Source organism: Mustelus asterias, chromosome 22, assembly GCF_964213995.1.
Source record: "Mustelus asterias chromosome 22, sMusAst1.hap1.1, whole genome shotgun sequence".
Lineage (NCBI taxonomy): Eukaryota > Metazoa > Chordata > Chondrichthyes > Carcharhiniformes > Triakidae > Mustelus > Mustelus asterias.
Genome location: NC_135822.1, coordinates 3,210,704 through 3,261,521, shown reverse-complemented (window position 1 = coordinate 3,261,521; position 50,818 = coordinate 3,210,704). Strand labels below are relative to the sequence as shown.

The window sequence follows — 50,818 nt, the reverse complement described above, 5'->3', positions numbered from 1 at the left end:
TCCCTCACTTGTACGTGTTTCTCTCCCACTTTCCTGTAGAATCCTCCCATCACATCATGCACAGTGGGACAGATTTTGATTTCCACATTCAGAGCTGGTTCACCACCAAAAGCTTATTCCTCGTGCATCAGTCACTGAAAGTAAGCGCGCAGGTACAGCAGGCAGTAAAGAAGGCAAATGGTATGTTGGCCTTCACAGCGAGAGGATTGAAGTATAGGGATAGGGATGTTTTGTTGCAATTGTACAGGGCGTTGGTGAGGCCACACCTGGGGTATTGTGTGCAGTTTTGGTGTCCTTATCTGAGAAAGGATGCCCTTGCTATAGAGGGAGCGCAGCGAAGGTTTACCAGGCTGATCCCTGAGATGGCAGGTCTGTCATATGTGGACAGACTAAATCGATTAGGATTATATTCACTGGAGTTGAGAAGAGTGAGAGGGGAGCTCATAGAAACTTATAAAATTCTAACAGGGTTAGACAGGGTAGATTCAGAAAGAATGTTCCCAATGGTGGGGGTGTCCAGAACTAGGGGTCATAGTTTGAGGATAAGGGGATAAACCTTTTAGAACTGAGGTGAGGAGAAATGTCTTCACCCAGAGGGTGGTGAATGTGTGGAATTCACTCCCACAGAAAGTAGTTGAGGCCAAAACGTTGTCTGATTTCAAGAAGAAATTAGATATAGCTCTTGGGGCTAAAGGGATCCGGGGGTATGGGGAAGAGGAGGGAATCCGGATATTGAATTTGATGATCAGCCATGATCCAAATGACTGGCGGAGCAGGCTCGAAGGGCCGAATGGCCTCCTCGTGCTTCTAGTTTCTATACCACCTAGGTATCCATGGTAATAGGGGCTGGGAGGTTGCTGGGGATGGGGGTTTAATCCATGTGGAGTAAACTGGGCAGATTGCCAGTTACAATACCCCTGGATATATACCCACTGTGTTTAATAGATTCTCTCAATCTGAATCCAGTGGTGACTGAATTCACAGAATATTCGTGAGAATCCAATACAGTGTTGGGCTCCAAGAGTAATTTTCACAACTCTCCAAAAAAGCATTTTACCCAGACCCTATCCCATAACCCGGCACATTTACCCCACTAATCCCCCTAACCTACACATCTTTGGACACTAAAGGCCAATTTAGCACGACCAATGCACCTAACCAACACGTCTTTCAGACTGTGGGAGGAAACCGGAGCACCCGGAGGAAACCCCCGCAGACACGGGGAGAATATGCAAACTCCACACAGACAGTGACCCAAGGCCGGAATCGAACTCGGATCTCTGACGCTATGAGGCCGCAGTGCTAACCACTGTGCCACCGTGCGGCCCTATTTTAATTTCAGTCCAAGTAGGGAGGCATTTAATAACCTGCCAGCCTGCTGACAGTCAGCGTGGAGAGCATTGGAAAGCTGCCCGGGCATCATTTCATAAACATTGGCACACAAAATCCATTGGTACTGAGTCGAAACATAGACTGCAACATCCAGGGTGAATCCACACTCTCTGCTTCCCTCTGTTCCCTGTGCAAATATTAGCAGCAGATGCTGGATATCTGGGCCTCACACAGAGAACTGACTCCCTTGATGTGATACAGGAGAGCTGCCCGAATTTGTATTGCAGCGAAAATTGCAGACTTCACAAAGGAAGAGCGAAAGTTGGGAATAGAACATAGAACATAGAACATAGAACATTACAGCGCAGAACAGGCCCTTCGGCCCACGATGTTGCACCGACCAGTTAAAAAAAAACAAACTGTGACCCTCCAACCTAAACCAATTTCTTTTCGTCCATGAACCTATCTACGGATCTCTTAAACGCCCCCAAACTAGGCGCATTTACTACTGATGCTGGCAGGGCATTCCAATCCCTCACCACCCTCTGGGTAAAGAACCTACCCCTGACATCGGTTCTATAACTACCCCCCCTCAATTTAAAGCCATGCCCCCTCGTGCTGGATTTCTCCATCAGAGGAAAAAGGCTATCACTATCCACCCTATCTAAACCTCTAATCATCTTATATGTTTCAATAAGATCCCCTCTTAGCCGCCGCCTTTCCAGCGAAAACAATCCCAAATCCCTCAGCCTCTCCTCATAGGATCTCCCCTCCATACCAGGCAACATCCTGGTAAACCTCCTCTGCACCCTCTCCAAAGCCTCCACATCCTTCCTGTAATGTGGGGACCAGAACTGCACACAGTACTCCAAGTGCGGCCGCACCAGAGTTGTGTACAGTTGCAACATAACGCTACGACTCCTAAATTCAATCCCCCTACCAATAAACGCCAAGACACCATATGCCTTCTTAACAACCTTATCTACTTGATTCCCAACTTTCAGGGATCTATGCACACATACACCTAGATCCCTCTGCTCCTCCACACTATTCAAAGTCCTCCCGTTAGCCCTATACTCAACACATCTGTTATTCCTACCAAAGTGAATTACCTCACACTTCTCCGCATTAAACTCCATCCGCCACCTCTCGGCCCAACTTTGCAACCTGTCTAAGTCTTCCTGCAAACTACGACACCCTTCCTCACTGTCTACCACACCACCGACTTTGGTGTCATCAGCAAATTTGCTAATCCACCCAACTATACCCTCATCCAGATCATTAATAAATATTACAAACAGCAGTGGCCCCAAAACAGATCCCTGAGGTACACCACTTGTAACCGCACTCCATGATGAATATTTACTATCAACCACCACCCTCTGTTTCCTATCCGCTAGCCAATTCCTGATCCAATTTCCTAGATCACCCCCAATCCCATACATCTGCATTTTCTGCAGAAGCCTACCATGGTGAACCTTATCAAACGCCTTACTAAAATCCATATATACCACGTCCACTGCCTTGCCCCCATCCACCTCCTTGGTCACTTTCTCAAAAAACTCAATAAGGTTAGTAAGGCACGACCTACCTGCCACAAAACCATGCTGACTATCACCTATCAATTCATTACTCTCCAAATAACTATAAATCCTATCCCTTATAATTTTTTCCAACATCTTGCCGACAACAGAAGTGAGACTCACCGGTCTATAATTCCCGGGGAAGTCTCTGTTCCCCTTCTTAAACAATGGGACAACATTCGCTAACCTCCAATCTTCTGGTACTATACCAGAGGCCAACGACGACCTGAAGATCAGAGCCAGAGGCTCTGCAATCACTTCTCTTGCCTCCCAGAGAATCCTTGGATAAATCCCATCCGGACCAGGGGATTTATCTATTTTCAGACCCTCCAGAATATCCTGCACATCCTCCTTATCAACTGTAATACTGTCTATTCTACTCCCTTGCAACCCAGTGTCCTCCTCAGCTATATTCATGTCCCCTTGCGTGAACACCGAAGAGAAATATTGGTTCAATGCTTCACCAATCTCCTCCGGTTCCACACATAACTTCCCTCTGCCATCTATAACTGGCCCTAAACTTGCCCTAACCAACCTTCTGTTCTTGAATGGTAAGATTGACTCAGCAATGCAGCACAACCTTAGGTTTACAGTCGCCATCATGTGGCAGGGAAATATATTGCAGCAACAGGAACAGTAATCTGCCCAGCCAAAAGTGTTTGTTAAGAGAGCAGACATCTCACAGTGACAGGAGTGGAGGGATAGACAAGGCGCATCTGGATGGATTTGGCTCTGAGGATTCTTTTAAAGGCAGTAAGAGTGACAATGCTTAGGGAGGGTGAGCAGGGCTGATGTCTGTTAAGACTCCATCACAAGTAAAAGAGCGGAAGTAACCACATGTAAGATAGTTGGCAAGTAAGCTGGGTATTAAGCGAGGAAACATATTTGTGCAGCAAGTTATTATGATTTTTTAAAAATCAATTTATTCATAAGATGTGTGTGTTGCTATCAAGGCCAGGGGCGGCATGGCGGCACAGTGGTTCGCACTGCTGCCTCACAGCTCCAGGGACCCGGGTTCAATTCCCAGCTTGGGTCACTGTCAGTGCGGAGTTTGCACGTTCTCGCCGTGACTGCGTGGGTTTCCTCCGGGTGCTCTGGTTTCCTCCCACAGTCCGAAAGACGTGCTGGTTCGGTGCATTGACCGTGCTAAATTCTCCCTCAGTGTACCCGAACAGGTGCTGGAGTGTGGTGACTCGGGGATTTTTACAGTAACTTCATTGCAGTGTTAATGTAAACCTACTTGTGACTAATAAATAAATAAAGGATTTATTGGGCACCCCTAAATCAATGCAATTTGCCGAAGTACTCTGATAATTGGAATGTCTCACTTGACCATTTCAGAGCCAATCACATTGCTGTGGCTCTGGAGTCACATGTAGGCCAGACCGGGTAAGGACGGCAGATTTCCTTCCCTAAAGGACATTAGGGAACCAGGTGGGTTTTTTACAATAATCCACTATTTTCATGATCATCATTAATATTACTAGTTTAAAAAAAGCTTTATTTAGTTGAATTTAAACTCGCCAACTGTCCGGATTGGATTTGAACTCACAGTTCAGGATTATACATCCTGGCCTCTGGATTATCCGTCCAGTATATCACTCAGATATTATAGCTGCACCTGGAATGGTCAGAAATTGGGGCGGTGGGCAGTGGGGGAGGGGGGGGGCAGTGGGGGCAGTGGGGGGGCAGTGGGGGCAATGGGGAGAGTGGGGGCAGTGGGGGGACATTGGGGGCAGTGGGGAGAGTGGGCAGTGGGCAGTGGGGAGGGGTCAGTGGGGGGGCAGTGGGGACAGTGGGCAGTGGCGACAGGGCAGTGGGCTATGGGGGGGACAGTGGGAGCAGTGGGGAAAGTGGGCAGTGGGGAGATGTCAGTGGGGGGGGCAGTGGGGAGAGTGGACAGTGGGGAGGGGTCAGTGGGGGGGGGCAGTGGGGAGAGTGGGCAGTGGTGACAGGGCAGTGGGCAATACGGGGACAGTGGGGGAGCAGTGGGGGCAGTGGGGAGAGTGGGCAGTGGGCAGTGGCGACAGGCAGTGGGCAGTAGGGAGGGGTCAGTGTGGAGAGTGGGCAGTGAGGGGGGCAGTGGGGGGGGGCAGTGGAGAGAGTGGGCAGCGGGGGATCAGTGAGGGGGGCAGTGGGGGGGGCAGTAGAGAGAGTGGGCAGTGGGGGATCAGTGAGGGGGGCAGTGGGGGGGGGCAGTGGAGAGAGTGGGCAGTGGGCAGTGGGCAGTGGGGGAATCAGTGAGGGGGGCACTGGGCCAGTCGGGACTAGAACAAAAGCAAAAGTTGCAGAAGTTGGAAATCTGAAACAAAAGCAGAAAATACCATCCAAACCCAGTAGACCGGCGGCATCAGTGGAGAGAGGAACAGGGTGGGATGTTTGAGTTTGTATAATTCTTTTACAAAGAGGCACACGGCCAGAGCTGCTGCCAGAGCTGCTGTGTTTTTGCAGCATTTTCTGTTATGTGAGGGCAGTGGCACAAACTGAGAGCTTCCCTCAGAAAGCTGGACAAGATCTTGCCGTGTTGTCGGCTGATGCTGTTTAGCTCGAAGGGGTTAGAACGATACAAACAGTCTTTATGTGTTTTATCCTCACCCAGTGTGAACTTTCTCACTCTCAAACTGCTGGGGGAGGGGAGGTGGGGGCAGGGAGGGTGGGGGAAGAGGTGTGGGGAGGGGGACTGGGAGCTGGGGGAGGGGAGGTGGGGGCGGGGAGGGTGGGGGAAGAGGTGTAGGGGAGGGGGACTGGGAGCTGGGGGAGGGGTGTGGGGGAGGGGGAAGTGGAGGAGGGGAGGTGGGGGAGGGGGGGTGGGAACTGGGGGAGGGGAATGAGGGAGGGGGTGGTGGGGGAGGGGGGGTGGGGGCTGGGGGAGGAGTGTGGGGGAGGGGGGGTGGGGTGATGTGAGGAAGAACTATTTTTGCACAGCCAGAGGCAATGACCTGGAATCACTGACTGTACAGGAGGTGGAAGGAAAATCAATCGATGATTTTGAAAGGAAATTGGATGGGCACTTGAGGGAAATACACCTTCAGCGATAGGACTGACTGGATACAGAGAACTAGCATGGACTTGATGGGCTGAATAGTCTCCTTCTGAGAATAGCAACTCTATGGGTGGGGTTTTTGATGGGCTCAATGGCCTGCTTCTGCTCTGTAGGGATTCTATGGTACATTTATTTTCCACAGATATATCAGAAGGGCCCTCGATAACTGTTTCCTCTCAGAGTGGCTATTGTTGCCCTTATCACGGTTAGCAGGGTGGACAAGGTTGAAAATGAAACCTTGTCTATTGTCAGTAGGGGGAGGGACTACCGACCCACGCAGGGATTAGCCTGAAAATGCTCCCTCAGGTACACCCCAAAACCTGCGGGTGGGCTGTGGGGGGGCCGGGGGGGGGGGGGGGTGGGGGGGAGCTGGTGGGCAGGAGGAGTGTGTACGACCTGTCTGTGGTTTCCTGTCGAGTCTGAATGGACCAGGGAACTACTGACTACCGGGATTCATCTCAAATATCAAACTCTCCCCTCCCAGCATCTCTGCACCCAGGGGACAGAATATCTCGGCTATGGCTCTCGAAAAAATATTGTTCGTTAGCAAAGCCCTGAGAAATCAATTAGCTTTGCTGACACAGTTCCAGCTAACTTTAGATCAGCTCATATGATCAGACTCAGGGGGGTAGGAGCAGTCTCAGACAGCTGCCTGTTCACTTATTTGCTTGCTATCCAAGTGGATGAGATGTCAGAAAATGACAGCTGGTATTTTTACTCTGCTGTGGTTTGCGAGGGACAAATTAATATCCCTGATTCGAATCGCATGTCTCTCTTTAAAAATGCTTCTAAATCACTTTGTAACAAGAATGTGTCTCCCCCGCCTTCGTTTCTTCAAAACTGGTAAATCAGCCTCACCTCTGATTAATCCCGTGGTTCTGGATAAAAATTACTTTTCAAACTGGAAATTCCTCCTGGAAAAGTTACAGATACTTTAAAGGAACAAGATTAGGCTCTGTGGGGTCACTGGGGTTGGAGGTCGCAGGTTACGATGGGCTGGCACACAAATCCTCACCTGGTTAGGATTAGAGATCAGGGTTAGGGGTTAAGGTGAGGGTTAAGGGTTGGGGTCAGGGGTTAAAGGCTAGGATTAGGGTTAAGGGTCGTGGTTAGGGATTAATAGCTAGGGTTAGGATTAGGGTTAGGGTTTAATGGCTAAGATTACGGTTAAGGGTTAGTTTTTAATTTATTTATTAGTGTCACAAGTAGGTTTACATTAACACTGCAATGAAGTTACTGTGAAAACCCCCCAGTCGCCATACTCCGGTGCCTGCTCGGATATGCTGAGGGAGAATTTAGCATGACCGATGCACCTAACCAACATGTCTTTTAGACAGTGGAGGAAACCAGAGCACCCGGAGGAAACCCATGCAGACACGGGGAGAATGTGCAGACTCCCCATGGATGGTCAACTGAGGCCAGAATTGAACCCGGGCACTGTGAGGCAGCAGTGCTAACCACTGTGCCACCGTGCCACCCCAGTTAAGGGTTGGGGTTACGGTTAAGGTTAAGGGTTAAGGGTTAATGTTTGGCATCAAGGAAACACCAACTGGGCCAGGAAATTAAGGCAAAGGCTGATCTGAAATTGGATGGATTTAATGGCTAGGGAAGATTGAGCAATGCCTGGGAATATGCAATGAGGTGCAGAGCCCCCAATGCCCCAAGTAATGGGGGCAAAACCAGAAAATCAGGCCTTTGGGACCCAATAAAGAGGAAAAAATGACCCAAAACTGGGGAAAAAATGTAATGAAAGGCGCAGAGTGATTCCAGCCACTACACTACCCTGAGGCCAGGCTCGCAGGAGGCAATCGAGTTCTCATCATTAAATAGAGTCATAATCACTGATCTGAAGAATCTCATTAGGAATGTGTATCTAGGCAGCTCTGGTCTATAAACAAGCACCTCCTCAGAAGACAAACACGGGACATGGTGGACAGAGTACCCTTCGTTGTCCAGTACTTCCCCGGAGCGGAGAAGCTACGGCATCTCCTCCGCAGCCTTCAACATGTCATTGATGAAGACGAACATCTCGCCAAGGCCATCCCCACACCCCCACTTCTTGCCTTCAAACAACCGCACAACCTCAAACAGACCATTGTCCGCAGCAAACTACCCAGCCTTCAGGAGAACAGTGACCACGACACCACACAACCCTGCCACAGCAACCTCTGCAAGACGTGCCGGATCATCGACACAGATGCCACCATCTCACGTGAGAACAACATCCACCAGGTACACGGTACATACTCTTGCAACTCGGCCAACATTGTCTACCTGATACGCTGCAAGAAAGGATGTCCCGAGGCATGGTACATTGGGGAAACTATGCAGACGCTGCGACAACGGATGAATGAACACCGCTCGACAATCACCAGGCAAGACTGTTCTCTTCCTGTTGGGGAGCACTTCAGCGGTCACGGGCATTCGGCCTCTGATATTCAGGTAAGCGTTCTCCAAGGCGGCCTTCGCGACACACGACGGCGCAGAGTCGCTGAGCAGAAACTGATAGCCAAGTTCCGCACACACGAGGACGGCCTCAACCGGGATATTGGGTTCATGGCACACTATTTGTAACCCCCACAGAGTTTCACTGGCTGTCTTGTCTGGAGACAATACACATCTTTTTAGCCTGTCTTGATGCTCTCTCCACTCACATTGTTTTGTTTCTTAAAGACTTGATTAGTTGTAAGTATTCGCATTCCAACCATTATTCATGTAAATTGAGGTTGTGTCTTTATATGCTCTGTTTGTGAACATAATTCCCACTCACCTGAAGAAGGGGCTTGCAGCTCCGAAAGCATGTGTGGCTTTTGCTACCAAATAAACCTGTTGGACTTTAACCTGGTGTTGTTAAACTTCTTACTGTGTTTACCCCAGTCCAACGCCGGCATCTCCACACTATAAACAAGCAGCAGATTTCTACAACACTCAAATCTATTGTCGGGCAATACAGCAGGATATAAATAGGCTGGAAAATTGGGCGGAGAGGTGGCAGATGGAGTTTAATCCGGATAAATGCGAAGTGATGCATTTTGGAAGAAATAATGTAGGGAGGAGTTATACAATAAATGGCAGAGTCACCAGGAGTATAGAAACACAGAGGGACCTAGGTGTGCAAGTCCACAAATCCTTGAAGGTGGCAACACAGGTGGAGAAGGTGGTGAAGAAGGCTTATGGTATGCTTGCCTTTATAGGACGGGGTATAGAGTATAAAAGCTGGAGTCTGATGATGCAGCTGTATAGAACGCTGGTTAGGCCACATTTGGAGTACTGCGTCCAGTTCTGGTCGCCGCACTACCAGAAGGACGTGGAGGCGTTAGAGAGAGTGCAGAGAAGGTTTACCAGGATGTTGCCTGGTATGGAGGGTCTGAGCTATGAGGAGAGATTGGGTAGACTGGGGTTGTTCTCCTTGGAAAGACGGAGAATGAGGGGAGATCTAATAGAGGTGTACAAGATTATGAAGGGTATAGATAGGGTGAACGGTGGGAAGCTTTTTCCCAGGTCAGAGGTGACGATCACGAGGTGCCCCCTGGAGGCACCCACCCCCCTCGCCCCCTTCATCCCTGCCTCTGATAGCAGCCAATGGGGCAGAATGAAGGGCAGCTCCACACCTTGCTGGGATCTCCGTGTTCTGAGACCCATGGGTCAGGGATAAAGCTGCTGCTGTCTGAGCTTCACCATCGAGAGGAGAACACAACTCAGCACCTTTGACATCCAGTTGCCTCAGGATTATTGGGATCTCCCTTTAATCGGCCAATTGTGCTGACCGTGAGCCCCACCCACCGGGAAAAGACCCTCCTCCCATTTTGAGATCTCGCAGTTTTACACGGACAATAATGCATTGCTGAGAATCCCAAAATGAGACTCACTCCAGCACCTTCTACTGCCCCCCTGTTACCCACCAACATCCCCCCATCACTCTCCACCCACCCAATGATTGCTTCATGATGGGGAGGTTGAGGGGGAGGGAGCTTAATGGGAACAGACAAAACAGATGACTGGGATAATGGGAGGGGTCAGGGGTCAGGGTTGGGCATCAGGGTCGAGGCCAGGGTCATGGTCAGGATCGGGGTCAGGGTCGGGGTCAGGGTCAGGGCCAGGGTCAGGGTCAGGGTCAGGGTTGGGGACAGGGTCGGGTTCAGGGCCAGGGTCGGGGACAGGGTCAGGGTCAGGATCAGGGTCAGGGTCGGGATCGGGGTCAGGGTCGAGTCAGGGTCAGAGTTGGGGATCAGGGTCAGGGTCGGGGTCAGGGTCAGGGTCGGGGTCAGGGTCGGGGGATTGGGGGCAATAATGGGTGTCAGCTGAGAGAGGAGAGAGGGTGAGTGGACGGTAATGGTTAACGGCACTGGGGTAACGGGGGATGAAGGTGGTGATAATCTGCCTCCTTAAACCGCTGTAGTCCCTGTGGTGAATAATTTGATGTGGAGATGCCGGCGTTGGACTGGGGTAAACACCGTAAGGAGTCTAACAACACCAGGTTAAAGTCCAACAGGTTTATTTGGTAGCAAATTCTGTAAATTGAGTTTGTGTCTTTATATGCCCTGTTTGCTGTTTATGAGCAGATCTCCCACTCACCTGACGAAGGAGCAGCGCTCCGAAAGCTAGTGGCGTTTGCTACCAAATAAACCTGTTGGACTTTAACCTGGTGTTGTTAGACTCCTTACTGTGAATAATTTGGACCGTGAGTGGTTTCTAGACCATGCCGAGGGCAGCTCCAAGTTCATCGCCAGTACAGTTGTGCTCCATGCTAAAATTAATCTTTTAGTCAATAGTTTTGTTACTTCATGAAGTATTTAAATAAGCACGGAATCAGCATTAAAAGTAAACTATGCCGTGCAGGTTTATAAATATCCAGACTGCGGAATACCCTCTGGGTCTCTGCAGATGATTTAAATAAATCTTCCCTAATCATTTGCTTTATTTGGTGCGCTAACCCCTAACTGTGCACTTGGGACCAGCACACACCTGTTCAGAAGCTGGTTGATCGGATTAACTTGCTGAGGAATTCATTTTCATCCTGGTTTTTTTCAGCTCTGCTTGGGAAGCGGGAACGGGCAGGGTGCTGCCAGAAAGTAAATGGAACTATTTAAAAGACTGGTTTTTCTTTTGAGACCAGGGGGCAAAGCGGGTCATTGCAACATTGCCTTTGACCATATTGGTCCATGTTTGATCCCCCCCTCTCCCCGGACAGTGATTCTCTCTCTGTGATAGACACAGAAAACACTTTGTGTTTATATGAAGCACAACATTGTGCATCAGAGCAGGAATGGTATAGTCAACGTGGTTAATACCCCTGGCTCCATGTAGCCTCACTGAAGGAGTTATCCAGCCTAATCCCTATTTTATTCACTCATGATATGTAGGCATTGCTGGCGAGGCCAGTATTTATCGCCCATTCTTGAGGGCAGTAAATACTGTGATTGACTTTAATAGCTCTGGAGTCACATGTAGGCCAGACCAGGTAAGGACAGCAGATTTCCTCCCCGAAAGGACATTAGTGAACCAGATGGGTTTTTCCAATAATGGTTTCATGTTCATCATTCAACTTTTAATTCGAGATGTCTATTGAATTCAAATTTCACCATCTGCCGTGACAGGATTTGAACCCGGGTCCCCGGAGCATCACCCTAGGTCTCTGGATTACTAGTCCAGTGACAATACTGCCACCACCACCACCACCGCCACCACCACCGCCACCCCATCTCCTGGTCAAGCAGTTACAACACTTCAAGTGCATTTCCATGATGAGGGCTTGTCTCTACCACCATTTCAGAGAGTGAGTTCTAGTTTGCCACCACCCTCTGGGTGTAAAGATTTCCCTCAACTCCCAACTAATCCTTCTACCAATTCCTTTAAGTCTGTGTTGTTGACTCCTCTGCTAAGGGAATTAATTTCTTCCTGTGAACTCCTTTTTGATATCAAGTTCTAGTTACCTTTCAGGAGCTGGGCCATGTCACCGTCCTCTGCACGTGCTCCCTTGCGTCTCAGGGTGTAGGGAAATTGATACAATATCAACATGTGACTTGACCAGAGCAATGTCCAGATTGGCTATCATTTACTCTGATGATATTAAACTTACCATTGGTTTTATTGAATCTGCTCTCAAATATTAACACCAAACAAACAATAAAGTACAATTCAGGCAATGGCCAAACTCTTAACAGCCAATAAAATCCAAGTGTTCACATTTTAAGTGTCTCCAAACTGAAAACAGATGATGGCTGGCGAGAGATGAGAGCATTTTCGGCAGCGAGTGAGAATATCGCCAATGTAACAGTAACCAATAGTCTGAGAAATACCCACAGCACCAATCGACAAACATGGAAGCATTTTGTTTTGGTGCTAAGCCTGGGAGGTTTGGAATTCTGCCTGACATTGGCACGGTGAGTGTTTGCACCCGAGCTATTTCCTCTGTCAGGTATACTTGGATCTAATCGTTTAGTGATACACAGGAGCAAGAGGTGATAAATTGTGAATGTTTAGTTCCTCCTGTAGTTTTGTTGCTCAGTGTGACACCAGCCTGAGTGCCAGGCCACACACCCAGTACAAAGATCTGACCATCAGCAGTGTTTGCAGAGCTCGCTGGTCTACAGGACGATGTAAGGATGTGCCATATAGCCTCAGGACCCTGGGGTTGGGGAGCAACGTCAGCCTGGGTCTCCGCTTGCTATCACTGCCCCTTGCTGCACAGTAGACCCACATAGAAAGCAAGTGGGGATACCCGCTTTGTAAGGACAACACTTTGTTTGTGATGCCTCATGTGGTCAAACATCCTGATGATGCCCAGAGATCCGCACCCTCACCCTGCCAGCGGACTGTGAGCTGGTGACCTCCGCACCTAGATGTAACAGAGCAGGGTCACCTCAGTAACAGACAGTCTCACAGCACCTTCAGCGCTGTGGCTACTGCCTGGGTTTGGGGCAGTCGATGTACTCTAACCTCTGTCCCAGTCAGAGCTTCACTGCTGCTGTTTACTAGGCTCCTCCTTGACTGTCACTCAAGGCTGGAATCAAAGCCGGGACCCTGGCACTGTGACGCAGCATGGCTAATCACTGCGTTACCGTGCCGCCCACTCAGTTCAAGGGCAATTAGGGATGGACAATAAATGGCCACGTTTCCTGAACATGTAAAAAAAAACAAATGTACAGAAACTTCTTCTAAAGCCCCGTCATTCTGGTGGAATAAACAACATGTGGATATTGCAGAAACAGCTGGAAACTCCACTGACATCCACTGACTCAGAGAATTGATGGGTTAATATTTTAGTGTAGATTCTCCGTCAACACTGGATGGAGTGACAGGGGGAGGCGATGGCCTCGTGGTATTATCGCTGGACTATTAATCCAGAAACTCAGCTAATCTTCTGGGGACCTGGGTTTGAATCACATCACGGCAGATGGTGGAATTTGAATTCAATAAAAAATATCTGGAATTAAGAACCTACTGATGACCATGAAACCATTGTCGATTGTTATAAAATCTCATCTGGTTCACTAATGTCCTTTAGGGAAGGAAATCTGCCGTCCTTACCCGGTCTGGCTTACATGTGACTCCAGACCCACAGCAATGTGGTTGACTCTCAACTGCCCTCCAAGGGCAACTAGGGATGGGCAATAAATACTGGCCCAGCCAGTGAAACCCATATCTTACAAATGAATTTTAAAAAGATGCACATCATTTAAGTAGGAACCTTAAAAAGGAATTGGAAGGTGAAAAGCTTTTCTGGGTTGGGGAGGAAGAGGCCTAATGATCACAGATCATTTATAGAATGATTCAAGCCCTCGGTCCATTCTTCTTGTGTGTTTGCTGCCACAGTCTGGTATCTAATCGAGTCCCATTTACCTGCAAGTTTCTTCAATTGTTTTACATTCTTTGTTTTAAAATATAATTTAATTTAGGTTACAGTTGTTCTCACAATAGCCACTTGTAGCAAATTTTCCATATCCTCAAAACACTCCATGCGTGAAAAGACGTTTTTGAAATTATACCTTGTTGTTGGACTCTTTATAAACCTTTACAAATAACCTTTCACTATTTGCCCCAACAAAACCTTTCATATTTTCTACAGCATGGTGGCACAGTGGTTAGCATTGCTGCCTCACAGCGCCAGGGACCCGGGTTCAATTCCGGCCTCGGGTCACTGTCTGTGTGAAGTTTGCACGTTCTCCCCATGTCTACATGGGTTTCCTCCGGGTGGTCTGATTTCCTCCCACAGTCCAAAGATGTGTGAATTAGCCATGGTAAATGCATGGGGTAAAGGGGATAGGGGAGGGCCTGGGTGGGATGCTGTTTTGGAGAGTTGCTGCAGAGTCGATGGGCCAAATGGCCTCTTTTTGCACTGCAGGGATTCTATGATTCTAATGAACATTCACAGATACCGATGGTGGTGTAGGCGCGAAAGAATTATTTAGTCTTGAATAAACAATGTTGCTTCATCTCAAAGGAAGATAGTTTTAACACTGTTCAGACTTCAGAATAACTCTGTGCAATCCTTTATCACCAGGAAATCAGCGCAAGAAAACTCACATAAGAAAGTGAACATACACCCATCCAGAAATAGGATCCAATGAGGCTCTCAATTGAACCATAAAAGGCAACCTTAACTGTCAATTCCACTGGGCTTTCATGGACTTACTCTCTTCAATAAAGTAAAAGATGTAACGGTTTTCTGTGTGGGTTGGATCACTGGTAGAGCAAGGCTGATCTCGATCACTGTTCTGGCAGTTACAGCAACATGGTGAGTGAAACTGGGACAGACTGGCATTTCTGTGGACAATTAGAAATTGGTCCCTCACGTTAAAAACTGATAGAAACTGGGCATTTCTGAATGTAGGCTTCATGGCAGATCGGGTGTGTGGCATAATTAGATATCTAACTGTGAGATAGGGGCCCAGGTTTCTTTGGTGAGATTAATTGTTTTGAAATGAAGTTTTTGACTTAGCTCCCGAAGTAATTTTATCAGCTGTTGCATCGCATACGAATATCCAAGGTTTTAAAATGTGCCGTGAGAGGACATTGGGCAACTCTAAAAGTGGCTGAGAACCAGAAAAAGTTTTAATAAATTAGCATTTTCACAGAGTTGATGAATGCAATGTAGAAAGTTTTCTGTGTTTTGTAGAAACGCATCTAAACAATGAAGTTAAAAGGTAGAATTTGGCTCCTGACCAGTATAACTGATGAATCCATTGTCTCTGCTGTACTGGGCGACACGGCGGCACAGTGGTTAGCACTGCTGCTCACAGCGCCAGGGACCCGGGTTCGATTCCTGGCTTGGGTCACTGTCTGTGTGGAGTCTATACGTTCCCCCGTGTCTGCGTAGATTTCCTCCGGATGCTCCGGTTTCCTCCCACAGTCCAAAGATATGCAGGTTAGGTGCATTGGCCGTGCTAAATTCTCCCCCAGTGTACCCGAACAGGCACCGGAGTGTGGCGACTAGGGGATTTTCGCTGTAATTTCATTGCAGTGTTAACGTAAGCCTACTTGTGACTAATAAATAAACTTAGTTTAACTTTAACTTAACTCAAGAGTTATACAAAGTCTGGCTTTGTTGGACTGAGCACAGCCAGAGTGACAGTAAGTCTCTGCAAGTGGTTTCAGCAGAAGTGGACCAACATGAGGGGAATCAGAGTAGACATTGCGCACTCTGCCTCCCATTGCTAGTCCCTATCTTGTCACAATTCAATTCAATTCATGAGTTTTGCATGTTAATAACTGTTGCAAGTTATTAATTTTATGATCAAAATAGTATTTTGAATATAATAATTTAAATAAAAATGCAAATCCCTGCTCTGAAAGAGTTCAACGACTTTCTAGATTAAAATGATTTATTTGAAGTTTCTGGAACAATGTGGCTGAAAGCAGTTTGAATCAGTTTGGCAAGTTGACATTAATATGTGCAATAAACTAGTGAAAAGATGTTGTCATCAATGATTATCACGGAATGGTCACAGCACACAAGGAGGCCATTCAGCCCATTGTGTCTGTACTAGCTCTCTGAAAGAGCAATTTACCCAGAAATGTTCCCTTGCCTTCTACCCATAACCCTGCACATTCTTCCTTTTCAGATAAGAATCCAACTCCTTCTTAAATTCCTCAATTGACCTCCACCACACTCTCAGACAGTCCATTCCCGATCCTAACCACTCACTGTGTGAATCTGTCTCCACCACACTCTCAGACAGTGCATTCCCGATCCTAACCACTCGCTGTGTGAATCTGTCTCCACCACACTCTCAGGCAGTCCATTCCCAATCCTAACCACTCGCTGTGTGAATCTGCCTCCACCACAATCTCAGGCAGTCCATTCCCGATCCTAACCACTCGCTGTGTAAGAATGTGCCTTCTCAAGTTTCCATTGCTCCTTTTGTCAATTATCTCAAATACATGCCCTTTGCTTCTCGATCCTTCCGCCAATGGAAATAATTTCGCCCTATCTTGTCTGTTCCGATCTCTTGTGACTTGTAAACCTTGTTCAAATCTCCTCTTAACCTTCTCTTCTTCAAGGAAATCAGTCTCAGTTCTCCAATCCATCCCTGGAACTGAAGTGCTGCATGTGATCATCAATTGAAAAAATAATAATTGAATCAGATGGGGGAATGTAATGGAATGGCAGCTGAACCTCAAATTTGTTGGGAATATTCTCAAATGATCCTGGAATTTCTAAAAGCGAATCCTCTGTCCTGTACCATCTAAAAATTTCACTACAATTCATTTCCTCCCCTCATTATCCATTCTGTCCCCCTCTTGAGTCATCCATTTCCAACCTCCCCACCCCCAGCCCTCTATCCAATATCTCCACTCTCACACCTTCCATTCTAGCCCCCCTCCTTTCCCTTTCTTTCACCCCCTCCTCGCCTCTTCCTATCCTCCTCTGGCCTCCCATTCCTTCCTCTCCAGTCACCATCTTTTCCCCTTCCCTTCCATTTCCTTGTCTTGCTGCTTTGTCTTCTAAAGCCCTAAATAGATCCTTCTGCCATTCCGACAGGGACAGCTGACATAACCCAGCTCTGAGTGGAGACCTGCCTGGGTGCATCAGCCAATGGAACAAGGAGGAGCCAGTCTGGGGGAGGAGTGGGGGGGCGGGGCAGAGAGATGACGAGCACAGCTGGAGGATGGGACAGAGGTCATGTCAGCAAATAATGACATAATTGTTACGAAGCCCACCCCACCCCGAAGCACGGCTGGTCACCGTGCCTGGGTTGAATGGCAGTGCTGTGGTTTGGTGAATGAACACACAGCTTATAGAGAGCTAGGCCATTGGTTCATGACTGGATTTTCCAAATGGATAATTCCTGAGTGGAGCTACCTCCTTCTCCGTCGGGAATAAAGGAAATGTAGAGGGTTATTCAGGCCCTGCTGTTGATTAGCATCCAGGTCCCATTAACAGCTGCCAGAAAATGGCTCTGTTTCTCTCCCTTACAACCAGAGAATTGTGCGGGGGGGTGGGGGGGTGGGGGGGGGGGGGGACCTGTGTGTGAAAAAGGAGAAAGAATGTCTAAATTAAGGGCAGCATGGTGGCACTGTGGTTAGCACTGCTGTCTCAGAGTGCCAGGGACCCAGGTTCCATTCTGGCCTTGGGTCACTGTCTGTGTGTAATTTGCACGTTCTCCCCGTGTCTGCGTGGGTTTCCTCCGGGTGCTCCGGTTTCCGCCCACACTCCAAAGATGTGCAGGTTAGGTGGATTGGCCATGCTAAATTGCCCCCAAGGGTCCAAAGATGTATAAGTTAGGGGAATTAGTGGGGTAAATATGTGGAGTTATGGAGGTAGGGCCTGGGTAAGATGCTTTTGGTCAGTGAACATAAGAACATAAGAAATAGGAGCAGGAGTAGGCCATCTGGCCCTTTGAGCCTGCCCCGCCATTCAACAAGATCATGGCTGATCTGAAGCGAATCAGTTCCACTTACCCGCCTGCTCCCCATATCCCCTAATTCCCTTATCGATCAGAAAACTATCTACCCGTGAGTTAAACATATTCAACGAGGAAGCCTCCACCACTTCAATGGGCAGAGAATTCCAGAGATTCACTACCCTCTGAGAGAAGAAGTTCCCCCTCAACTCTGTTCTGAACCGGCCCCCCCTTATTTTGAGGCTGTGCCCTCTAGTTCTGGTTTCCCTTCTAAGTGGAAAGAATCTCTCCACCTCTACCCTATCCAGCCCCTTCATTATCTTATATGTCTCTATAAGATCACCCCTCATCCTTCTAAACTCCAACGAGTACAGACCCAATCTGTTTAATCTCTCCTCATAAGCTACACCCCTCATCTCCGGTATCAACCTGGTGAACCTTCTCTGCACTCCCTCCAAGGCCAATATATCCTTTCGCAAATAAGGGGACCAAAACTGCACACAGTACTCCAGTTGCGGCCTCACCAGTGCCTTGTACAGTTGCAGCAAGACCTCCCTGCTTTTATATTCTATCCCCCTCGTGATAAAGGCCAACATTCCATTCGCCTTCTTGATCACCTGCTGCACCTGCAGACTGAGCTTTTGCGATTCGTGCACAAGGACCCCCAGGTCCCTCTGCACAGTCGCACGATGTAATTTTTCTCCATTTAAATAATATTCCAATTTACTATTATTTCTTCCAAAGTGGATAACCTCACATTTGCTAACGTTATATTCCATCTGCCAGATCCTCGCCCACTCGCCCAGCCTATCCAAATCTCTCTGCAGACTTTCCGCGTCCTCCACGCAATTCGCTTTCCCACTCACCTTCGTGTCATCAGCAAACTTGAATACCCTAGATTCAGTCCCCTCCTCCAGATCATCTATGTAAATGGTAAACAATTGAGGCCCCAGCACCGATCCCTGCGGCACGCCACTGCTCACCAACTGCCAACCAGAAAAGCACCCATTTATCCCAACTCTCTGCTTCCTGTTAGATAGCCAATCCCCAATCCACGCCAACACCTTACCCCTAACTCCGTGTACCCCAATCTTCTGCAGCAACCTTTTGTGAGGCACCTTATCGAACGCCTTCTGGAAATCTAAAAACACCACATCCACCGGTTCCCCTCTGTCAACCGCACTAGTGACATCTTCATAAAAGTCCAGTAGATTCGTCAAACACGACTTTCAGCACTGAGTCAATGAGTCGAATTACCTCCTTCTGTAATGTAGGAATTCTATGATAAACATCTGGGCTTAGAGCAATTGCTGACTGTTTTGCTCAGTAATGCCGTTTAGGGAAAGAAATCTGCCGTCCTTACCCGGCCTGGCCGACATGTGACTCCAGACTCACGGCAATGTGGCTGAGTTTTACCAACCTCTGAAATGGCCCAGCAAGCCACTCAGTTCATGGGCAATTAGGGATGGGCAGCAAGTGATGGCCTTGCCAGCGACGCCCACAGCCCACAAAAGAATTTTAAAAACCCACTGTTCTTTGTTTTAATTGTTTGTCATTCATTTATGACATTTACAGTCATTGACGGCTGAGCTACTTGCCGAGTACAAAGGAGTGTTTGAGATGTTCGATGAAGAAGGAAACGGTTTAGTGAAAACAGCTGATTTGGCCAAACTCATGAGTCTGTTGGGCATCAACCTGACCAAACGGGACTTGGCACAAATGGCGAAAGATGTGGATAAAGACGGTGAGGAAACCTTTTTGGCTCTTCCGCTGTGATGTCAGTACTAACGGACAAATATGATGCTTCACAAGTGAAGTAACATTAATATCAGAAATTCTACTGGCCAGTAAAATAAAAGCAATATTAATAATCTGTGGAGAACAGGGGATATAATGGGGATAGGTGGAGAACTCTTTCCAGAGAGCTGACACAGAGGGTGATGGGCTGAATTACCTACTTGTTCGGTTTGATTTGATTTATTATTGTCACATGCATTCGTATACAGTGAAACAGTAAGAAGTCTCATAACACCAGGTTAAAGTCCAACAGGTTTATTTGGTGGCATGAGCTTTCAGAGCACTGCCCCTTCATCCTTCATCACTCATCTGATGAAGGAGCAGCGCTCCGAAAGCTCATGCTACCAAATAAACCTGTTGGACTTTAACCTGGTGTTATGAATCTTCTTACTGTGCCCACCCCAGTCCAACTCCACATCATATACAGTGAAAAATATTGTTTTTCTGCGCGCTATTCAGACAAAGCATACCATTCATAGAGAAGGAAAGGACAGGGTTCAGAATGCAGTGTTACAATCATAGCGAGGGTATAGAGAAAGATCAGCTCGATATGTGATAGGTCCATTCAAAAGTCTGATGGCAGCAGGGAAGAAGCTGTTATTGAGTTGTTAGTTTATCTGGGAGGTTAGCATCTTTCTAAAGACTCAGTAGATAAATGAGCCACCTGATGTGGTGGCAAGTGATTATTACCAGGAGGCGGCTATCGTTAAACTGAGCTGGTTCAGTGACATTAGAAAGGTTACAATTGGCGCCATCATCCCAAGTTATGGATGGAACAGAACCAGTTTGTGCCTCTCAGCACTGTCCACATTCCCTGGAAAGTGTGTTTGGATCTTGAGTGAGAAATGAATCCTCTGTCTCAGGTGGTTACATTGCTGCAGAGTTATTCATATGAAAAGCAGCCCCTGGTCAAGCTTAGGTTCACCAGGTTGATTCCGGAGACGAGGGGGTTAGCTTATGAGGAGAGATTGAGTAGACTGGGCCTGTACTCATTGGAGTTTAGAAAGTTGAGGGGAGATCTTATAGAGACATATAAGATAACGAAGGGGCTAGACAGGGTAGAAGCAGCGAGGTTATTTCCACTTACAATGGAAACAAGAACTAGGGGGCATAGCCTCAAAATACAGGGGAGTCAATTTAGAACAGAGTTGAGGAGGAACTTCTTCTCCCAGAGGGTAGTGAATCTTTGGAATTCTCTGCCCAATGAAGCAGTGGAGGCTACCTCGTTAAATGTGTTTAAGTCACAGATCGATAGATTGTTAACCATTAAGGGAATTAAGGGTTATAGGGAGCGGGCGGGTAAGTGGAACTGAACCCACTATCAGATCAGCCATGATCTTATTGAATGGTGGAGCAGGCTTAAGGGGCTAGATGGCCTACTCCTGCTCCTATTTCTTATGTCCTTATGTTCTTATAGCAGAGGGCTGCAGATGCAAATGGGTATGTACCCTGTGTGAGCATCTCAGGAGAGAAGGTGCAGTAGAAATTGCTTACACTAAAGCTACAAAGAGTGGGACTAAGATAACTCTACAAGCTACAACTTCCACCCAGATAGATAAACTTTCCAACTCACCTACAGGACAGGGTCCTTCCAGACCTGCTCCCTCAGGTCTCAATAATGGACTTGGGAACTCCATGTCCTTCAGTTTAATCTAGCAGATGTTGCCAAAACAATAAGATAGAAGCAAATTACTGCAGATGTTGGAATCTGAAAAACCCCCCAGAAAATACTGGAAAATCTCAGCAGGTCTGACAGCATCTGTGGAGAGCGAATAGAGCCAACATTTCGAGTCTGGGTGACCCTTCGTCAGAGCTGAGAAAGGTCATCCAGACTTAGAAACATAGAAGATAGGAGCAGGAGGAGGCCATTCAGCCCTTCGAGCCTGCTCCGCCATTCATTACAGTCATGGCTGATCGTCCAACTCAATAGTCTAACCCTGCTTTCTCCCCATAATCTTTGATCCCATTCACCCCAAGTGCTATATCCAGCCGCTTCTTGAATACATTCAATGTTTTGGCATCAATTACTTCCTGCGGTGATGAATTCCACAGGCTCACCACTCTTTGGGTGAAGAAATGTCTCCTCATCTCTGTCCTAAATGGTCTACCCCGAATCCTCAGACTGTGACCCCTGCTTCTGGACTCCCCCACCATCGGGAACATCCTTCCTGCATCTACCCTGTCTAGTCCTGTTAGAATTTTATAAGTCTCTATGAGCTCCTCCCTCATTCATCTGAACTCCAGCGAATACAATCCTAACCTAGCCAATCTGTCTCATACATCAGTCCCGCCATCCCCGGAATCAGCCTGGTAAACCTTCGCTGCACTCCCTCGAGAGCAAGAACATCCTTCCTCAGAAAAGGAGACCAGAACTGCACACGATACTCTAGGTGTGGCCTCACCAAGGCCCTGTATAATTGCAACAACACATCCCTGCTCCTGTACTCAAAACCTCTCGACTTGAAACGTTGGCCCTATTCTCTCTGTACAGATGCTGTCAGATCTGCTGGGTTTTTCCAGCATCTTCTGTTTTTGTTTGGTGTGGTGGCTCAGGTTTATTACCCTGTATTGGTCAGTACTGGGTTGAACAGATTGGGAAGGTTTCGGGTTCAGTTCCTGGTCCATTCTGTGTTTATTGATCCCAGTCAGTGTATCAATGCCACAGTTATCCCTCAATTGCTACCAAACAATCCCAGGTGCAGTCTGTGGGTGTGTGTGAGTGAGTGTGTAAGTGAGTGAGTGTGTAAGTGAGTGTGTGTGTGTGAGTGAGTATGTAAGTGAGTGAGTGTGTGTAAGTGAGTGTGTGTGTGTGAGTGAGTGTGTAAGTGAGTGAGTGTGTAAGTGAGTGTGTGTGTGTGTGAGTGAGTGTGTAAGTGAGTGAGTGTGTAAGTGAGTGTGTGTGTGTGAGTGAGTGTGTAAGTGAGTGAGTGTGTGAGTGTGTGTGTGTGAGTGAGTGTGTAAGTGAGTGAGTGTGTAAGTGAGGGAGTGTGTGAGGGAGTGTGTAAGTGAGTGAGTGTGTAAGTGAGTGAGTGTGTAAGTGAGGGAGTGTGTAAGTGAGTGTGTGTGTATTAGGGAGTGTGTAAGTGAGTGTGTGTGTATGAGGGAGTGTGTAAGTGAGTGAGTGTGTAAGTGAGTGTGTGTGTATGAGGGAGTGTGTAAGTGAGTGAGTGTGTAAGTGAGTGTGTGTGTATGAGGGAGTGTGTAAGTGAGTGAGTGTGTAAGTGAGTGAGTGTGTAAGTGAGGGAGTGTGTAAGTGAGTGAGTGTGTAAGTGAGTGTGTGTGTAAGTGAGGGAGTGTGTAAATGAGTGTGTGTGTATGAGTGAGTGTGTAAGTGAGTGAGTGTGTAAGTGAGTGAGTGTGTATGAGTGAGTGTGTAAGTGAGTGAGTGTGTAAGTGAGTGAGTGTGTAAGTGAGTGAGTGCATAAGTGAGTGAGTGTGTAAGTGAGTGAGTGTGTAAGTGAGTGTGTGTGAGAGAGTCCGTGACAAAGTGTGGACATCATTTAAGCGAAAGGCTCGGTCTCAAACGTGTAGCCGTGTTTGTGAAATACTTGGGTGAGATATCTCAAGCGATTGACCAATGGGGGTGAACTGGGGCATGAGGCAGAAGAGGAAATGTTGCATAAAATAGAAATGGATGCATGGTTCAAAATGCAGGTTAATTTCCTTCGATGAGGGCTTGATATTCCACCGTTCAATAATAGCAGCTCTTAGCGGAGACCATTAACTGACCTGAAACTGAAATGATAACAGCGAAAGTTAAAAGAGAAATCTCTTGTCACATGTACAGTTGTACAGAGAAAGAAATTCACAATGGTATTTCTGTGACAGGGAAAGGTACATTCAACTGTGACAACTTCCTGGCCCTGATGGGAGATTACCATGAAAAATCAAAGAATCAGGATAAAGAACTGAAGGAAGCGTTCTTGGTGTTTGACCCAGACAGAAAGGGTTACATTGACTGGAACACCTTAAAGTGAGTAATTTCACCGCCACAGTTAGTTTCAGCAGCAACAGGAGGTGTGATCTAAGCTATGTTCAGATTTATCCTGAAGATGTTTAGAATCTATACTTGTAGTTTTTGCTCGTTTTCCTAGTGCTCTATGTAATGTGCTCTGTAAATATTGACTACACTTGTAAATCAATTCTCATAAAAGGGTTCATCCCATTATTTGTTGCTAAATGTCAAAGTGTTACCTCACTCTGTGTTTCCACAAAGCATGATCAAAATTTACACCTTGCTACAAGACATCCCTTAAACCACCAATTCGATCAGTTTCGCTTTTCTTGGTGTTGCCATTTTGGAGCAGTTCAGGAAAAAAAACCTTGGAATTTAAATCATGATTGAAGGTTGTAGCAAAAGATCAGACAGAGCTGCTCAAATGTTTTGGAGAACAATATCTTTGATGTGCTATTGGGCTGGGGCACTGTAATTTATAGGATGAATAATGGCTTGAATAATGGGGATATAAATGTTAAGAAGGATGAAAAACATCAAAGCCTTGAATTGATACAGCAGCTTCTCAGAAAGGTTTCAAAGAGCTTCACAATGTTAAAGTACATTGACTCTGGCTATGTGGGGAGATTGTTCAATTTTATCATTTGTAAGATCCCACAAATAACCATGAGATGAATTCTAGAGTCATTATTGCACAGAAGGAGGATATTCAGCCCATCAAGTCAATGCTGGCAATGACCAGTCAATGACCATTAATATATTGTTGATGGTGTGAATCAAGATTTTGGAGTTCTGATTGGCCGTCTCTGGGTAGCAGTAGAAATTTTGCAAAAATGTCTGTGATAGATTTCCAGCATCTTCACAGGAATAATTTTCCACGCCAAGACTATGCACCGTTCTCAGGTGCTGGTGTGAATCAGATTGGTGCCAACAAGGTGGGGTCTGACCCCATTCTGGCTCCTTGTCCTACCCACGGTGGAGGTCACGGTGCTTTGTGTCAGACCTGCTTTTGGACAGAGAACTGAAAAAGGAGAAGAGGAATCTATCAATCCCAGATTTAAATTTACAAATAGATCAAGCATCGATTGTCATCCGTGGAAGTGAATTTTCAAACTTCTAGCGCCCTCTGTGTTTAGAAATGTTCCCTAATTTCACTCCTTACACAGTTGCCTTCAGGGTCGCAAAGTTCTTCACAGGAGAATAATCAAATTAACTTTGATATGAAGCAACATAAGGTGATATCAAAACCGGTGATCGAATGGTTGATGAAAGGAGTCGGGTTTATGGAGAATCTTAAAGGAGGAAAGGAAGGTGGAGATATTTAGGGAGAGAACTCTGCAGCTTAGGGAAGCAGGAGGTGGCCATTCGGCCCTTCAAGCTTGCTGCGCCATTCATTATGATCATGACTGATCACCCAATTCAATAGTCTGATCCTGCCTTCCCTCCCCCATATCCTTTAATCTCATTCACCCCAAGTGAACTGCTTCTTGAAAACATACAATATTTTGACCTCAACTGCTTTCTGTGGTAGTGAATTCCACACACTAACCACTCTCTGGGTGAAGAAATTTCTCCTTATCTCAGTTCTAAATACTCTACCCTGTACCCTCAGATTGTGACCCTGGGTTCTGGACACCCCCACCATCGGGAACATCCTTCTTGCATCTACCCTGTCTAGTCCTGTTAGAATTTTATAGGTTTCTATGAGTTTCCCCCCTCATTCTTCTGAACCCCAGCGAGTGTATCCTAACCGACTAAATCGCTCCTCATACGTCAGACCTGCCATCCCAGGAATCAGTCTAGTAAACTTTCTCTGCACTCCCTCTAGAGAAAGAACCCTTTCCTCTGATAAGGAGACTAAAACTGCACACAATACTCCAGGTGTGGCTCACCAAGGCCTCGTATAACTTCATCACGACATCCTGCTCCTGTACTCAGATCCTCTCGCAATGAAGGCCAACATGCCATTTGCTTTATTTTACCGCCTGCTGCACCTGCGCGCTTACCTTCAGTGACTGGGGTACGAGAACACCCAGGTCTCGTTGCACATTCCCCTCTCCTAATTTATGGCCATTCAGATGTTTTTGCTACCAAAGTGGATAACCTCACTTTTATCCACATTGTACTGCATCTGCCATGCAGATGCTCACACAGTCAGCCTGTCCAAATCACACTGAAGCATCTCTGCATCCTCCTCACAGCTCACCCTCCCACCCAACTTTGTGTCATCTGCAAATTTGGAGGTATTACATTTAGTTCCTTCTTCCAAATCATTAATATATATCGTGAATAGCCGGGGTCCCAGCACTGATCCCTGTGGTACCCCACTAGTCACTGGCTGCCATTCGGAAAACGACCCATTTATTTCTACGATTCATAGAATCATAGAATCCTTATGGTGCAGAAGGAGGCCATTCGGCCCATCAAGTCTGCACCGACCACAATCCCGCCCCACTTTGTTTCCTGTCTGCCAACCAGTTTTCTATCCATCTCAATACATTACCCCAATCCCATGCACTTTCATTTTATACATTAATCTCTTATGTGGGACTTTGTTGAAAGCCTTCTGAAACTCCAAATAAACCACATTCATTGGTTCCCCTTTGTCAACTCTACTAGTTACATCCTTGAAGAATTCCAGTAGATTTGATTTCCCTTTCATAAATTCATGCTGACTCTGTCCAATCCTGCTACTTGATAATGGATTCTAGAACTTTCCCCACTATCAACGTCAGGCTTACTGGTCTATAATACCCTGTTTTCTCTCTACCTCCCTTTGAAACCATTGGTGGAACGATGCTCAAGAGGAGTGCAGAGGAATGTAGGGCTGGAGGATATTACAGAGATAGGGAGGCATTTAAAAATGACAATGACGATTTTAAAATTGAGCCATTGCTAAGCAGGAGTCAGTGCAGGTCAGTGAGCACAGGGATAATCGAGAGTTAGATGTGAGTTAGGACACAGGCTGCAAAGTACAGAGGACTACAAGTTTCCAAAGGATAGAAAGTGTGAGACAGGCCAGGAATGCATTGGAATATTTTCTAAGGATATCACTCTGCATAGAACATAGAACAGTACAGCACAGAACAGGCCCTTCGGCCCACGATGTTGTGCCGAGCTTTATCTGAAACCAAGATCAAGCTATCCCACTCCCTATCATCCTGGTGTGCTCCATGTGCCTATCCAATAACCGCTTAAATGTTCCTAAAGTGTCTGACTCCACTATCACTGCCGGCAGTCCATTCCACACCCTAACCACTCTCTGCGTAAAGAACCTACCTCTGATATCCTTCCTGTATCTCCTACCACGAACCCTATAGTTATGCCCCCTTGTAATAGCTCCATCCATCCGAGGAAATAGTCTTTGAACATTCACTCTATCTATCCCCTTCATCATTTTATAAACCTCTATTAAGTCTCCCCTCAGCCTCCTCCGCTCCAGAGAGAACAGCCCTAGCTCCCTCAACCTTTCCTCATAAGACCTACCCTCCAAACCAGGCAGCATCCTGGTAAATCTCCTCTGCACTCTTTCCAGCGCTTCCACATCCTTCTTATAGTGAGGTGACCAGAACTGCACACAATATTCCAAATGTGGTCTCACCAAGGTCCTGTACAGTTGCAGCATAACCCCAGGGCTCTTAAACTCCAACCCACTGTTAATAAAAGCTAACACACTATAGGCCCTCTTCACAGCTCTATCCACTCGAGTGGCAACCTTTAGAGACCTGTGGATATGAACCCCAAGATCTCTCTGTTCCTCCACAGTCTTCAGAACCCTACCTTTGACCCTGTAATCCACATTTAAATTTGTCCTACCAAAATGAATCACCTCACATTTATCAGGGTTAAACTCCATTTGCCATTTTTCAGCCCAGCTTTGCATCCTATCTATGTCTCTTTGCAGCCTACAACAGCCCTCCACCTCATCCACTACTCCACCAATCTTGGTGTCATCAGCAAATTTACTGATCCACCCTTCAGCTCCCTCCTCTAAGTCATTAATAAAAATCACAAAGAGCAGAGGACCAAGCACTGATCCCTGCGGCACTCCGCTAGCAACCTGCCTCCAATCTGAAAGTTTTCCATCCACCACCACCCTCTGTCTTCGATCAGACAGCCAGTTACCTATCCAATCGGCCAACCTTCCCTCTATCCCACACCTCCTCACTTTCATCATAAGCCAACCATGGGGGACCTTATCAAACGCCTTACTAAAATCCATGTATCTGACATCAACTGCCCTACCTTCATCAACACACTTAGTTACCTCCTCAAAAAATTCTATCAAATTTGTGAGGCACGACTTGCCCTTCACGAATCCGTGCTGACTATCCCGGATTAATCCGCATCTTTCTAAATGGTCGTAAATCCCATCTCTAAGGACCTTTTCCATCAATTTACCAACCACCGAAGTAAGACTAACCGGTCTATAATTACCAGGGTCATTTCTATTCCCTTTCTTAAACAGAGGAACAACATTCGCCATTCTCCAGTCCTCTGGCACCATCCCCGTGGACAGCGAGGACCCAAAGATCAAAGCCAAAGGCGCTGCAATCTCATCCCTTGCCTCCCAAAGAATCCTAGGATACATTTCATCAGGCCCAGGGGACTTATCGACCTTCAGTTTATTCAAAACTGCCAGTACATCCTCCCTCTGAACATCTATTTCCTCCAGCCTATTAGCCTGTAACACCTTCTCTTCCTCAAAAACGTGGCCCCTCTCCTTGGTGAACACTGAAGAAAAGTATTCATTCATCACCTCACCTATTTCTACTGACTCCATACACAAGTTCCCACTACTGTCCTTGACCGGCCCTAACCTCACCCTGGTCATTCTTTTATTCCTCACATAAGAGTAAAAAGCCTTGGGGTTTTCCTTGATCCGACCCGCCAAGGACTTCTCGTGTCCCCTCCTAGCTCTCCTAAGCCCCTTTTTCAGCTCATTCCTTGCTAACTTGTAACCCTCAATCGAGCCATCTGAACCTTGTTTCCTCATCCCTACATAAGCTTCCCTCTTCCTTTTCACAAGACATTCCACCTCTTTCGTGAACCATATTATAGAATTCTGCATGGGCAGAAAGCTTCCAACTAAACCAGGGGCAGCACGGTGGCACAGTGGTTAGCACTGCTGCCTCACAGTGCCAGGGACCCGGTTTCAATCCTGGCCTCAGGCACTGTCTGTGTGGAGTTTGCACATTCTCCCCGTGTCTGCGTGGGTTTCCTCCGGGTGCTCTGGTTTCCTCCCACAGTCCAAAGATGTGGAGATTAGGTGGATTAGCCATGCTACATTGCCCCTTAATGTCCAAAGATGGGCAGGTTAGGGGGAATTAGAGGAATCAATATGTGGGGTTATGGGGATAGGGCCTGGGTAAGATGTTCTGTTGGAGAGCTGGTGCTGACCCGATGGGCTGAAAGGCCTTCTTCTGCACTGTAAGGATTCTATAATATGCAAGAACATTAATGTGATATGTAAATGGTGTGGGAATGATATCAACACATCTCCCCCATCGTTTTCCTTAGACTCTACATCCTCTCACCCCAACCAGGCAAGGGTTGTCTTTGTAGGGTCAGTAAATTGAGTCAATGCAGCTTCAGTGCATTTGGTGTCTGCTTGTGAAAGGCAGCTGGAGGGGTTGAAACAAGCAGTCAGCAGTAAACCTTTCACTCATGCAGTGACAATCAAATCTCCTTCTCCTGTTGGAATGGGCTTGGACCCATCCCCAGATTGTGCCAAAGCAAACCTGGAAAGCTGGCTGTGCGGCTGGAACAGACAACATTGCGGACACCACCTGCTTTGACTGGTGTGTTTGGGCAGGATACATTCTGTCTTTCAAACTTATATTTTTAACCACCTGTGCAGCCACTTACCTTTAAGTCGCTGCATCCTTTTTTATATTTTCCCATCGGCCTTGTAAGCGTTGCTGGCTGACTGGATAGGTGGCACAGTGATTAGCATCGCTGCCTCACAGTGCCAGGGATCCAGGTTCGATTCCTGGTTTGGGTCACTGTCTGTGTGGAGTTTGCACATTCTCCCTGTGTCTGCGTGGGTTTCCTCCGGGTGCTCCGGTTTCCTCCCACAGTCTGAAAGACGTGCTGGTTAGGTGCATTGACCTGAAGTGTGGTGACTAGGGGAATTTCACAATAACTTCAACTTTGGATCAGTGCTGGGTGGCACGGTAGCACAGTGGTCAGCACTGCTGCTTCACAGCTCCAGGGACCTGGGTTCGATTCCCGGCTTGGGTCACTGTCTGTGTGGAGTTTGCACATTCTCCTCGTGTCTGCGTGGGTTTCATCTGGGTGCTCTGGTTTCCTCCCAAGTCCAAAGGTGTGCGGGTTAGGTTGATTGGCCATGCTAAATTGCTCATTAGTGTCCAGGGATGCGTAGGTTAGAGGGATTAACGGGTAAAATATATGGGGGTAGGGCCTGGGTGGGATTGTGGTCAGTGCAGGCTCGATGGGCCAAATGGCCTCTTTCTGCACTGTAGGGATTCTATGATAACTTCATTGCAGTGTTAATGTAAAGCTTTACTTGTGACTAATAAATAAACTTTACTTTTGCCTTCCCCCCGTGCTGTCCAATGTGAGCAGGGAGCACGCTGAAATGGTTTCAATAAACTGGCATAACAAAGTCACATGCAATTGGTTTCGCTGCTTGCTGAGTGCTCTGTGCTTTGGTCATGTCAGCTCTGTACCCGGGACAGAATGCCAGCCCTAATGTGTTCATGAAATGTCCCAAAGTCCCAGTTAATTTGTAAGAACAGGTGTTATTCCCAGCCTGATGCCAGTAGAGGGCGAGCGTACATCTGCTATGATAGGACCTGTGGCGATGTTCTGCTTGGATTGGGGGTTTTGGGAAGGAAAGAACCATCTTTCCAGCAAACTCGAGACACTGCACTAGAAATTCCATCTAAAGAGCTGCAATAAATCTAAGAGTAGCACGAGTTCCATTCAACCATAATGATGATCTATTCCCTGTTATTACTCAGATCTCTCTGATGCCCTGTTTCACTTTACCGCGTCTGCACTGGGGAACTGCAATCAGATTCCACTCTATACCAGAACACAAAGAGCAGGCTGTAATTTTTATTTTCATTTCTGACCATGCTTCATGCTTATTCAATAACTGCCCGTAATATAATTAACTAATTCCTTAAATCAATATTGAAACTATTGATTTAGGGAAAAAAAGAATGAATATTAATTATGAGTGTACTTATCAAAGTTTGGTGCAAGAAGAACCACAAAGTCGGCCTTGTAACAGACACACTACAGGTGTGTACTGTCCCATAGTCAGATCCTGGGGTGTTTAACTCGGTTCCACCCTGGGAGCGGCTATTCCCACCTCAAGGGTCGCATGCCCTGCACTCTTAAAGGGCAGGACACACTCCAAGCCCCCAACATACAAATATCACAATATTGAACTGTAACCATGGATCTAATAATATTAATTCTTCCTGATCTAATAACTGTTTTCACTCTGCACTTTATTCAAAATTGAAACATTTCCCATCCAACTTTCTCCTCTTCCCTCCTGAAGCCACTGACCACAGGAATAACTTTACAGGATAAACTATCCTTTGGGATCCAGTCCAGCATGCGGATGTAGACTGCGGCCTCTCTGATCACACGTTTTTCTGAGTCCAGATTTTAAAAAATATTCATTCGTGGGACATGGGCATCACTGGCGGGCCAGCATTTATTGCCATCCCTGGTTGCCCTTGTGCTGAGTGGCTTGCTAGGCCATTTCAAAGGGCAGTTGAGAGTCCACCACATTGCTGTGGTTCTGGAGTCACATGTAGGCCAGACCAGGTAAGGACGGCAGATTTCCTTCCCTAAAGGACATTAGTGAACCAGATGGGTTTTCAGACAATCAACAATGGTTTCATGGTCATCAGTAGACTCTTAATTCCAGATATTTTTTATTGAATTCAAATTCCACCATCTGCCGTGGCGGGATTCGAACCCAAGTTCCCAGAAAATTAGCTGAGTTTCTGGACTAATAGTGATAAACCACTAGGCTATTGCCTCCCATTAGGTTGGGACAGGTGTGCCTCATCTAGTTCCATCCTACCCTCACTGAACATTATTCGTGGGTGAGCATTTTCCAATAAGCAGTTTCAGTCATGTCCAAATGTGCAGGGTACATTTGTAAGGGGTGGCATGGTGGCACAATGGTTGGCACTGCTGCCTCACAGTGCCAGGGACCCGGGTTTAATTCCTGGCTTGGGTCACTGTCTGTGGAGAGTCTGCACGTTCTCCCCGTGTCTGCATGGGTTTCCTCCGGGTGCTCCGATTTCTCCCCACAGTCCAAAGATGTGCGGGTTAGGTGGATTGGCCATTCTAAAATTGCCCCTTAGTGTCAGGGGGACTAGCTAGGGTAAATGCGTGGGGTTATGGTGATAGGGGCCTGGGTAGGATTGTGGTCGGTGCAGACTCGATGGGCTGAATGGCCTCCTGCTGCACTGCAGGGATTCTATGATTCCCACATTCAGTGTGTCTCATTGCAGTAGCTGGGCACAGGCATTGTGCTGCCGCTGCCTGTATGATTCAGGCGATCGGTTTAGTAACGGAACCACCGTTTATTTTTATTGAATTGCATCTAAAATGTTTTCTGTTTTCGTGATACCTTCACACTTGCCTTTTTTCTATCTAAGATACGTGCTGATGAATGCAGGGGAGCCTCTCAATGAGGAAGAAGCAGAGCACATGATGAAAGAAGCTGATAAAGATGGTGATGGAACTATTGATTATCAAGGTTAGTCAGCAGCCTGGGTGTGTGGTGATTAGTAGCTGCTTTGGGGATCGGTCTGGCGAGGCTGCAGTCAGGCTGAACTGACGCACAAACCCCATTTCTTTTCTAGAATTTGTTGACATGATGACCGGCGAATCCTTTAAGTTAATCAAGTAACGCGATCTGAAGGAGGATTTCCACCCGGGGAGTGAAAAACAAGTGCCTCATCCAGCAGATAACTAACTGCAGAATGGTCAACAGTTACAGCAAGAGCGTTTACCTGACGACAAATAGATATTTTTTAATTCTGAATCCTTGTCTTGTTCTGTCTTAAAGTATCACACACTGTCACCTCAGTTTTGAAAATCATGAAGAACAATCCGGAAAGTCTCATTGTGTCCCGATTGTCCCAAATTGGACTTTGATTCTTCAGCATTCCCAACTGTTGAATATCTCTGCTCTCACAATGCTGACATTAAAGAAAGCAGAAAGAGAGCACATTTCCACTCCATCTGAAGAAGGAGCAGTGCTCCGAAAGCTTATGGTATTTGCTACCAAATAAACCTGTTGGACTTTAACCTGATGTTGTGAGACTTCTTACTGTATTAAAGAAAAACACAGTTTGGGTGGACTTTTACGTCTCTGTGTGTGTCTCTCTGTGTGTTTGTCTGTGTGTGTGTCTGTCTATGTGTGTGTCTGCATGCTTTTCTCTATGTTTGTGTATGTTTTTCTGTGTTTTCTGTGTGTGTGTCTGTATGTTACCGTATGTGTCTGTGTTTTTCTCTGTGTGTCTGTATGTTACTGTGTGTGCATGTGTGTGTTTTTCTGTGTGCGTCTGTATGTTACTGTGTGTGTGTGTGTTTTTCTGTGTGTGTCTATTTTACTGTGTGTGTGTTTTTCTGTGTGTGTGTCTGTATGTTATTGTGTGTGTGTGTTTTTCTGTGTGTATATGTTACTGTATGTGTCTGCTTTTCTATGTGTGTGTGTGTGTGTGTGTGTCTTACACCAATGTATTGTGGCAGTGACAGCTCACTGACTGTCTACCAAAAAAAATTAAAAATAATAATTAGCTTCATCTTCTAAAACTCCACACAGACATGTTTATGCAGCAGCATCAGAATCACATCTGTTCCAGAGGAAACTGACAGGAACCAACTCTCTGACTATAAGCACCTTGATTAACTTGCCAATATTATGTTGCCTTCAGCCACGTTGACAAATGCTCTACATTTCAAACTTTCCACGATAGTGAAGCAGTTTGACGTCACACATTCCGATGCCAATACGTAAATCATGACTTGTTTTCTGCAAAATATCATTAAAATTAGATTTAATTGTGCCAGAAGAAAATAACTTATTTGTGGGTATGTGGGTATCCATAAACCCCAGACAATTCTCACACTGAGGTGCAGCCCGTTAGCTATTTATAATTCACATAAATAGTGCTACATAATATCTTGATGGAACCTTCCAAACCTGTGACCTCTACCATCTAGAAGGACAAAGGCAGCAGATACTTGGGAACACCACCACCTGCAAGTTCCCCTCCAAATCACACACCATCCTGACTTGGAAATATATTGGCCGATCCTTCACTGCCGTTGGGTAAAAATCCTGGAACTTGCTCCCTAACAGCACTGTGGGTGTACCTACTCCACAGGGACTGCAGTGGTTCAAGAAGGCAGCTCGCCACCACCTTCTCAAGGGCAACTAGGGATGGGCAATAAATGCCCACATCCTGTGAATGAATGAAAAAAGAGAGTGACAGAAACTGAGACCCTCGTCATCCAGTTCCTAGCGGGGTAAGATATGGAATTTGCTGGGTCTTACCCATAAACCATAAGAATAGATGGCGTGTGAAATTCAAATAGAAATCCCCATGTGTAGTAAAAAGTGTATTTTCTCCTTTCCGTTTTCTACCTCATTCCTGTTGAGGGAATGTTTAATGTTGACACTGGCTTCCCAATGCGGAGAAAGATGGTCCCATTCCTATGGTCTATGTAGATAGACCAACAAGAGGCGAGGCCACATTGGATTTGGTACTGGGTAATGAACCAGGCCAGGTGTTAGATTTGGAGGTAGGTGAGCACTTTGGTGACAGTGACCACAATTTGATTACGTTTACTTTAGCAATGGAAAAGGATAGGTATATACCAAAGGGCAAGAGTTATAGCTGGGGGAAAGGAAATTATGATGCGATTAGGTGAGATTTAGCTGGCATAGGTTGGGGAAGGAAACTGCAGGGGATGGGCACAATTGTAATGTGGAACTTGTTCAAGGAACAGCTACTACGCGTCCTTGATAAATATGTACCTGTCAGGCAGGGAGGAAGCAGACGTGTGAGGGAACCGTGCTTTACTGAGGAGGTTGAATATCTTGTGAAGAGGAAAAAGGAGACTTATGTTAAGATGAGATGTGACGGCTCAGTTAGGGCGCTTGAGAGTTACAAGTTAGCCAGGAAGGACCTAAAGAAAGAGTTAAGAAGAGCCAGGAGGGGACATGAGAAGTCTTTGTCAGGTAGGATCAAGGAAAACCCTAAAGCTTTCTATAGGTATGTCAGGAGTAAAAGAATGACTAGGGTAAGATTAGGGCCAGTCAAGGACAGGAGTGGGAAGTTGTGCGTGGAGTCTGAAGAGATAGGAGAGGCACTAAATGAATATTTTTCTTCGGTATTCACACTGGAGAGGGACAGTGTTGTCGAGGGGAGTACTGAGATGCAGGCTGTTGGACTGGATGGGATTGATGTTCATAAGGAGGAGGTGTTAGCAATTCTGGAAAGGGTAAAAATAGATAAGTCCCCTGGGCCGGATGGGATTTATCCTAGGATTCTCTGGGAGGCTAGAGAGGAGATTGCAGAGCCTTTGGCATTGATCTTTGGGTCGTCATTGTCTACAGGAACAGTGCCAGAAGACTGGAGGATAGCAAATGTTGTCCCCTTGTTCAAGAAGGGGAGTAGGGACAACCCTGGTAATTATAGACCGGTGAGCCTTACTTCTGTTGTGAGCAAAGTATTGGAAAGGATTATAAGAGATAGGATTTATAATCACCTAGAAAGGAATAATTTGATTAGGGATAGTCAGCATGGTTTTGTGAAGGGTAGGTCGTGCCTCACAAACCTTATTGAGTTCTTTGAAAAGGTGGATGAGGGTAAAGTGGTTGATGTGGTGTATATGGATTTCAGCAAAGCGTTTGATAAGGTTCCCCGTGGTAATCTTTTACAGAAAATACGGACACATGGGATTGAGGGTGATTTAGTGGTTTGGATCAGGAATTGGCTAGCTGTAAGAAAACAGCGGGTGGTGGTTGATGGGAAATATTCATCCTGGAGTTCAGTTACTAGTGGTGTACCGCAAGGATCTGTTTTGGGGCCACTGCTGTTTGTCATTTTTATTAATGACTTGGATGAGGGCGTGGAAGGATGGATTAGTAAATTTGCGGATGACACTAAAGTCGGTGGAGTTGTAGACAGTGCGGAGGGAAGTGGCAGGTTACAGAGGGACATAGATAAGCTGCAGAGCTGGGCTGAGAGGTGGCAAATGGAGTTTAATGCGGAAAAGTATGAGGTGATTCACTTTGGAAGGAGTAACAGGAATACAGAGTACTAGGCTAATGGTAAGATACTTGGTAGTGTGGATGAACAGAGGGATCTGGGTGTCCATGTGCATAGATCCCTGAACATAGAACATAGAACATAGAACAGTACAGCACAGAACAGGCCCTTCGGCCCACGATGTTGTGCCGAGGTTTATCTGAAACCAAGATCAAGCTATCCCACTCCCTATCATCCTGGTGTGCTCCATGTGCCTATCCAATAACCGCTTAAATGTTCCTAAAGTGTCTGACTCCACTATCACTGCAGGCAGTCCATTCCAAACCCCAACCACTCTCTGCGTAAAGAACCTACCTCTGATATCCTTCCTATATCTCCCACCACGAACCCTATAGTTATGCCCCCTTGTAATAGCTCCATCCACCCGAGGAAATAGTCTTTGAACGTTCACTCTATCTATCCCCATCATCATTTTATAAACCTCTATTAAGTCTCCCTTCAGCCTCTTCTGCTCCAGAGAGAACAGCTCTAGCTCCCTCAACCTTTCCTCATAAGACCTACCCTCCAAACTAGGCAGCATCCTGGTAAATCTCCTCTGCACTCTTTCCAGCGCTTCCAAAGTTGGCACCCATGTTGATAGGGTTGTTAAGAAGGCGTACGGTGTGTCAGCTTTTATTGGTAGAGGGATTGAGTTTCGGAGCCAGGAAGTCATGCTGCAACTGTACAAAATTCTGGTGCGGCCGCATTTGGAGTATTGCGTACAGTTCTGGTCGCCGTATTATAGGAAAGATGTGGAAGTGTTGGAAAGGGTGCAGAGGAGATTTACCAGGATGTTGCCTGGTATGGTGGGAAAATCGTATGAGGAAAGGCTGAGGGGCTTGAGGTTGTTTTCGTTAGAGAGAAGAAGGTTAAGAGGTGACTTAATAGAGGCATACAAGATGATGAGAGGATTAGATAGGGTGGATAGTGAGAGCCTTTTTCCTCGGATGGTGTTGGCTAGCATGAGGGGACATAGCTTTAAATTGAGAGATATAGGACAGATGTTAGAGGTAGGTTCTTTACTCAGAGAGTAGTAAGGGCGTGGAATGCCCTGCCTGCAGCAGTGGTGGACTCGTCAACGTTGAGAGCGTTCAAGTGGTTATTGGATAAACATATGGATGATATTGGAATAGTGTAGATTAGAGGGGCTTTAGATTGGTTTCACTGGTCGGCGCAACATCGAGGGCCGAAGGGCCTGTACTGCGCTATAATGTTCTATGTTTTTTTATGTTTTATTCCCCGAATTCCCTTCAAACAGCCGCATGCACCAATTCAGCAATATAGAAATTGTTCTTTTTTGAAAAAAAAGCTCAGCATTAAAAGGGAATCAATTATTTCCAAAAGGTTACTTCCCATCAGGTGTACTTACATGAACTCCAAATTAAACTGCTGAAATCAAAAGACATTGACACCTTACTGAATAAGTTCAAAACACTCGCTGACTGATGTGATCCATATCAACAAACACCAATGATTACAGCTCTCCTGCTGACGCTGCGAATACGATGCAGGTTCTATCGATGTGCATCAGTCAGTTCTCTTTCATAATTAAGAAGTCTCTCAACACCAGGTTAAAGTCCAACAGGTTTATTTGGAATCACGAGCTTTCGGAGCGCTGCTCCTTCCTCAAGTGAGTGGAGTCCACATCATGTCTCTCATAGAATCATAGAAACCCTACAGTGCAGAAGGAGGCCATTCGGCCCATCGAGTCTGCACCGACCACAATCCCACCCAGGCCCTACCCCCACATATTTACCCGCTAATCCCTCTAACCTACGCATCACAGGACTCTAAGGGGCAATTTTTTTAACCTGGCCAATCAACCTAACCCGCACATCTTTGGACTGTGGGAGGAAACCGGAGCACCCGGAGGAAACCCACGCAGACACGAGGAGAATGTGCAAACTCCACACAGACAGTGACCCAAGCCAGGAATCGAACCCGGGACCCTGGAGCTGTGAAGCAGCAGTGCTAACCACTGTGCTACCGTGCCGCCCCTCTCATAACTGGTATGAGGTCAGTTAAGCATCTGATGTCAGTGGATGTCAAGGACCGGTGTAGAGACCATGAGGTTCATTAGAACCAAAGGTTTCATGCAAGTTACTGCTCCGTCTCCTAATCCTGCTGGGATGGATGAGCAATTGTCAGCCGAGGGGAAGCCTGAAATTAAAGGATTTATAAGATGATGAGGGGGATAGATAGAGTGGACGTTCAGAGATTATTTCCTCGGGTGGATGGAGCTATTACAAGGGGGCATAACTATAAGGTTCATGGTGGGAGATATAGGATGTCCTAGGTAGGTTCTTTACGCAGAGAGCGGCACGGTAGCACAGTGGTTAGCACTGCTGCTTCACAGCTCCAGGGACCTGGGTTCGATTCCCGGCTTGGGTCACTGTCTGTGTGGAGTTTGCACATTCTCCTCGTGTCTGCGTGGGTTTCCTCCGGGTGCTCCGGTTTCCTCCCACAGTCCAAAGATGTGCGCGTTAGATTGATTGGCCATGCTAAAAATTGCCCTTAGTGTCCTGAGATGCGTAGGTTAGAGGGATTAGTGGGTAAATACGTAGGGATATGGGGGTAGGGCCTGGGTGGGATTGTGGTCGGTGCAGACTCGATGGGCCGAATGGCCTCTTTCTGTACTGTAGGGTTTCTATGATTCTATGGTTGGGGTGTGGAATGGACTGCCTGCTGTGAAGTGGAGTCAGACACTTTAGGAACTTTCAAGCGGTTATTGGATCGGCACATGGAGCACACCAGGATGATAGGGAGTGGGATAGCTTGATCTTGGTTTCGGACTAAGCTCGGCACAACATCGAGGGCCGAAGGGCCTGTACTGTTCTATGTTCTATGTTCTAAAATGGTTTGGATCTTCCTGGGCCCTCTTGTTTATTTAAAAGAGGGTCATCTTCAACTCTGTTCCTCACTTCTTCAATTCCCAAGGGACACGGCATTGAAGAGATCACTTTGCCTTAAACCAGTAAAATAGAACAAGGTCTCTCTAAAGCTGTTTATCTGCCACATTCCAACCCCTAACATGTTCCTAGACCACTGTGTGTTGAGCTCTTGAAACACAGGAATAAGTATGTATTGCATCGCACTCTGACACCACTTCAAAGTAATCAAGTACGCACAGAATCACAGGCTGGAAATCCCTCCAGACCCACAAGTCAATCTTTTGACTAAACAATTAAACTAAATCAAATTAACTGAGGGACAAATTAAACGGGGCAGTCCCCAAAAAGAAGGGAACCACCCGAAATAAATGACAAAGTAGAAAGGAAACTCAAAACATCAAACTAAAATGTGATTAAAGGAATCGATAATACACCCCAGTCCCTGCGGTGCCCAGCGGGCACGAAAGGCATCAACTGTGCCCTCAGACATTGCATGCTCCTTCTCCAGCCACGAATGTAGCCGTTGGTAGAGGGGCAGACTGTTGGGTTGGATGACCCCCTCGGTTGTCTGGACCTGTTTATGTCAAGTTTAACCAGGCCCAGGAGCAGGTCCACCTTTCCCACCCCCCCTCCGCACTCGGTGCCCGTACATCAGGAACGGGGCTGAAGTGCAAACAAAACATCAGTAAAAGGTTTTTAAGGTAACTAAAAAGGGAGTGCAGTCTATGACATTGAACATAGACATGGTTCATGGACTCTGCAAGATTGCAAACAAACAGCACAAGTCAAGGACTCAATAACGCAACCATTTGCTAACCTCAAGCTGTGCTGAAGCTTCCTATCAATCTTATTCAAATAGGTGCCAATGTTAAAATGGACATTAAACAGCAATTCAACGATATTCCCCATAAACCCCTGAAGCAGGAAAAGTTAACGTTTGAACTAATTTAATCACCATTCATACACCTCAGGAACAATGTGTTTAAAAATTAGGGAAGTTGTTTCAGTTTATAACGTGATTCTAGGCGATTCCATGAAATCATTTCCAAAGAAACAGAAAATACAGAGCAAGTCTGATTGACAAGTTTTTAAAACACTCAGACAATTGCAGCGAAACACCAGAAAAATAACTTTATTTCCTGTTGCACCTGAAACTCTGGTTATAGTTGGAATGAGTGCTAATGCAATTAACTTGGTGGGTGCAGGGCAATTATCAGAAGCAGAGATTGATAGACGATTATGAAAGGTTAAGGAGATTTGGGCAAACCACAAGCAATTTATGTCTAGAATTCCGCAATCTTTCCAGCCATTTATTCATTTTGTGCTTCAATTGCAGCAAACTTGGGCACAAAAGCACAGGAAATTTCATAACTGAACTGCTCAACTGGACAAATGCATCATCTAATGCATTGTAGAGTTATAAAGAACAGGAGGGAGCCTGGGCTTGGGTTATAGCCTATTCCGAGAAGGGAAAATAAAGAAACATCTGCATTTATATAGCACCTTCCATGACCTCCGGACGTCCCAAGGTATTTTTGAAATATAGTCACTGCTGTAATGCAGGAAATGCAGCAACCAATTTGTGCATAGCAAGTTTTTGATTTGATTTATTGTCACATGGATTAGTATACAGTGACAAGTATTGTTTCTTGCGCGCTATACAGACAAAGTGTAATGTTCATAGAGAAGGAAAGGAGAGTGCAGAATGTAGTGCTACAGTCAGAGCTCGGATGCAGCGAAAGATCAACTTATGAGGTCGGTCCATTCAAAAGTCTGACGGCAGCAGGGAAGAAGCTGTTCTTGAGTCGGTTGATACGTGACCTCAGACTTTTGTATCTTTTTCCCAATGGAAGAAAGTGGAAGAGAGAATGTCTGGGGTGTGTGGGGTCCTTAATTATGCTGCCTGCTTTTCCGAGGCAGGGCGATGTGTAGACAGAGTTCCCACAAAGAGCAAAGTGATAATGACCAGATTTTTATTTTAGTTGTCGATTGAGATATAAGCGTTGGGCACCATTGCTCTTTTTCCAATAGTAGCCTTGAGATTATTAGCGGGTGGGGCAATGACATCTCTTCAGAAAGTCTCACCTGCTGGAGTCCAGCATTCCCTCAACACTGCACAGAAATGCAGCACAACCAGGGGTCCTGGTGTCTCGGGGCTGAAACTTCTTGGGGGGTGTGGGGAAATGGAATAGCCACCAGGAATCCCATTATGGTTTGCACATTGGATACCTGAATTGATTTTAGATGGAATATCCCTCTTGGTAACACCTCACCTAGTTCAAGGATGACAAATAAACAAGCTGGTAGGAAGCAGCTAATTTTTATGGAAAATTATCCGAGAGAGAGAAGGGTTCCCTTCTGAATTTTGTAACCTCAGTATTAAAGAAGGAAATGATCAACTTACTTTGAATGCTTCAAATGCATTAGCATTCACAGTCATCCTGATCATTATCACCATGTCCAAGGAAACTTTAAATTTTAAACCATATTTATTTTATAAAATACTAAACGCATAGAGCTTTTCATAACAAAACTATACAGAAATTCATGACATTAAAGAATGCAAACAACAAATATAATTTGAATACATTTCCATATTATGTAAACATGATTTCACAACTTCCCTGAACGTTTCCCCTTGTTAGACAAAAGCAGTTTTTTTGGCCAGAAACTATGGATTTAATTTGATTCCAAATTATTTCACTAATGTCTAAAATCAGTAAAATTATTAGATTATGTAGGTTGTAAATTTAATTCATTCATGGATTGGTTAGCTTTGCAATGCACTTTGCAACAATTAACTAACAAATCATATGTGGATTACAGGACATGAGCGTCAAGATCCACAATGGACGATAGTTAACATAAGCCTACTTGTGACACCAATAAATAAACTTCGAAAATTCACAGTACAAATAATTTATTTTTGATTTGAAGAATTCCGATTCCCAATGAAATTGACAGGATAAGCTTTGATGAATATCAAAGGTTTCTTTAACTGCAAAAAACATGTTTTATTACCGTTGCCTTTTGAAAACTAGAACTTTGCGATACTCAATGATGCCACAAACAGACTTTTTCAAACCCATCCTCGGAGACTAAACACACATCAGAATGTGACCGCACAATGTCCAATATATCTTTTGTCAAGGTCATATTTTCGTAGTGACATTCAGATTGCTGAAATCCTATCAGTATTCATTTGTATTGAATATCATTAATAGTGATACACCCAAAACCATGTTGAAGAAATGTCATTACTCAGTAATGGAGTCAGTTCTGCAGCAATCTGCTGAAAATATTCCGCTTGCTAGAGCAAGACGCAGCCCCTATATAAAAAAAAACAGCTCTCTTTGGAATCGGAGGAAGACATGTCCTTGGTGATCTGTCACTTTGCCCCTCTGAGACAGCGCCAAAGAATATTTTTAAAAAGAGAGAAACACACACTGCACAAATTTCAAATCAATTAATGAAAGGCATTGATTGCTACGACAGCGTTGAGGAGGTTTGCTCTTTAGGACCAGGCTCCTCATTTCTTTCCAAATTCTCTCCCGGGGTCTTTGGGCCTTGGGTCTCGATGGGTTTGCCCATTTTTAGGGCCATTTCATAGGATGGTGGGGTTTCAATAGCATACAGACTGTAGGGAGGAGGAGGCAGAATGATGGTGCTGGCCTCCTGAAAGGTGTTGCCATTCCTGTTGTTGGAGATGTACTGCAGTGGACTGTTCGCTATTGAAGAAAGAGAAAAATACTTGTGTTTAAATAGGTTCACCGATATACTGCATAAAAAGATTTTAAAATGCATACTCTGCTTATGGTATCCTCTTTACTATATATCATTGGAAGCAGACAGTTCCAGGTTAGGAAGTTAGTTATTAATGGCAGATTTACTGATCCCATGCTCTAAGCACGATTCTGTGCTTACAGGATCAATGCTATCTCTGGTCTGTGCCCCCAGAGCATAACCCCTCATGAAAAGTTTAGGACTAGTGGGTTTTTCTTCAAAATATCCCCAGAAATGATTATTTTAACCACTGTAATTTTCAGATAACCTTTGAAAATGCCTTCTAACGTCTCTTAGGGAAGGAAATCTGCTGTCTGTACCCGGTCTGGCCTGCTCGTGACTCCAGAACCACAGCAATGTGGTTGACTCTCAACTGCCCTCTGGTAACTAGGGATGGGCAATAAACGCTGGCCGGCTGGTGATGCCCACGTCCCCCGAATGAATTTTTTTAAAAAAATCATGTTTCCTGTGCCCATGATGCTGGGACAAATTAACTTTTTAAAATCTGCCAGTTATCTACTCTCCCATTGGTCAGGAGAAGGGTTTCCATGGCAATGACAGTTTGCATGGGTGAAAAGTTTCACTCAAGTGGACAATGTTCGCTGCCTTTGGCAGAGTCTGAGGATCAAGGAACTGGGGGCACAAATGTGGTGTTACAGCTCAATCTGATGTTGGCCTCACTCAGTGTCCACCCATGCACACTTTCCAACGGGGTTGATGAACGGTAACATAGTCTGAGAGAGGCTTCAACCAACTGTATTACCACTGGCTCCTGCCATCTCCAAAAATCAGTAACTCAGATTGGGAGCGCCCCTGACCTGGTTAGCTCAGATACCCTCTATATAAAACATGCTGAGCCAGCCAAAGCAAGTACATTCATACACTTAACCATGTCAAATATCAGCAGCATGCAATCAGAGACATTATAGTCATACATTGTGATACTGAGTCGATGCATGGAGTAGGGGAATTTGGGGTTGTGTAAACGGTACCCCAAGCTGCTGCTGACTTTCAGCTGTCCCATCAAATGGGAACACCAAAGGCTTAACTCAGCCCCACGAGGGGGAATAATCAGTGCGACAGCCACTACCAAAGCACCCGTCCATCTCCCAAGTGTTAGAGTCGACAGACACTCAGATTTTTGACCACAGGAATGTCTGCTTTCTCGGTTGCAGTCACAAGTGGCTTGAGAAAAGCAGAAATAAAAACCTATCTTGCTGAATTCCATTTTATATAAAGATTTGCTGGCCTGCAAAGCGAGACAAACAACAAAAGCAGTAAGTAGCAACAGGAGGAATTGTGAGTTTAAACACAAGCTATGATTGGAAAAGGGCAGTGATTCAGTCGGAGCTTTGATAAGGCAACTGAATAAATATTTGAAAGATAAATATTTGCACGGCTGTGAGGAAAGAGGTGCAGGATAAGGTTAACGGGAAAGGTTATCAAAAAGCTGGCACACACACACAATGGGCCTTTGATGCTGCATCATTTCACAGTTCAAAGAAAAGGACTAATAAAGGGCTGGACGGTTACTTACGTGATACAGTGCTGTGAATGGTACTGTCATTATCAATGGCAATCACTGTAACTTCATAAGGCCTAGTTGGGAAAGTTGGGACCTGGGGTTTAGTCCTTCTGCAGCATTTCACACAACTGGCCAATACTCCACACACCAACAGCAGAAAGATGGTCAACAAAATCAACCTGAAAGAGGAGCAAGATCATTACTTTCAACGCCTATCAATAGCAGTCCAATCACTTATTAGTCTTTAGCTTTTGTAACCCTCCAAACAATAACACAAAAAAATAAAATAGGCATAAATCTATTGGGAATCAACAAAAAGCTTATTATTCCAGGCTAATTATTATTTATCTGCGTGGTTTCCATTTTGTGTTCAATTAATGTTATTTAATTCTCTATTTCATCATTTTTCAAGTTTAGATAGTAGATTAATCCTCCGTTTATTCATGTTTTAAAGTACCTTTCTGATCTGGTTGCCTAATCCTCTGCTTTCAGGTATTTACTCTGCTGCTTATCCTGGTTGTTTAACCCATCATTATCATTTAAATAACAAAACAGATTAAGCGCAAACACTTGTCACGTTGCTGGCACTTGGTGCAAAATGTGTAGCGAGCAACTAGAATGATCCAGTTGTAGGTGTCGTTAAGAATATAGATTTACACCCTAGCAAACGGGTTTTGCTCAGTTTGCAGTGATCTGGCTCTGGCGTCGAGAGGGAGAAACAGTCTATTCCTTGAAATGATAAGGTTTATTTGGAAAATCTTAATCTTGTTTTATTAATTTATATGGAATCCTGTTAAAGGACGTTTACTGTCTAAGCGTGTGCGGTCGATGTTTAATAAACAGAAATCATGGTGTGCAGGTTGAGTGGATGAGGGATTATGACATTATTTATGTATTTAGTGTCTTTGATGTGTTAAAATGTCCCAAGATGCTTCACAGGAGCAAAATAAAGCAAATTTGACACTGAGCCTCACAATATGCAAGGCAGGTGACCAAAAATCTGTTCAAAGATGTAGGTTTTAAGGAATGTCTTAAAGTAGGAAAGAGGCAGTGAGGGAATTCCAGAGCTTAGGGCCTCTGCAGCTGAAGACACAGGCACCAAAGGTGCAGCGATTAGTCATGGAGTCATAGGGGTTTACAGCATGGAAACAGGCCCTTCGGCCCAACTTGTCCATGCCGCCCTTTTTTTTAAAAAAACCCCTAAACTGATCCCAATTGCCCACATTTGGCCCATATCCCTCTATACCCATCGTACCCATGTAAACTATCTAAATGCTTTTTAAAAGATAAAATTGTACCCGCCTCTACTACCACCTCTGGCAGCTTGTTCCAGACACTCACCACCCTCTGTGTGAAAGAATTGCCCCTCTGGACCCTTTTGTATCTCTCCCCTCTCACCTTAAACCTATGCCCTCCAGTTTTAGACTCCCCTACCTTTGGGAAAAGATATTGACTATCTCGCTGATCGGTGCCCCTCATTATTTTATAGACCTCTATTCGGCCACCCCTCAGCCTCCTACGCTCCAGAGAAAAAAGTCCCAGTCTATTCAGCCTCTCCTTATTACTCAATCCACCAAGTCCTGGTAACATCCGAGTAAATCTTTTCTGCACTCTTTCTAGATTAATAATATCCTTTCTATAATAGGGTGACCAGAATTGCACACAGTATCCCAAGTGTGGCCTTACCAATGTCTTGTACAACTTCAACAAGACGTCCCAACTCCTGTATTCAATGTTCTGACTGATGAAACCAAGCATGCCGAATGCCTTCTTCACCACTCTGTCCACCTGTGACTCCACTTTCAAGGAGCTATGAACATGTACCCCTGGATCTCTTTGTTCTGTAACTCTCCCCAACGCCCTACCATTAACTGAGTAAGTCCTGCCCTGGTTCAATCTACCAAAATGCATCACCTCACATTTGTCTAAATTAAACTCCATCTGCCATTCGTCAGCCCACTGGCCCAATTGATCAAGATCCCGCTGCAATTGGAGATAACCTTCCTCACTGTCCACCATGCCACCAATCTTGGTGATTAAACAGAATTTGAGAAACACAGATATCTCGGTGAGTTGTGGGGCTGAAGGAGGTGACAGAGATAGGGAGGGCAGAGACCAGGGAGGGATTTGAAAACAGAATTAGGAATTTTTAAATGGGTCATTGATTAACTGGGAGTCAACGTAGGCCAGTGAGTACAGGACAATGGGTGAACAGAACTTGGTATGAGATAACACACAGGCAGTAGGGTTTTGGGTGACCTGGCGTTTATGGAGAGTGGGACACGGTGAGAAGTGTGTTGAAATAGTCAAGTCTAATGGATGAGGGTTTCAGCAGTAGGCGAGTGAAGGCAGCGGCAGAATCAAGTAATGTTATAGAGGTGGAAACAGGAACCCTTAGAGATGGTGCGCATATTTCTGTGGAGCCTCTCTGATGCCACTGGTCTCCAAACTGCCTTCTGATGGCAAGTGTTTTTTTTTCCCTCTGGGAAGCCTGTCCAATGTGACTCAGTGGGTAACACAAAGGTTTTGGGTTCAAGTCCCACTCCAAAGACTGGAGGACAAACTCTAGGCCAACGCTCGCGTACAGCACATTAGGAGGTGAGATGTTAACCTGAGGCCCCATCTTCACCCTCAGGTTGATGCAAGAGATTCCAAGACAGTATTTCAGAGAATAAGGGGAGTTTTTCTGGTGCCCCTTAAATCAACACCAGTGAAATAGATTATCTGGTCATTATCCTGTTATTGTTTGTGAGATCTTGCTGTGCACTCTACATTAAAAGTAACTACACTTGTGTGCAGTTCTGGTCACCTCACTATAAGAAGAATGTGGAGCGGAGAAGGATGAGGGGCAACTTAATAGAGGTTTATAAGATGATAAGGGGGATAGATAGAGTGGACGTTCAGAGACTATTTCCTCGGGTGAATGTAGCTGTTACTAGGGGGCATAACTATAAGGTTCATGGTGGGAGATATAGGAGGGATGTCCGAGGTAGGTTCTTTACTCAGTGAGTAGTTGGGGTGTGGAATGGACTGACTGCTGTGATAGTGGAGTCGGACACTTTAGGAACTTTCAAGCGGTTATTGGATAGGCACATGGAGCACACCAGAATGTTAGGGAGTGGGATAGCTTGATCTTGGTTTCGGACAAAGCTCGGCACAACATCGAGGGCCGAAGGGCCTGTACTGTGCTGTACTGTTCTATGTTCTATGTACACTTCAGGGGTATTTTTGGCTGAAAAGTGCTTTGACAGACGTTGGAAGGTGCTATAGGAATGCAACTCTTTATTTTGTTAAACTGGACCAAGAGAGAGTCCCAGTAGGGAGTGGAATATCCCTCATTCAACAGAAGGGGATTCTTAGATGAATAATTACAGTATATTCCTTTGGGAAAGTCTTTGCACCAACTTCTCTTTAGCTCTTAATTGGATTCTTTTGAAATTCTGCACCTAGAGTTGTGGAACCTGTTTCCACAAACTCTTAACACTTCTAAATGACTAAACGTTGCTATCCTCCTGACATGAGCATCTGTTGTTACCGTTCTGTTGAAATCAAAGTGACAATACTACTAAACCCCTGTGATTATACAGAGAGCAGGACAGATACTTACCATACATACCACAGACTGGTCCAGCTTGAGGAACACCTGCAATCAATAAGACAGACAAATTGTTTAGGAAGATTCTTCACAATGCATCAATCTCTTAAATATTCCTAAATAAGCAAATACTGCGGATGCTGGAATCTGAAACAAGCAGAAAATGCTGGAAAACCTCAGCAGGTCTGCAACATCTGTAGGGAGCGAGATACAGAGTTAACGTCGATCAAATGGACTCGAAACGTTAACTTTGTTTCTCTCCCTCCAGACACTGCCAGACCTGGTTTTCACCAGCATGTTCTGCTTGTCTTAAATATTCTTCTTGAGTTTTCTGACTGAAGGCAGCTCCTTCGCTCGGGTTCAGCAAATAATTGACAAGTGCCGTGATTTGTTTTTGCTGTGGCTAGGGTGAGGGGGCAGGCCCCAAGTTAACCTCACTTGGGAAGGGGAATGGATCCTGTGCAGATGTGTTAATCTGATCCACACACTAACTGTCTAACCAACTGAGCTAACCAGCCCACTCTTAAATTACAACTTCTGAAATGAAATCAAAAAGACTTTTACCTGCTGGAAAGTGTGACAGATGGGAGAAGAGAGGGGAGAAGGAGCAAAGAGCAGACAGGACTTATCTATTACATAGAATAGCCAACTCAGAGACCATTTGGCCCAACCACCCCATGCTGGTATTAATACTCCACTTCAGTCTCCTCTGGCCTATCCATCAATGTAACTCTCTAACTTCTCCTGCAATGCATCGATATCACTCACCTCAATTACTCCCTCTGACAGAATATAGTATTACATAATATCACATATATAACATAACACTTCCTGGTTGAAGAAGTTTCTTCTGAATTCCCAGTTGGATTTCTTGGTGAACTATCTTATATTGACGACCTCTAGCGTTGCTCTCCCCCACCGAGGGCAGGACAGTGGCACAGTGGTTAACACTGCTGCCTCACAGTGCCAGGGACCCGGGTTCGATTCCCGGCTTGGGTCACTGTCTGTGTGGAGTTTGCACGTTCTCCCCGTGTCTGCGTGGGTTTTCTCCGGGTGCTCCGGTTTCCTCCCACATTCTGCAAGACGTGCTGGTTAGGGTGCATTGACCCGAACTGGCACCGGAGTGTGGCGACTAGGGGAATTTCACAGTAACTTCATTGCAGTGTTAATGCAAGCCTTACTTGTGACTAATAAATAAACTTAAAAAGGACACATTCTCTCTGTGCAGACTCTATCAAAACCTTTTCAAATTGTAAAGGCCTCGATGAGGTTACTCTTCAGTCTTCTCTTTACCTTTCCACCCTCTCCTGCTAACCAAGCTCCCGCGAGCTCCTTTTAATAATATGGAGAACACAGTTTCTTGGGTTTAGTCAATTGTTGTCGTTGCCTATTGCCTTTATTTTGATTGGGTCTATAAAATAATGAGGGGCACAGATCAGCTAAATAGTCAACATCTTTTCCCAAAGGTAGGGGAGTCTAAAACTAGAGGGCATAGGTTTAAGGTGAGAGGGGAGAGACACAAAAGGGATAATTTTTTCACAGTGGTGCCAGAGGTAGTAGTAGAGGCGGGTACTATTTTGTCTTTTAAAAAGCATTTAGACAGTTACATGGGTAAGATGGATATAGAGGGATATGGGCCAAACGCAGGCAATTGGGAATAACTTAGTGGTTAAAAGAAAAGGACGGCATGGACAAGTTGGGCCGAAGGGCCTGTTTCCATGCTGTAAACCTCTATGACTCTATATTTTCAGAGTGCATCTATCGAATTATCCCCCACCCCCCATGGAAAATAAAACAAAACCCAACAACAGGGGCCACAAGAGGGAAATCTGCTGTGGGATTAAAAAACCCAAAGTTCAGACCCAAAAAGGCAAATGAGAATCGCCAGGAATGTAAATCCCGAATAATGAAAATGTTCTGGAGATTTAGCCGCTCGATTATTCTCCTGCAGTTTGGAAATCTTTCTCAAATCCTGCACAGGCACAATGGGCCGAATGGACTCCTCCTGTCCCCTCTGATCTGATCAAGAATTCGTTGTAAGGCAGTGATTTGGAAAGAGGAATGGGGACAGACTCACCCGCTGCTCTCTCCCAGTTCTGTACCGCAGCCGCCAGCTTCGATCAGGGGGGTCTATGGAACAAAGCGGGAAAGGTTTGATACAAACAGCAGCGACTCAAACAGCACAGAACATAACCCCCCCCCCCCCCCCACCGAGTCTGAAATCATCTAAAACCCCCTTGTATTTAACTCAGACACTCACCTGGAACATGCAGAGGGTGAGGACAGCTGCTCCCAGGATAATCCCAGATTTCGCCATTTCTCTTCCTCACTCAGTGAAATTCACCAGCTCAACCCAACTGACAGAGTCACTGCCAGGTATTTAACTCCCGGCTCACAGCCGCTCCTATTTATATTCACCGGTCCCTCCCCTACACACACACACACACACACACAGAGCAACCCTCCCTCCTCACACCCCCCCCCCCCCCACAGAGAGTAACCTTCCCTCCCCCACACCCACCCACACAGAGAGTAACCTTCCCTCCCCTACACACACCCACACAGAGAGTAACCTTCCCTCCCCCACACACAGAGTAACCTTCCCTCCCCTACACACACCCACACACAGAGTAACCTTCCCTCCCCTACACACACCCACACAGAGAGTAACCTTCCCTTCCCCACACACACCCACACAGAGAGTAACCTTCCCTCCCCCCCACACACACCCACACAGAGAGTAACCTTCCCTCCTCACACACCCATCCACACACAGAGTAACCTTCCCCCCCCCCCCCACCCACACAGAGAGTAACCTTCCCTCCTCACACACCCATCCACACACAGAGTAACCTTCCCTCCCCCCCCCCCCCACACACACCCACAGAGGAACCCTCCCTCTCACACACACTCAGAGCAACCATCCCTCTCTCTCGCACACCCACAGTAACCCTCCCTCCCTCCCCTACACACACACAGAGAAACCCTCCCTCCACCTCACACACAGACAACCCTCACACACAGCACCCCTCCCTCCTCTCACACACACCCACAGACAGAGAGAGCACCCCGCCGTCCAGTCAGTCAGACACTCGTACACAGCCTGAGTGATCATTAACTGGGGATTGGAGACAGGTTGATACCCCAG

General features: G+C 46.0%; 2 protein-coding genes across 2 annotated transcripts; one reads left to right on the top strand and one right to left on the bottom strand.

The window, feature by feature from the left end:
• The first annotated feature begins 14,461 nt into the window (after positions 1-14,461).
• On the top strand, positions 14,462-32,771 carry LOC144509683 (calglandulin-like). Its single transcript, XM_078238463.1, has 5 exons — positions 14,462-14,695; positions 19,380-19,548; positions 23,430-23,574; positions 32,211-32,311; positions 32,418-32,771. The coding sequence occupies exons 1-5, from the start codon at positions 14,693-14,695 to the stop codon at positions 32,462-32,464; spliced, it is 465 nt and encodes a 154-aa protein (XP_078094589.1). The 5' UTR covers positions 14,462-14,692; the 3' UTR covers positions 32,465-32,771.
• Positions 32,772-39,884: 7,113 nt separating this feature from the next.
• Positions 39,885-50,150, bottom strand: LOC144509682 (transmembrane protein 52-like). The gene is made up of 5 exons (XM_078238462.1): positions 49,931-50,150; positions 49,748-49,800; positions 47,683-47,718; positions 44,088-44,254; positions 39,885-42,495 (listed from the first exon to the last, which is right to left on the bottom strand). Exons 1-5 carry the CDS (start codon positions 49,985-49,987, stop codon positions 42,254-42,256), a joined length of 555 nt encoding a protein of 184 aa, XP_078094588.1. The 5' UTR covers positions 49,988-50,150; the 3' UTR covers positions 39,885-42,253.
• Between the last annotated feature and the right edge of the window lie 668 nt (positions 50,151-50,818).

Bases quoted from the DNA above. Each gene is read 5' to 3' on its own strand.
- LOC144509683 (XM_078238463.1), top strand. The intron at 19,549-23,429 runs GTGAGGAAACCT...TTTCTGTGACAG, and splicing joins GAAAGATGTGGATAAAGACG to GGAAAGGTACATTCAACTGT. The intron at 23,575-32,210 runs GTGAGTAATTTC...TTTCTATCTAAG, and splicing joins ATTGACTGGAACACCTTAAA to ATACGTGCTGATGAATGCAG.
- LOC144509682 (XM_078238462.1), bottom strand. From the start codon at position 49,987: ATGGCGAAATCTGGGATTATCCTGGGAGCAGCTGTCCTCACCCTCTGC. The intron at 44,255-47,682 runs GTAAGTATCTGT...CTCCTCTTTCAG, and splicing joins ACCAGTCTGTGGTATGTATG to GTTGATTTTGTTGACCATCT. The intron at 42,496-44,087 runs GTAAGTAACCGT...TTTCTTCAATAG, and splicing joins CATTCACAGCACTGTATCAC to CGAACAGTCCACTGCAGTAC.